At 44.2% G+C, this 72,089-nt stretch overlaps 1 protein-coding gene across 1 annotated transcript; it reads right to left on the reverse strand.

Annotated features, from left to right (window-relative positions):
• Positions 1–1,297: 1,297 nt before the first annotated feature.
• On the reverse strand, positions 1,298–41,650 carry LOC120997487 (zinc finger protein 316-like). Its single transcript, XM_040427573.1, has 6 exons — positions 41,590–41,650; positions 41,383–41,506; positions 5,033–5,124; positions 4,875–4,953; positions 4,746–4,778; positions 1,298–1,302 (listed from the first exon to the last, which is right to left on the reverse strand). Exons 1-6 carry the CDS (start codon positions 41,611–41,613, stop codon positions 1,298–1,300), a joined length of 357 nt encoding a protein of 118 aa, XP_040283507.1. The 5' UTR covers positions 41,614–41,650.
• Positions 41,651–72,089: the final 30,439 nt, after the last annotated feature.

Raw genomic sequence — 72,089 nt, forward strand, 5'->3', positions numbered from 1 at the left:
AGGCTTTTCTCGATTACTTTTCGGACATTTATAGAGCCGATGGTAAGATCATGGAAGAAAGGATGGACTCCTATTTGGATGATATTGTCTTTCCTACTATTACGGTGGCCCAAAAGAAGGCGCTTGAGGTTGATCTCTCTATTCAGGAGCTTGAAGGGGCAATTCAATTATGCTCGGCCAACTCTACCCCCGGTTCAGACGGACTTCCATATGAATTTTATAGCAAATATAGGGAGGTGATTTTCCCTAAACTCCTGGAGGTCTTTGTTGAATCGGTGGCAGAGGGGAATTTGCCTGGCTCAATGATGGAAGGCGTAATAATTCTAATTCCAAAAAAAGATAAAGACCCCACAGATATGGGATCTTATAGACCGATCTCATTGCTGAACACTGATGTAAAACTCCTTGCAAGGATTTTGGCGTCAAGACTTTCTGGGGTCATCTCCTCCATTGTCCATCGAGATCAGAATGGCTTTATTCCAAAGAAGGGTACGCACCATAACCTTCACCGTCTTTTTGCTAACCTACAGGCTCCTGGGGGATCTGCTCGCTCCATCCTGTCTTTAGATGCCTCTAAGGCCTTCGACAGGGTGGAGTGGCGTTTCCTCTGTAAGGTGCTGGCCAGGATGGGCTTTGGGGAGAGATTTACAAATATTATCAAATCCCTCTACAGATACCCTACAGCTAGGTTGAGCCTTAATGGGACCCTCACTACTAGTTTTGATCTAAAGAGAGGTACCCGTCAGGGTTGTCCACTATCTCCCCTCCTATTCGATATTTATATTGAGCCCCTGGCGCTGGCCATTAGGCAAGATGCCCAAATCAAAGGGTTTGGAACATTAAGAGAGGAAGACCGTATTTCCCTATATGCGGACAATGTCCTTTTTTTTTTATAGATGATACAGAAACAAATGTTCCAAGAATTATCCGCTTGGTTAAATTATTCGGTGAGGTATCAGGCCTAGATATAAATTGGTTAAAGACTACCCTGATGCCAACAGATCCTTTGCCACAAAAGGAGTATCTTATAACTCAGTTAGATGTTGTCGACACCTTTCAATATCTGGGCATGACGATATCCCCCAAGGTTGAAAACCTCGTAGAACTCAATCTGATTCCATTGATAAGGAAAACCAGGGCAAAGGTAGGGATCTGGTTGAGACTCCCCCTATCTAGAGCTGACCGAGTCTCGCTGGTTAAGATGGTAATTCTACCTCAATTTCTCTATGTTCTTAGAAATATACCTATTTGGATAGAGGACAAATATTTTAAACTTCTGGAAAGAATAATTAATGACTTAGTCTGGGGAAGAAAATGAGTGAGACTCAAATTAGAATATCTATATAAGCCTCTGGAGTGTGGGGGCTTAAACCTCCCATACTTCAAAGGCTATTTTATGGCAGCTCAGTTACGGACGTGTAATGAATGGCCAAACAGTACATCTCTGAGCGGCCTAGTAAGAGCCTCCACATACAATAATATATTTACGTTGCTGGAATCCAGGCAAATGATCAATAAAGAGTGGGGTTATAAAAAGACTATAAAATCACTTCTGAAAATGTGGGCTGTCACTAGAGGATGGTTGGGGTAAAGGGATCACTTATATTCACGCCTCTTTGGCACAATAAGCACTTACAGACCTTAGATGGTATAGCAACCGATCAATTCTGACAAAAGAATGGCATTGTATATGTGACTCAGGTTGTTAAGAATAAAGAAATTAAGACGTTTGCGGAACTATCACTTAGTGTACAGAATCTCTTGTGGTTTAGGTATTTTCAGCTTCGGTCGGCACTTTCTAGTTTGGATGATAAATCACTATTGGAAATAGATACTTTGTCTCCACTAAATGAATTGTTAGGGAAGATATCACTAGGAAGGAAGATTTCAAATATATACAAACTACTAATTAAGTCACGTTTTTCCGAGACACAATCACCAGGACAAAGGGCCTGGGAGATGGACTGTCCAAATATAAAGCTGGTGGGATGGGGGAGTATCTTTTCTAACTTAGATGTACTTTCTCACAACTTTAATCACGTTCTAACATAGTTTAAAAAACAAAAAATTGGATTGGGGGGAGAAAAGCTAATTATATTAAATATTAATGTTGATTTGTGTACTTTTACTCCTTTGTATACTAATAAAGTTGTTAAATAAAATAAAAAAAGAAGATGCGGACCCATCAGAAACAAAGGGTAAAAGAGAAAAAAATGACGAGATAGAGCGGGTAATTCCCGATTTATCCCGATGGCTACGTAAGTGAGTTCTCTAAAATGACGAAAATCAAAAAGACTGGGGTTCTGGCTAGGGTCGAAAATGAAATCATTGTCATCCTCGATTTAGAATATATTACAGGAATAAAGAAAGGGAAAGATGTTAACAAGTTCATATGGACCGAATCAAGACATTTAGCGCTAATAGACTAGCAGCGGGTGAACATCAGATGGGCCAGAAATATAAGGAGAACTATGGCGGCCCTCGAGTGGATCAGGCTCAGGACTCATTTATATTCCACAGCCTTCCATGGTGTGTCCTGGCTCTTGGTAGAGGTCAGATTGGTAATTTAGAGGAGCCCCGAAGGCTCAGGTGAGGGTGGCCGGGTCCTTTCTCTGGTCCCTTTGATGTGAGAAGGGAGACCAGACAGGGTGCCCATTGTCACCCCTATTATTTAATTTCGGTATTGAACCATTGGCTTTGTTCCTATTGACAGATGAAATATTGGAAAGAGGGAAATACAAATGGTGATGACTTATGTATGTGAACACTACAGAAAAGGGAATTAACAAAATAATAAGGAATTTGAACACTTTTGGTAAGCTCTCGGGAAATCAGATCAAACAGAATCATAAATATTCATCTTAGTAATTTTTTTTTGGTTTGCATCGCCATATCCTGACCGCCATGACCTTTTCATATTTCTGTCTACAGAGCAGAATTCGGGCTCCTTTTGGAAAACGGTATATTTTTATGCACTCAATATGTGGAACATAAAACGTTTTGATCACTTTTTATTAGATTTTTTGGGGAGGGCAAAGTAAAGAAAAAAATGACAAATCATGCATTTTTTTTCCACATCACGGTGTATACTGCACAGGAAAATACTTTAATATTTTAAAATTTCAGACATGGCAATATCGGATATTCTTAGGCTGGTTTCACACTGGTGCTAGGATCCGGCAGACTGTTTTCGACTGACCCATTCTTGGCACATTTGCCAGGTTGCAGCCAAATCTCTGTTGATCCCCATTATTTTTATAGGGAGCAACGAAGATGATTTGAATTATTTCTGTTGTGTTTTTTCACTTTTTTACTGTAATTTTTTAGTTTCATTAGGATATTTGAACGTGTGATCTTCTGACCATTTGTGACCACAAACCTCAATAGAAGTGGCCAATTGATTCTGACACTCTGCCTGAGAAGCCGTGCCTCGTGCACAGCATTTCAGCCAGTTAGCCATGATGCACCGGCTATCTTTCCCAAGGCCCCAGGCTGTCATGGCAACTGATCACAGCATCTAAGTGGTCAAATGACTTTGATCAGTGTCATTGTTGATCCCAGTCAATGTGGTCAAGTGCTGACTGTATTACAGAACCGGCATCCATGGCGTACAGAACGGGCACAACATGTGATCCCACTCCAAACTCCATGCAGCGCAACCTGACTTCAATGCATGTCGAGGAGTGTGTAAAGGTTAAATAAGCCAAGGGTGTGACGTTAAAGCTGCATGTCAGGTAAACCCAACACAGAATACACAGGATCCGGGACTAGAGAACATATGGCGGTTCTGATTATAGGCACCATCCAAGACAGTATAATCTGCTTACCGTATGACGACATTGATATTACAATCACATGAGACCTACCTGAGGTATAACAGCCATTACTACATGTCTCCAACCTTTATAGTGTAGAAGTAATGTCATCTATAACACCCAGCATCTGATGACACCTACCTGAGGTATAACAGCCATTACTACATGTCTCCAACCTTTATAGTGTAGAAGTAATGTCATCTATAACACCCAGCATCTGATGACACCTACCTGAGGTATAACAGCCATTACTACCAGCCTGGTATTTACAGAATCAATGCTCGAAGACAAGCATCACAGACAGCCCCCTTTTTATCATGCATTGGGGAGATTAAGTGGTTAAACTGAGTTCTCTCAGACCCCAGACACTAGTGCTGCCGTTCATCGCAGTCAATGCGGCCCAAAACTTGGTGCTGAGCCAAGTGTCCAGTCTGGACCATTAGAGGATGGAGAGAAGATCCCAGAGAGGATGTCTATGTGCAGTCACATCTCCCTCCACTCCTGCACATAACACAGGGGTCACTGCCCGGAGTGCTCCTTTACTGCAGCTCTAAGGTGGAGCCTCACCTGAAGAAACCTCCCAATTTCCTTCCTCCATTTATTATCCCATACCTGTGGTCACATGGACTGGAATGTCCTCCTCCACCTCACTCTTACACGGGGGATCGCCCATCATCCGCTCTTCTTCATCCTCCACTTTAATATCAGTCAGATCTTTCCCCTGATTTGTCATCTGTAACAATTTAGGACAATACAGCAGACAGGTCGGAAATCTAACAGATCCACATAAGAGACCCCCCCACCATCTATGACCCCTCTATGACTGCAGGACCCCCCTATATAGATGTGTATAGGGCTCAGCTCCATCTACCTGATGGTTGTCCAGGAGCTTCTCCTCTGGACAGTCCTGGGAATACAGAGGACGGGGACATCTCTCGGGGGGATTTCTTTCTACAAGTCCATCTGTAGGAAACACACAGGGACAGGAGGGATTATTACATGTGATGATGAGATGATGGGAGCAGTATCCAGATCACCCATGACAGCCCCCCTGCTTACCCTGCTGATCGCCCCATAAATCTGTCTCCTCTTCTGCTTCATCAATAACCTCAACCTTAATATCCATCAGATTTTCATCCTAAAGAAGAGAAATGTAAAATGATCTTTGGTTCAATCCCTTTCTGGTCAGATTCTGGGGAGACTTCAGCTCCATCTACCTGATGGTTCTCTGGGGGCTTCTCCTCTGGACAGTCCTGGGAATACAGAGGACGGAGACATCTCTCAGGGGGATTTCTTCTCCTGGATCCATCTGTAGGAAACACACAGGGACAGATATACAAGAGACCATGTGTTCATTCTATAGGTGAGACACTTATCTCAGCTCCTTCACTTCTAGGGTTAGTGATCAGGGCCTAAATAAATGTTCTGCTCCTCACCAGCTAAACCTCAAGCTAATCCAGTCACCCACACGGAAATCCAAGGTGTGGAGCTGTTCTTCCATCCAGAGACTTGGCTTTCACATAATACCCAGAGGAATCAATTTTTGGCAGGTGAAGGAGACTCAGACATTATTGGACTTATGGTTGCCTGGTGGAAAAAACCTACAGTAGATCCAAATATCTTATGAAGGAATTTTAAGAGAGGGAAGACCTTTATCTTACAGCAATCAAAGGAATGACAACAACGATTCCCAGTGTCCTCTTCATCAGGCATGGAAACCACTGAGGTGACGGAAGACAATTTCTTCATCCTAAGGAACTAAGTCAGGGTAAGGGGGAAGGGTGTAAATTACTTGAGGATCATTCATACAGCAGCCAGACAATCCGGGTGGAGCTCAACCCTTTTATTTATAATCCAATATTACAACAATATCTCAGGGGATGACCTCAACGCATCTCCCAGATACAGAGATTTGAACTCATGGTCCCAGGAACATGCCTTAACACAGACCCTAATCCTTACAGTACACAAATATCACCCCCAACTTCCACAAAATGTATTTTCATCATTCCCTCTGGCTGATCAGATGTAGGGCTGTAAACAACTATCAGCCACAAACCATCTTTCTAGGTCCATGAGCAAAATAATAAAGTCAATGCCATCCTCCCCCCAGGAAAGGGTAAATTACTCTTACCAGTAATTGGATTTTCCAGTAGCCTCCTCAACGGCACTCCAGGAGGATGTCCCTGCCTCCCCAGGACAGGAAACAACGTAGAAGCTCAAGCTTAAAAGGTCCCCTCCCTTTACCTGCTTCAGTTAATGACATAGGACTCGTTTAGTAATGAAAGAATTGTATTGAAATATTCAACAGTACAATAACATAATTACAACCCAAGAAAATAATAATATGGGTAGGGAAAATCCAGTGCCGTTGTGGAGGCTATTGGAAAATCCAATTACCGGTAAGAGTAATTTACCCTTTTCCCCGGCGCCTCCACAACGGCACTCCAGGAGGATTAACAGAGAAACAAAATTTCTTAGGGTGGGACTACTGCAGACAACACTTTTCTGCCATATGATAAATCACGATTCTGAAGTACATCCAACTTATAATGTCTTAAAAAGGTATTTGGGTTCGCCCACGTAGCTGCCTTACATATTTGTTCTACTGAGGGGGAGTCATGTTCTTTTGAAGATAACAAATTTCGATGGTATTTCTTATGTATCTGGCGACTGTACTTTTGCTCGCTGCTGATCCCTTATGCCGGCCCTGATATTGAAGAAGGAGATGATCACAGTTCCTAGTAAGGAGTTAGTAAGCATCTTTTGACATCCAGATAATGATATTTCCTCTCAAGCTCAGATGATGGATTTTTGCAAAAAGATGGAAGGGATACTTCCTGCTGGCGATGGAACTAGAAGCGACCTTAGGCAGGAACATAGGAGTGTGTTTAAGGATGATGCTATCTTCTAGCACCCTGAGGTAAGGAGCTCTACAGGAGAACGCTTAGATCTCCCCTACTCTTCTGGCTGAAGTTATTGCCAGTAAAAAGGTGTTTTTTTGAGTTAAGAGCTTTAGTGAGATCTCGTTTAAAGGTTCAAAAGGTGCATCCATTAAGACCATCAGCACCAGATTTAAATCCCACGGTGGTACGATGGAATGTACAAACGGGCATCACCTAGATGCGCCCTTATAAATCGTTTTATCAACGGTAGATCTGCCAGTTTTTCCTCTAAAAAACTGCTCAATGCCGATATCTGTACCTTAAGGGTGCTAGGTCTGAGCCCCTTATCGAGACCCGCTTGCAAAAAGGCCAATATAAGCGGAATATTGGGATATCATTTATCTCCTGCAACGGTCTTCCATGCTCTTGTATAGATGTTGGAAGTTGTTTCTTTTTTACTGAACAAAACAGTGGAAATTACCCATTCAGACAGACCCCTTTGCTTTAATAGAACTTGCTCACTCTCCAAGCTGTTAGGTGCAATCTTGATACATTTGGATGGGATACCGGACCCTGCCGCAGCAGGCCTGGATATGCTGGGAGAGACCAGAATTGTCCTGCTGCAAGATTGAACAGGAGAGGAAACAAGGACCTTTTTGGCGAGAAAGGTGCAATTATTATCATTTGTTTTTCTTCTTCCATCGTCTTCATCAATACTTTCGGGATTAGATTGTAAGGTGGAAAGGCGTAAAGGAGACCTTTTGGCCATGGGGCCGACAAGGCATCCACTATCAGTGTTTGGTCCCGGCAGGAGAGGGAACTGAATAATTCGACCTGTCTGATTTTGATCTGCAAAAAGATCCACCTTTGGAGTCCCCCATTTTTTTGATATTTCCTTAAACTTGTCGGGGTCTAGAGACCATTCTCCTGCTCTCAACGTCTCTCTGCTGAGATAGTCCGCTACTGTGTTCTCTTCGCCCTTTAGATGGACTGCTATTAATGATTTTAGATTTTTCTCTGCCCAAGGAAAGATCTTCTCTTACAGATCCTGTAGTTTTCTGCTTTTTGTCCCTCCTTGCCGGTTTAGGTAGGTCACTGTGGTGGCATTGTCGGATAGTATTTGTATATGATGGGAACTTACCGATGGATGTAGAGAAAGAAGCACCTTGAAAACCGCCATTAATTCCTTTACATTTGAAGAGATTGAGGCCATTTTTTGACTCCAAGTGCCCTGTACCACTTGATCCTCTGTGTGGCCACACCACCCTCGACTGCTGACGTCGGTTGTTATGACGACCTGATCTGTTGGTCGCCAAAATATTCCTCTTTGAATATTCTTTCTTATCTTCCACCAGAAGAAAGACAGCTTTACTTTTGAAGGAATCTTTATTCTTCTGTCTAAAGAGTCCTAATTTCCATCCCAGGTTTGTAAAAGAAACCTCTGTAGAACCCTTGTGTGGTGCTGGGCCCATCTGACTGCAGGAATTGTGGATGTTAGGTGACCCAATAGCGTCAAGATGTCCCTGATTGACACTCTTCTGGACTCGCAGAATAGCGAGATCTTCTGACAAAGGGAAATCTGTTACTCATGTGGGAGGAAAGACATAAGGCTGTGAGAGTCTAGCAGAATTCCCAAAAATATTTTCTGTTGGCTGGAGACTAGATCTGACTTTTGTATGTTTATCAACCAGCCTAGTTCCACCCTTTTCTTCTGAACGACCTCTAGATGCACTTGAAGATTGCAAAGGGTTGGGGCTGTTATCAAAAGATCGTCCAAATATGGAACAATTACTATCCCCTGGAGATGTAGAAATCCGGTTACTTAGGCCATCATTTTTGAAAATATTCTGGGGACTGAAGACAACCCGAAGGGTAGGGTCTGGAACTGAAATTGACGTATCTACCCTTTTAGAGATATCGCGAATCTGAATTTTTTTTGATAATCTCTGTGTATGGGAACATGGTAGTAGGCGTCTGAAAGATCCATTGTTACCATGAAACAATCGCGAGACAAAAGGTTCATGGTTGATCTGATTGTTTCCATTCAGAATTTTTTGTAGGCCATGTACTTGTTTAACGTTTTTAAATTGATTATTAATCTGAAGGTTCTGTTTGGTTTCTTGATTAGAAAGATGGGTGAATAAAACCCTTTTCTTTCCTGATCCTTTGGAACTGGGATGATGACTCGTTTTTGTAAGAGAGATAGTATCTCTGATTCTAGGGCCTGCTGTCTTTCTATTTGGCGTAATGGTCTGTAGAAAGTGAAGAAACTTGGTGGAGGAGTGTCGAATTCGAGCTTGTAACCTATGCTTATAGTATTTCTTACCCATGGAGAGGTTGAAATTCTTTCCCAGGCCGAGGAAAACATATTTAGTCTGCCTCCTACCTGAAACCTGTCGTCATTGTGCAGGTTTTGTAGTGGATTCAGGGTTGAATAAGAATCCTCCCCCCTTTCCTCTAGAGGGTTGCCATCTTCCGGAGCTCTCTTTTCTCTTCTGGTCTGATCTAGCTTTCCTTTGATTTCGAAAGGAGCGGCGCTGTTGGTAGAATTTTATATCAGAAGGAAATCCTTTCTTTTTATCTGATGCCTTGTCTAATATATCTTCAAGAACTGACCCGAACAGCCTATCCCCTTCACATGGAATGGAGCATAATTGAATTTTTGAACTGGCGTCTCCAGACCACGACCTGAGCCATATCGCTCTTCGTGTGGCATTCGAGAGGGCCGAGGATTTGGCCGAGAGTCTTACCAGGGCAGCAGAGGCGTCAGATAGAACATTTGAGGTTTGTTTTAAGATGGGGATCGAAGCTAGGATTTCTTCTCTTGGGGTACCTGCTGCTAGGTGTCCTTCCAATTGTGCTAACCAGTCGGATAAGGATCTAGAGGTACAGGTGGCCGCTATACTGGGTCTTAGCATAGCTGTGTTCATTTCCCATGCCTGTCAAAGAAGACCCTCACACTTTTAATTCATAGGGTCCTTTAAAAGACCCATATCCTCGAAGGGCAGGGTAGTCTTTTTAGATATACGAGCGACTGGAGCATCGATTTTGGGAGTCTTATCCCATAAGGCTGAATCTTCATCAGCAAAGGGATATTTTTGTTTAAAGATATTTGGAATTATGTTCTGCTTTTCCAGATCTTTCCACTCTTTAGCAATTAACATCTTAATGTTATTGTGAACAGGGAAGACTTTTCTTTTCTCCTAGTCCCTGAAACATTCTATCTTGAATGGACTGAGGTTTCTTTATCTCCTCAATCTTCATCGAGGCCCTTATGGTTCTTAAAAATCTTTCTGTATCCTCCGGGGTACAGAAGGGCTTCCCTGAATCATCTTCAGAGGATTCTGAACCCCCGTCTGATATTATTTCTCCCTCATCAGAGTCAGGTTCTATTTGAAGGTACGACACCTGAGATCTTTGTGAGGTAGAGAGGAGAACATGGCGGTAATTTTGTGTCTATTGCAGTCCTAACTTCTTCCTTTATCATGTTTCTTATAGACTCAAGGAAGGAAGGTGACTCTTCATTTGGGACATAACGCTTTCTTAGTTTTGGACAGTAGGGATTTTTTGCATATCGCACACTTCTTTCGTCCCAAAGTTCCTTCAGAGGTTTTTATGGTGCTGGTTTCCCTGCCCTACAACGTAATAATGAATATTAGGGCTAAGAAAGGAAGTAATTCTACCGGGCACGGGCACCAGCACCACACCAGTGGAGAATGCAAATAAACTTTGTGCACCCCATTCACCGAAGCAGGGTACAACATGAGGCATAAGCTGGAAGGAGGCTTACCGGGCTTTGGGCGGTAGAAGGATCCACAGGCTTGCGGGATATCTCAGGAGCATCCACTGGAGCTGCACGTGTCGGAAGACTCCAGCCGTTCAGTGCTCCTTCCCGATATTCCCCTGGCAACTGACACTCTCGGCCCCAGAGAATTCCGGCCTGTCTGCGCATGCGTGCGATCCCTCGTTCCCCGCGATGACCAAAGCGGGGGAATGAAAACACGGGGGCTGCCTTCACCAAAGGACTTATGCCAAGGCAAATTCCAGATTCTGGATGTATATCTGGTTATATTTACTAATGATTTGTTTTCTGTGAGCCCAGCAGAGCACCATAAGAATGAGTGACTGCCACCATAATGGGGAAGAAAAAGGGTACATCTGAGATCTCTTTTATCAGTATAGCATTTAGGAAAGAAAAAAAAAGGGAGGAGGGGCACGACGGAAACCTATATATATGTTACATGAGAGAAGAGAAGGGAGGACATGACGGAGACCTTTATATATGTCACATGAGAGAAGAGGAGAAAGGGAGGACACGACGGAGACCATTATATATGCTACATGAGAGAAGAAGGGAAAGGGAGGACACGACGGAGACCATTATATATGTTACATGAGAGAAGAAGGGAAAGGGAGGACACTAAAGAAACCTTTATATATGTTACATGAGAGAAGAAGAGAAAGGGAGGACACGACGGAGACCTTGATATATGTTACATGAGAGAAGAAGGGAAAGGGAGGACACAACAGAAACCTTTATATATGTTACATGAGAGAAGAAGAAAAAGGGAGGACACAACGGAGACCTTGATATATGTTACATGAGAGAAGAAGAGAAAGGGAGGACACGACGGAGACCGTAATATATGTTACATGGGAGAAGAAGAGAAAGGGAGGACACGACGGAGACCTTAATATATGTTACCTGACAGAAGAGAAAGGGAGGACACAACGGAGACCTTTATATATGTCACATGAGAGAAGAAGAGAAAGGGAGGACACGATGGAGACCATTATATATGTTACATGAGAGAAGAAAGGAAAGGGAGGACACGATGGAGACCATTATATATGTTACATGAGAAAAGAAGGGAAAAAGAGGACACGACAGAAACCTTTATATATGTTACATGAGAGAAGAAGGAAAAGGGAGGACACGACGGAGACCTTTATATATGTTACATGGGAGAAGAAGAGAAAGGGAGGACACGACGGAGACCTTTATATATGTTACATGAGAGAAGAAGAGAAAGGGAGGACACGACGGAGACCTTTATATATGTTACCTGACAGAAGAGAAAGGGAAGACACGACAGAAACCTTTATATATGTTACATGAGAGAAGAAGAGAAAGGGAAGACATGAGGGAAACCTTTATATATGTTACATGAGAAAAGAGAAAGGGAGGAAACGACGGAGACCTTTATATATGTCACATGAGAGAAGAAGAGAAAGGGAGGACACGACGGAGACCTTTATTTATGTTACATGAGAGAAGAAGAGAAAGGGAGGACACGATGGAGACCTTTATATATGTTACATGAGAGAAGAGAAGGGAGGAAACGACAGAGACCTTTATTTATGTTACATGAGAGAAGAAGAGAAAGGGAGGACACGACGGAGACCTTTATATATGCTACCTGACAGAAGAAGAGAAAGGAAGGACATGACAAAGACCTTTATATATGTTACATGAGAGAAGAGGAGAAAGGGAGGACACGACGGAGACCTTTATATATGTTACATGAGAGAAGAAGAGAAAGGGAGGACACGACAGAAACCTTTATATATGTTACATGAGAGAAGAAGTGAAAGGGAGGACACGAGGGAAACCTTTATATATGTTACATGAGAGAAGAAGAGAAAGGGAGGACACGACAGAAACCTTTATATATGTTACATGAGAGAAGAAGAGAAAGGGAGGACACGATGGAGACCTTTATATATGTTACATGAGAAAAGAAGAGAAAGGGAGGACACGACGGAGACCTTTATATATGTTACATGAGAGAAGAAGAGAAAGGGAGGACACGACGGAGACCTTTATATATGTTACCTGACAGAAGAGAAAGGGAAGACACGACAGAAACCTTTATATATGTTACATGAGAGAAGAAGAGAAAGGGAAGACATGAGGGAAACCTTTATATATGTTACATGAGAAAAGAGAAAGGGAGGAAACGACGGAGACCTTTATATATGTCACATGAGAGAAGAAGAGAAAGGGAGGACACGACGGAGACCTTTATTTATGTTACATGAGAGAAGAAGAGAAAGGGAGGACACGATGGAGACCTTTATATATGTTACATGAGAGAAGAGAAGGGAGGAAACGACAGAGACCTTTATTTATGTTACATGAGAGAAGAAGAGAAAGGGAGGACACGACGGAGACCTTTATATATGCTACCTGACAGAAGAAGAGAAAGGAAGGACATGACAAAGACCTTTATATATGTTACATGAGAGAAGAGGAGAAAGGGAGGACACGACGGAGACCTTTATATATGTTACATGAGAGAAGAAGAGAAAGGGAGGACACGACAGAAACCTTTATATATGTTACATGAGAGAAGAAGAGAAAGGGAGGACACGACGGAGACCTTTATATATGTTACATGAGAGAAGAAGAGAAAGGGAGGACACGACGGAGACCTTTATATATGTTACCTGACAGAAGAGAAAGGGAAGACACGACAGAAACCTTTATATATGTTACATGAGAGAAGAAGAGAAAGGGAAGACATGAGGGAAACCTTTATATATGTTACATGAGAAAAGAGAAAGGGAGGAAACGACGGAGACCTTTATATATGTCACATGAGAGAAGAAGAGAAAGGGAGGACACGACGGAGACCTTTATTTATGTTACATGAGAGAAGAAGAGAAAGGGAGGACACGATGGAGACCTTTATATATGTTACATGAGAGAAGAGAAGGGAGGAAACGACAGAGACCTTTATTTATGTTACATGAGAGAAGAAGAGAAAGGGAGGACACGACGGAGACCTTTATATATGCTACCTGACAGAAGAAGAGAAAGGAAGGACATGACAAAGACCTTTATATATGTTACATGAGAGAAGAAGAGAAAGGGAGGACACGACGGAGACCTTTATATATGTTACATGAGAGAAGAAGAGAAAGGGAGGACACGACAGAAACCTTTATATATGTTACATGAGAGAAGAAGTGAAAGGGAGGACACGAGGGAAACCTTTATATATGTTACATGAGAGAAGAAGAGAAAGGGAGGACACGACAGAAACCTTTATATATGTTACATGAGAGAAGAAGAGAAAGGGAGGACACGATGGAGACCTTTATATATGTTACATGAGAAAAGAAGAGAAAGGGAGGACACGACGGAGACCTTTATATATGTTACATGAGAGAAGAAGAGAAAGGGAGGACACGACGGAGACCTTTATATATGTTACCTGACAGAAGAGAAAGGGAAGACACGACAGAAACCTTTATATATGTTACATGAGAGAAGAAGAGAAAGGGAAGACATGAGGGAAACCTTTATATATGTTACATGAGAAAAGAGAAAGGGAGGAAACGACGGAGACCTTTATATATGTCACATGAGAGAAGAAGAGAAAGGGAGGACACGACGGAGACCTTTATTTATGTTACATGAGAGAAGAAGAGAAAGGGAGGACACGATGGAGACCTTTATATATGTTACATGAGAGAAGAGAAGGGAGGAAACGACAGAGACCTTTATTTATGTTACATGAGAGAAGAAGAGAAAGGGAGGACACGACGGAGACCTTTATATATGCTACCTGACAGAAGAAGAGAAAGGAAGGACATGACAAAGACCTTTATATATGTTACATGAGAGAAGAGGAGAAAGGGAGGACACGACGGAGACCTTTATATATGTTACATGAGAGAAGAAGAGAAAGGGAGGACAAGACAGAAACCTTTATATATGTTACATGAGAGAAGAAGTGAAAGGGAGGACACGAGGGAAACCTTTATATATGTTACATGAGAGAAGAAGAGAAAGGGAAGACATGAGGGAAACCTTTATATATGTTACATGAGAAAAGAGAAAGGGAGGAAACGACGGAGACCTTTATATATGTCACATGAGAGAAGAAGAGAAAGGGAGGACACGACGGAGACCTTTATTTATGTTACATGAGAGAAGAAGAGAAAGGGAGGACACGATGGAGACCTTTATATATGTTACATGAGAGAAGAGAAGGGAGGAAACGACAGAGACCTTTATTTATGTTACATGAGAGAAGAAGAGAAAGGGAGGACACGACGGAGACCTTTATATATGCTACCTGACAGAAGAAGAGAAAGGAAGGACATGACAAAGACCTTTATATATGTTACATGAGAGAAGAGGAGAAAGGGAGGACACGACGGAGACCTTTATATATGTTACATGAGAGAAGAAGAGAAAGGGAGGACACGACAGAAACCTTTATATATGTTACATGAGAGAAGAAGTGAAAGGGAGGACACGAGGGAAACCTTTATATATGTTACATGAGAGAAGAAGAGAAAGGGAGGACACGACAGAAACCTTTATATATGTTACATGAGAGAAGAAGAGAAAGGGAGGACACGATGGAGACCTTTATATATGTTACATGAGAAAAGAAGAGAAAGGGAGGACACGACGGAGACCTTTATATATGTTACATGAGAGAAGAAGAGAAAGGGAGGACACGACGGAGACCTTTATATATGTTACCTGACAGAAGAGAAAGGGAAGACACGACAGAAACCTTTATATATGTTACATGAGAGAAGAAGAGAAAGGGAAGACATGAGGGAAACCTTTATATATGTTACATGAGAAAAGAGAAAGGGAGGAAACGACGGAGACCTTTATATATGTCACATGAGAGAAGAAGAGAAAGGGAGGACACGACGGAGACCTTTATTTATGTTACATGAGAGAAGAAGAGAAAGGGAGGACACGATGGAGACCTTTATATATGTTACATGAGAGAAGAGAAGGGAGGAAACGACAGAGACCTTTATTTATGTTACATGAGAGAAGAAGAGAAAGGGAGGACACGACGGAGACCTTTATATATGCTACCTGACAGAAGAAGAGAAAGGAAGGACATGACAAAGACCTTTATATATGTTACATGAGAGAAGAGGAGAAAGGGAGGACACGACGGAGACCTTTATATATGTTACATGAGAGAAGAAGAGAAAGGGAGGACACGACAGAAACCTTTATATATGTTACATGAGAGAAGAAGTGAAAGGGAGGACACGAGGGAAACCTTTATATATGTTACATGAGAGAAGAAGAGAAAGGGAAGACATGAGGGAAACCTTTATATATGTTACATGAGAAAAGAGAAAGGGAGGAAACGACGGAGACCTTTATATATGTCACATGAGAGAAGAAGAGAAAGGGAGGACACGACGGAGACCTTTATTTATGTTACATGAGAGAAGAAGAGAAAGGGAGGACACGATGGAGACCTTTATATATGTTACATGAGAGAAGAGAAGGGAGGAAACGACAGAGACCTTTATTTATGTTACATGAGAGAAGAAGAGAAAGGGAGGACACGACGGAGACCTTTATATATGCTACCTGACAGAAGAAGAGAAAGGAAGGACATGACAAAGACCTTTATATATGTTACATGAGAGAAGAGGAGAAAGGGAGGACACGACGGAGACCTTTATATATGTTACATGAGAGAAGAAGAGAAAGGGAGGACACGACAGAAACCTTTATATATGTTACATGAGAGAAGAAGTGAAAGGGAGGACACGAGGGAAACCTTTATATATGTTACATGAGAGAAGAAGAGAAAGGGAGGACACGACAGAAACCTTTATATATGTTACATGAGAGAAGAAGAGAAAGGGAGGACACGATGGAGACCTTTATATATGTTACATGAGAAAAGAAGAGAAAGGGAGGACACGACGGAGACCTTTATATATGTTACATGAGAGAAGAAGAGAAAGGGAGGACACGACAGAGACCTTTATATATGTTACATGAGAGAAGAAGGGAAAGGGAGGACATGACAAAGACCTTTATATATGTTGAAGGTTTGAGTAAGGTTTCGGAGAGAAGTGTTCTCAATAAAAAGCTAAACTAATCTGAAATTAGTCGGGGGTAAGATCAGAACCAATGTCAGGAAATATTATTTTACTGGAAAAATGGTTGAAGCTTGGAACAGTCTTCCAGCAGATGTTGTTGGGAAATCTACAGTGAATGAACTTAATCCTGCCTGGGATAAACACGTCAATCCTAAAAGGTAAAAAGAAAGGACATAAGGGTGACAAGATTGAGCTGGGGGTCTTTTTCTGGCGTGAAACTTCTCTTTCTATATTTCTCTTTAAAGAGAGAGACCTCCTCCATCCTTTCTACAGCAGGAGTCACACTTCAAAAGGACAGTTATGTTCACTTTTATTAACAATGATATTTCACACAGTCAACCCTTATGTCAAACCTGTCTGCCAGAGATAACAACCTTTTCATGGTAAACTAGACCCTCTAGGGTAAACAGCACGTTATAATCAAAGTCAAATAGGTTTTGGAACCGCGCTGCAGGAAAATACGTATTCCGGTCCCAAATGGATGATGTGCGGGTGTCAGCCCTTCTCCTCGACAATCAGAGGGTACGGTCCTCCCAGACCCCCTCCTCTACAAGATTTAAGGAGATAGGCAAGATAGTGAAGCACCCCTGAGAATGTTATAATAAAAGGTTTTATTCTACTTACAACAGGTCAGTAGACAAAAGGCATAAAATTACAAGATGATCGTCACGTTTCTGCCCGACCCGGGTTTCGCTACCTCGCTTCTTCAAGGGCGATGACTGAGCATGCTCTCACACGAGCCCATTAAATAGCCCAGCTGTCTCATTATTCAAGCGGGTGTGGTTCCGATCCCAAAATAACAGTTTTAGAAATTCCATTCATACGTTCATAAATACAATCACTTTTAAAATGTAAACATAAGATACATAAAATACACATACAATACACATTGATGAACATAGTCATTGCCAATTTATAAGTAAAACCCTTTCGAGTTGCCGCACATATCCAAAATCAATATATTCATTAGTAAATTCAGCCCCTTTCTCTGTATCCTCTCCCACAAGATCTTCTCATGTCCTAACATTTTCCACTCATTCTAATATAATGGTTCTATTACTCTATGCATGTTATCCACTCTTGCAACAATATACAAGTATCCTCCCCCTATTCCCGGAGCGTCATTCATCTAGTCTCCGCCCCCTCCTGAAGTGTCATTTCCTCAGACGTCATCCGATCCTGGCGCGTCATTCAGGTAGTCTCCACCCAATTTTAGCGCGTCATTAGAAAGAACTCTATCTGCTATGGTAGCGTCATTCGTGTGTTCTCGACCCCGCCTCCACCTGTGACGTTCCAGTCACGAGGCATCAAGGTCCAATGGAGCAGCCAGATAGCTGACGTCACCCAAAGGTCCTTAGGAGGCCCGGTAAAGAACAGAAGAAAGACACCACCAGTAAGATCGTTTCACAATAAACATGGTTTTAGGTCAAATTCAATATTAAGCCCTCTGGGTTGTAGGGTTCCTAGCTGGTAAATCCACTCCACCTCTTTTTTATTTATTTGTGCCAGCGAGTCTCCTCCACGCCAGTGGGGATTAACAATTTCAACTCCTGCAAATTTTAACCCCTGCGGATTTCTTCCGTGCCGTAATTTAAAGTGTGCTGATACACTGTGGGTCATTAGGCCCTTTTTGATGTTACGTAAATGTTCTTGTATTCTGACCTTTAGCTTTCTATTTGTCCGTCCCACGTACTGGAGCCCGCAAGGACATTCCAATACATAAATTATGCCTTCATTTTCGCATGAGCAGTTATTCTTAATACGAAATTCGACCCCCTTACTTTTAGACATAATGTGTTGGATATTTATTTGACGATCTTTGGAATTCCGGTTCTTACAACCTGCACAGAATCCACACCAGGTGAACTTTCCTTCTTTTTTCACCTTAATACTAACTGGCGGTATGGCACTACGTACAAGTTTTTCTCTAATGTTAGTTGCTTTCTTAAAAATGAAAGAGGGATTCGCAGGTATCATTTTTCCTATTGTTGGATCGTTTCTCAAAACTCCCCAATTCTTTTTGACCATTTTCTTGATATCACCTGACATGGAGCAGAATTTAGTAACAAATGAAAATCTGTAGTCCCTATTTTCTTTTTCCACTATTCTTTTTATATTCTCCTTTTTTCCCCTTGTTTCTATCTCTACATTCTGTATGCATGCATCCAAATCAACCTCATCATATCCTCTCTCGACAAATCTGCTTTTTAACACCCCACATTGTGATCTATATTCGCTCTGTTCTGTACAGTTACGGGACATCCTCTTGAACTGCCCTTTCGGAATGTTCCTGAGCCATGGGCCGTAGTGGCAGCTCTTCATATCGATGTAGGAGTTCACATCAGTTTCTTTGAAATAGGAACTAGTCAAAAAGCGCCCATTTTCTATCCGGATGCATAGGTCAAGAAAATTGACGCTGGTGTCACTAATTTCCCCCACAAATCGTAGATTCCAACTATTATGGTTCAATTGGGAGATGAATGACTCGAGTCCCTCCCTCCCTCCTTCCCACACTAGGAGACAGTCATCAATATACCTCCTCCAGAAGGTCAACTTGCCCCCTGGAGTGTCCGCTCCCAGTGTGGGAAGGATGAAGCTCTCCTCCCAAGCCCCCATAAAAATATTTGCAAAACTGGGGGCGAATTTCGCCCCCATCGCAGTGCCAATGCACTGCACATAATATGAGTCTTTGAACCAAAAATAGTTGTAATCGAGGCAATAGCTGAGGCATTCTAAAATAAAGTTACCCTGGAGATTTCCCATTTTTACATCATTTCTGATTCTCTTCTCCACTGCCTCCATTCCCAATTTTTTGGGGATAACTGTGTATAGGGATGCCACGTCTATTGTGGCCATCCACGTATTCACAGTAGGGGGATTTAGATTTTTGATGAGCTCCAACACCGACCCAGTATCTTTCAAATGAGAGGGGTTCTGCATAACATATCCTTGTAAATAAAAATCAATATATTCAGTGACTCTGCACGTCAACGAGTTAAGCCCCGAAATTATCGGTCTCCCCGGGGGATCTACTGGATTTTTATGAATCTTGGGCAGATGGTATATGACCGGCACCAAGGGAAAAGGGATGGTAAGGTAATTAAACTCTTTTTTGTTCAATATTCCTTTAGTAAAGCCCCCTGTTAATATGCTATCCAGGGCCCGTTTATATTCTTGGGTGGGATTATTTTTCAGTTTCTTATAGGTGGTTGTGTCCGACACTAATCTTGCCATTTCGGCCTCATATTTTTCTTTACTCATTATGACCACCCCTCTCCCTTTATCTGCCGGCTTTACGATTATATCCGGATTCTTTTCTAGATCTTTAAGAGCTTTTCTCTCTTTATAGGTGAGATTATGTGTCACCTTCTCCATATTCATCTCTTCCAGTTCCTTTAATAATCCAGTTTTAAATGCCTCTATACATTCATTATTTGGGTTTTTTGGAAAAAACTTGGACTTTTCCTTCATTTTGGTATGCAGAACATCCTCCCTATTATCATTTGAGTTAACAAGCCCCACCTCAGGGTTCACACTCTGCGGTGCGGGGTTGTTAACCCAATATTTGGCCATATTCAATTTCAGGATAAATTTGTGTATATCCAGAAATGCCTCAAATTTATTGATTTTCTGGCTAGGTGCATACTTTAGGCCCTTATTTAGGACACTCATTTCCTCCTCTGTTAGGATATGGCTGCTCAAGTTAAAAATTCCCTTTAGATTTCCTTGCTCCTTTTTGTTTTGGGGCTTATTTTTCCCTTTTCCTAGTTTTCCTCTACTAGACTTCTTTTTTGTGGGGTCCTCATTATCTGTTCTTTTGTTTCTCCTTCTCTCTGTACTCCTTTTATACTTTGGTGGGGAAAATTTTGTTCACCTTGCGGTTTTGGGTTTGGTCTACTCCCCTCGCAATTATCCCTTTTTAATTCATCTCCGTAGTTGCTACCACCATAGTGGGTACCTTTGTCAAAATGACTAGAATCATGGTTACCGTTGTAGCCATAACCGTAGTTATCCTGTGGTCTCCATTTTGGTTTTCCTTTGTACCCTCCCCCTTGGTATGGCTGTCTGTACGGTTGTCTGTATTGTGATTGTCCCCTATACCCATTATGTTGTCCATAATTACCACTATATTGTCCTCCCCTATATCCGTAGTTTTGGCCCCAACCTTGTTGGCCTCTTTGGTTATATTGATAGGACTGTGTTTGTTGGTACCTATTATCGGACCATTTTCCAAACTGTGGCTCATGCATTTGTTCATGATCCCTATTAGGCTGAAAAAAACGTTCTTGATTTTTAGGTGCGTAACCATAGTTACGCTGCGGTGTATACTCATTGGCTTGATGATTATGATTTTTAGAGACCGATAATTTCGGGGCTTAACTCGTTGACGTGCAGAGTCACTGAATATATTGATTTTTATTTACAAGGATATGTTATGCAGAACCCCTCTCATTTGAAAGATACTGGGTCGGTGTTGGAGCTCATCAAAAATCTAAATCCCCCTACTGTGAATACGTGGATGGCCACAATAGACGTGGCATCCCTATACACAGTTATCCCCAAAAAATTGGGAATGGAGGCAGTGGAGAAGAGAATCAGAAATGATGTAAAAATGGGAAATCTCCAGGGTAACTTTATTTTAGAATGCCTCAGCTATTGCCTCGATTACAACTATTTTTGGTTCAAAGACTCATATTATGTGCAGTGCATTGGCACTGCGATGGGGGCGAAATTCGCCCCCAGTTTTGCAAATATTTTTATGGGGGCTTGGGAGGAGAGCTTCATCCTTCCCACACTGGGAGCGGACACTCCAGGGGGCAAGTTGACCTTCTGGAGGAGGTATATTGATGACTGTCTCCTAGTGTGGGAAGGAGGGAGGGAGGGACTCGAGTCATTCATCTCCCAATTGAACCATAATAGTTGGAATCTACGATTTGTGGGGGAAATTAGTGACACCAGCGTCAATTTTCTTGACCTATGCATCCGGATAGAAAATGGGCGCTTTTTGACTAGTTCCTATTTCAAAGAAACTGATGTGAACTCCTACATCGATATGAAGAGCTGCCACTACGGCCCATGGCTCAGGAACATTCCGAAAGGGCAGTTCAAGAGGATGTCCCGTAACTGTACAGAACAGAGCGAATATAGATCACAATGTGGGGTGTTAAAAAGCAGATTTGTCGAGAGAGGATATGATGAGGTTGATTTGGATGCATGCATACAGAATGTAGAGATAGAAACAAGGGGAAAAAAGGAGAATATAAAAAGAATAGTGGAAAAAGAAAATAGGGACTACAGATTTTCATTTGTTACTAAATTCTGCTCCATGTCAGGTGATATCAAGAAAATGGTCAAAAAGAATTGGGGAGTTTTGAGAAACGATCCAACAATAGGAAAAATGATACCTGCGAATCCCTCTTTCATTTTTAAGAAAGCAACTAACATTAGAGAAAAACTTGTACGTAGTGCCATACCGCCAGTTAGTATAAAGGTGAAAAAAGAAGGAAAGTTCACCTGGTGTGGATTCTGTGCAGGTTGTAAGAACCGGAATTCCAAAGATCGTCAAATAAATATCCAACACATTATGTCTAAAAGTAATGGGGTCGAATTTCGTATTAAGAATAACTGCTCATGCGAAAATGAAGGCATAATTTATGTATTGGAATGTCCTTGCGGGCTCCAGTACGTGGGACGGACAATTAGAAAGCTAAAGGTCAGAATACAAGAACATTTACGTAACATCAAAAAGGGCCTAATGACCCACAGTGTATCAGCACACTTTAAATTACGGCACAGAAGAAATCCGCAGGGGTTAAAATTTGCAGGAGTTGAAATTGTTAATCCCCACTGGCGTGGAGGAGACTCGCTGGCACAAATAAATAAAAAAGAGGTGGAGTGGATTTACCAGCTAGGAACCCTACAACCCAGAGGGCTTAATATTGAATTTGACCTAAAACCATGTTTATTGTGAAACGATCTTACTGGTGGTGTCTTTCTTCTGTTCTTTACCGGGCCTCCTAAGGACCTTTGGGTGACGTCAGCTATCTGGCTGCTCCATTGGACCTTGATGCCTCGTGACTGGAACGTCACAGGTGGAGGCGGGGTCGAGAACACACGAATGACGCTACCATAGCGGATAGCGTTCTTTCTAATGACGCGCTAAAAGTGGGTGGAGACTACCTGAATGACGCACCAGGATCGGATGACGTCTGAGGAAATGACACTTCAGGAGGGGGCGGAGACTAGATGAATGACGCTCCGGGAATAGGGGGAGGATACTTGTATATTGTTGCAAGAGTGGATAACATGCATAGAGTAATAGAACCATTATATTAGAATGAGTGGAAAATGTTAGGACATGAGAAGATCTTGTGGGAGAGGATACAGAGAAAGGGGCTGAATTTACTAATGAATATATTGATTTTGGATATGTGCGGCAACTCGAAAGGGTTTTACTTATAAATTGGCAATGACTATGTTCATCAATGTGTATTGTATGTGTATTTTATGTATCTTATGTTTACATTTTAAAAGTGATTGTATTTATGAACGTATGAATGGAATTTCTAAAACTGTTATTTTGGGATCGGAACCACACCCGCTTGAATAATGAGACAGCTAGGCTATTTAATGGGCTCGTGTGAGAGCATGCTCAGTCATCGCCCTTGAAGAAGCGAGGTAGCGAAACCCGGGTCGGGCAGAAACGTGACGATCATCTTGTAATTTTATGCCTTTTGTCTACTGACCTGTTGTAAGTAGAATAAAACCTTTTATTATAACATTCTCAGGGGTGCTTCACTATCTTGCCTATCTCCTTAAATCTTGTAGAGGAGGGGGTCTGGGAGGACCGTACCCTCTGATTGTCGAGGAGAAGGGCTGACACCCGCACATCATCCATTTGGGACCGGAATACGTATTTTCCTGCAGCGCGGTTCCAAAACCTATTTGACTTTGATTTTACCTGTGTGAAACCTACCGCACTACTTCGGGACCAGCAGCAGCGCTAATAGTGTCCGTGTTGGGACGCAGGACTGACCTTCTGTTTTATCTGTAACTTAGCACGTTATAATGCCTTATTTGCTCGTCAGTATTTTGTTCAAATTTAGAACTCTATACCGGGGTAAGTTATTCTTGAGACATCTGATGTGTTTTGTGTTATTGACCCAGGCCTGGTTTTAGGTAACAATCAGTAAAGAGTACCGGAAAAAGTGATCGGTATTTGTAGCTTTTAAAACGTAACTTTTATTTATTACTTTTAGAAAATAGCCCCTTAGATGAGTGTATATATGCATCAAACCTCAAACAATGATTGTATATGGCTTCTATGATAACACATTTCAAAAATCGGTAGAAATATATTAGTGACTCCAGATGGAGTTGAAGCATACATGCCATTAAAACCGGTAGAAGAATAGGGGGTGCACCGCGGCACTCATTAGATTTTAACCCGTTTGTCCTACCGCTTTGTTAAGCGACTCCAATTGTGCCGCAGTTACCTCACAGATACGTGATGAATTAGGTCCTTGGTAATGGTCATGCTGCACACGGGTAGGGATCCAAACTAGAATTCCCTATACTTACCCTAGAGAGGTCCTACAATAGCCCTAGGGCCTAACCACGGTACACCCACTAAGGCAAGGGTGCCCTGTCCGGAACCTAACCCTGGAATTAGAGATCCTAATTTGCCCTCTCCTAGAACATCCCTACACGCATGTTTCACTTACAGATGAGAGTAAGACTCATCAGGGGAAACAACAGGGAGCTGGGCACTTAAAGATAACAGGGTGCACACATTATGATATGACATGTGCGTCCTGCATCAACAGGTTACAAGCTCTGAGACCTGATACTACTCAAATGAGCTAACAACCCATGAAAGAGGGTGGGGGTAATAGATAATATTCACCCCTAGACTTCCTGATACGATTTCATTAGTTTCTCTGGGCCCAATGTAGCCAGCCAACAATCAGTAATGCAAAACACTGACTAAACAATGAGGCGTGAATGAAGCTCCATATCCTCAGAGCAGGATGCCTCCACCACTGTTGGAAAATCATAGCGAATCAGGGAAAATAATCTGTGGCATTTCTTGCCTGACCTAGTGGGAAAGAAGGAAAGCCGCCCAAAGGCTAGATACTTGGCTAACGGGGTTGTCTGACTCCAGCAGATGGCATTTATCATGTAGATGCAGTGAATACCAGGCACTTACTAATGTTTTGTGATTCTCCATATTGCCTCCTTTGCTGGCTTGACTCACTTTTCCATTACATTTTACACTGCTTGTTTCCAGGGATTACAGCAGATATGGGGTGGCTGTGGTGAGAGCTGCTGTGCATGCGTTCCTATGTACACTTCTGTGGTCTTTGCCACCACACTTTTCCTATCGTGCAAGCATGGACACCACTGATGGATTGCTGCGTGGTCTTAACGAGGGAAGACCCGACTAGAGGGACGGCCATACTGGACTTAATATTAACCAATAGACCTGACAGAACAACAGACGTGCAGGTTGGGGGACACCTGGGAAATAGTGACCATAAAGTAATAACCTTCCAATTATCATTCAAAAGAGCGTTTCTACAGGGAGGAACAAAAATACCAAACTTCAAAAAAGCTAAATTTAGCCAACTAAGAGAGGCCATAGGCCTAACTAACTGGGACAAAGTCCTCAAAAATAAAAATACATCCACAAAATGGGATATCTTTAAAAACATCCTAAAATCTCATTGTGAGAGGTACATACTGTATGGGAATAAAAGGTTAAGGAACAAAAAGAAACCAATGTGGATAAACAGAACTGTAAAGAAAGCAACAAATGACAAAAAGAAAGCATATAAAATACTAAAACAGGAGGGTAGCACGGAAGCACTGAAAAACTATAAGGAAAAAAACAGAACCTGTAAAAAACAAATAAAAGCGGCCAAACTAGAGACCGAGAGATTAATTGCCAAAGAGAGTAAAACTAACCCTAAAATGTTCGTCAATTATATAAATGTTAAAAAGTATAAATCTGAAGGTGTCGGCCCTTTAAAGAGTAATGAGGGGGGAGTCGCAGAGAGCGACGAGGAGAAAGCAAAGCTGTTAAATATTTTTTTCTCCAATGTATTCACTGAGGAAAATAAACTGTCAGATGAAATGCTGAATGCTGAAATAAATTCCCCATTAAAAGTGTCCTGTCTGACCCAGGAAGAAGTACATCAGCGACTTAAAAAGATCAAAATAGACAAATCGCCAGGACCGGATGGCATACACCCCCGTATCCTAAGGGAATTAAGTAATGTCATAGCCAGACCCTTATTTCTGATATTTGCGGACTCTGTACTGACAGGGAATGTCCCACAGGATTGGCGCATGGCAAATGTGGTGCCAATATTCAAAAAGGGTCCAAAAACAGAGCCTGGAAACTATAGGCCGGTAAGTTTAACATCTGTTGTGGGTAAACTGTTTGAAGGTTTTCTTAGAGATGCTATGTTAGAGCATCTTAACGGAAATAAGCAAATAACGCCATATCAGCATGGCTTCGTGAGGGATCGGTCATGTCAAACTAATTTAATCAGTTTCTATGAGGAGGTAAGTTCTAGACTTGACAGCGGCGAATCAATGGATGTCGTGTATCTGGACTTCTCCAAAGCATTTGACACTGTACCTCATAAAAGGTTAGTATATAAAATGAGAATGCTCGGACTCGGAGAAAACGTCTGTAAGTGGGTAAGTAACTGGCTCAATGATAGAAAACAGAGGGTGGTTATTAACGGTACATACTCAGATTGGGTCACTGTCACTAGTGGAGTACCTCAGGGGTCAGTATTAGGCCCTATTCTCTTCAATATATTTATTAATGATCTTGTAGAAGGCTTGCATAGTAAAATATCAATTTTCGCAGATGACACTAAACTGTGTAAAGTAATTAACACTGAAGAGGACAGTATACTACTACAGAGGGATCTGGATAGATTGGAGTCTTGGGCAGATAAGTGGCAGATGAGGTTTAACACTGAGAAATGTAAAGTTATGCACATGGGAAGGAATAATGCAAGTCACCCATACATACTAAATGGTAAAACACTCGGTAACACTGACATGGAAAAGGATCTAGGAATTTTAATAAACAGCAAACTAAGCTGCAAAAAACAGTGTCAGGCAGCTGCTGCCAAGGCCAATAAGATAATGGGTTGCATCAAAAGGGGCATAGATGCCCGTGATGAGAACATATTCCTACTACTTTACAAATCACTGGTCAGACCACACATGGAGTACTGTGTACAGTTCTGGGCTCCTGTAAACAAGGCAGACATAGCAGAGCTGGAGAGGGTCCAGAGGAGGGCAACTAAAGTAATAACTGGAATGGGGCAACTACAGTACCCTGAAAGATTATCAAAATTAGGGTTATTCACGTTAGAAAAAAGACGACTGAGGGGAGATCTAATTACTATGTATAAATATATCAGGGGGCAGTACAGAGATCTATCCCATCATCTATTTATCCCCAGGACTGTGACTGTGACGAGGGGACATCCTCTGCGTTTGGAGGAAAGAAGGTTTCTACACAAACATAGAAAAGGGTTCTTTACGGTAAGAGCAGTGAGACTATGGACTCTTTACTGTAAGAGCAGTGAGACTATGGACTCTTTACTGTAAGAGCAGTGAGACAATGGACTCTTTACTGTAAGAGCGGTGAGACTATGGACTCTTTACTGTAAGAGCAGTGAGACTATGGACTCTTTACTGTAAGAGCAGTGAGACTATGGAGCTCTCTGCCTGAGGAGGTGGTGATGGTGAGTACAATAAAGGAATTCAAGAGGGGCCTGGATGTATTTCTGGAGTGTAATAATATTACAGGCTATAGCTACTAGAGGGGTCGTTGATCCAGGGAGTTATTCTGATTGCCTGATTGGAGTCGGGAAGGAATTTTTTATTCCCCTAAAGTGAGGAAAATTGGCTTCTACCTCACAGGGTTTTTTTGCCTTCCTCTGGATCAACTTGTAGGATGACAGGCCGAACTGGATGGACAAATGTCTTTTTTCGGCCTTATGTACTATGTTACTATGTTACTAAGAGTGAAGCAACATCCTAAGTCGATTCGCATAAAACTTCATTCTAATACTGTATGGAGCAGGAGCTCCGTACAGTATTAGAATGTATTGTCTCCGATGAGCCGAAGTCATTGCTTCGCGAAGTCTCGCGAGACTTCGCATAATAACTTCATAAATTAATCTGTACTGTAAAAAACAATTTCCAGAACTCGGGTTTGGTTCCAAGGTACCACTCGCTCCGTACAGTATTGGAACGAAGTTGTATGCGAATCGACTTCAGATGTTTCATCCGAAGTCGATTTGCTCGTCCCTAGTCTTAACCATGGAAACAAGCAGTGCATAATGTGATGGAAAAATGAATCAAGCCAGCAAAGTAGGAAAGAAGACTCACAAAACATTAGTGCCTTGTATTAACTTCCTCTACATAATAAATTCCATCTGCTGAAGACCTCTAGGTTTGAGGACCATTCCTCTAGTTTAGGGCATGTTGTCTCAAGTAATCTGCATTTACAATTTCTGATCCCTTCAGATGGACAGAAGCAAAGAAAAGGTGGGAACATATATGTAACGTGCTACTGCATCTGGGCCCGGATTTACTAATCCTATAAATGGTGTAAATCTGTCTAGACCTGCACCAGATTATCACAGGGGCTCTGGCTGGATGATACAGCTGTATAACAATTATTGCTTTAAGGCTACATGCACAGGACTGTGCTGTTTTTTTGCGGTCCGCCATTGATATAACTGCCTATTCTTGTCCGTTTTAAGGACAAGAATAGTACATGTTATATTTTTTATGCGGGACCGCGGAACGGAGCAACGGATGCCGACAGCACACGGAGTGCTGTCTGCATATTTTGCGGCCCCATTGAAGTGAATGGGTCCGCGTCCGAGCCGCACAACGGCCGTGTGCATGAGGCCTAAACCAGAATTATGGGTAAGTGAACCCAAGGAGATTTGAGCACTTAGAAAATGTTGACCGAGGTCTCAGACCTTACATAGCCTGTTGGGGATAAGGATTCTTCACAATCACTGTAAGGAAAGGCCACAAAGCCTTATAAATACCCAGACTCGTCTAACCTTGTCCAAAAAAACAGCAGCCATGGCTTTTTCTAAGCAACTGCATGACACTCTAAAAATGGTTCAGGTCCACAAAGCAGGAGAAGGCTAGAAGTAGGTAGCAAAGCATTTTAAGGTTCCCATTTCCACAATTTTAACAGAAATTAAAAAATAGCTAACAAGAACAGTGGAGGTTAAGAGAAGATAAGTGAGACCAAGAAAAACTTCAGAGATAGATGCCCGTTGGATTGCTAGAAAGGCAAATCAGAACACCCCCCTCCACTGCAAAAGACCTTCAGGAAGATTTAGCAGTTGTGGTACATGGTTCTATTGTTCAGTGACCTCCACTAATATGGCCTTCATAGAAGAGTCACTAGAAGAAAACCTCTCCTGCGTCCTCACCACAAGTGCTGTGAACCGATGAGGTTAAAATACAACTCTTTGGCCACAATGAGCAAAGGTATGTGTGTTGCAGTCAATGCTACAGGGAACATTTTACAGGTAGAGGGAAGAATGGATTCAATGAAATTCCAGCAAATTCTGGAAGCAAACATAACACCAACTATAAAAAAAACTGAAGGTGAAAAGAGGATGGCTTCTACAAATGGATAATGATCCTAACACACCTCAAAATCCACAATAAACTACCTCAAAATGCACCAGATGAAGGTTTTATCATAGTCCTCACAGTCACCTGATCTGCTGAAGGTTTTACCATAGTCTTCACAGTCCCCTGATCTGCTGAAGGTTTTACCATGGCCCTCACAGTCCCCTAATCTGCTGAAGGTTTTACCATGGCCCTCACAGTCCCCTGATCTGCTGAAGGTTTTACCATGGCCCTCACAGTCCCCTGATCTACTGAAGGTCTTACCATGGCCCTCACAGTCCCCTGATCTGCTGAAGTGCTGAAGGTCTTACCATGGCCCTCACAGTCCCCTGATCTGCTGAAGGTTTTACCATGGCCCTCACAGTCCCCTGATCTGCTGAAGGCTTTACCATGTCCCTCACAGTCCCCTGATCTACTTAAGATTTTACCATGGCCCTCACAGTCCCCTGATGTGATCATTGAAAATCTGTAGATAGACTTCAAAAGAGCAGAACATGCAAGATGGCCCAGGAATCTCACAGAACTGAAAGACGTCTGCAAGGAGAAATGGAGAAAAATACCACAAAACAGAAGTGCTGCTATAAAAAGTGTTTACAAGCTGTGATACTTGCCAAAGGGGGTCTACTAGGTACTAACCATGCAGGGGGCCCAAAGTTTTGCTTTGGACCCATTTTCTATTTTGATATTTTGAAAATGGAAAAAATGAAAATATATATTTTTTTTCACTTCTATGGGATGGGCTTGTGTAGGAAGGAGACATTTTATAGATTATGTTTTTACAACATTCCCTATTAGATAAAACTGACCTGTTCTCTTCATTCTCCAGGTCAGTACGGTTACAGTGATATCACATTTATATAGTTTTATGGGTTTTGTTTTTACAGTGTTCCATATGAGATAAAACTGACCTGTTCCCTTCATTCTCCGGGTCAGTACGATTACAGTGATACCACATTTATATAGTTTTATGGGTTTTGTTTTTACAATGTTCCATATGAGATAAAACTGACCTGTTCTCTTCATTCTCTGGGTCAGTACGATTACAGTGATACCACATTTATATAGTTTTATGGGTTTTGTTTTTACAATGTTCCCTATGAGATAAAACTGACCTGTTCTCTTCATTCTCCAGGTCAGTACGATTACAGTGATACCACATTTATATAGTTTTATGGGTTTTGTATTTATAGTGTTCCCTATGAGATAAAACTGACCTGTTCTCTTTATTCTCTGGGTCAGTACGATTACAGTGATACTACATTTATATAGTTTTATGGGTTTTGTTTTAAAGTCGTTCCCTATGAGATAAAACTGACCTGTTCTCTTCATTCTCCGGGTCAGTACGATTACAGTGATACCACATTTATATAGTTTTATGGGTTTTGTTTTTACAGCGTTCCCTATGAGATAAAACTGACCTGTTCTCTTCATTCTCCGGGTCAGTACGATTACAGTGATACCACATTTATATAGTTTATGGGTTTTGTTTTTACAGCGTTCCCTATGAGATAAAACTGACCTGTTCTCTTCATTCTCCGGGTCAGTACGATTACAGTGATACCACATTTATATAGTTTATGGATTTTGTTATTACAGCGTTCCCTATGAGATAAAACTGACCTGTTCTCTTCATTCTCCGGTCAGTACGATTACAGTGATACCACATTTATATAGTTTTATGGGTTTTGTTTTTATGGCGTTTCCTATGAGATAAAACTGACCTGTTCTCTTCATTCTCCGGGTCAGTACGATTACAGTGATACCACATTTATATAGTTTTATGGATTTGTTTTTACAGTGTTCCCTATGAGATAAAACTGACCTGTTCTCTTCATTCTCGGGGTCAGTACGATTACAGTGATACCACATTTATATAATTTTATGGGTTTTGTTTTTACAGCGGTCCCTATGAGATAAAACTGACCTGTTCTCTTCATTCTCCGGGTCAGTACGATTACAGTGATACCACATTTATATAGTTTATGGATTTTGTTATTACAGCGTTCAATCTAATATTTAAAGCTGAGTGTATGTATGTATGTCTGCTAAAGGAATCCGCACCGTTGCATTTACAATCACGAAATTTGGCACACAGGTAGATCAGGTGTCCGGGAAGGTTTCAGACCGGGTCTCAGCTCTCTAGGACAGATTTTCCCAAAAAATGCATTAGCCAATAGAAGCTTGGTAACATGACCCTCATCAGCCAATAGAAGCTCGCAGGTCCTCCAGTCTCCACATACATTTACTCCAGGTTTCCATAACAACTCAGCCTTTTTTCTTCACTACTGTAGGAGAGCTTTAACTTCTTAAGGACACAGCCATATTTCACCTTAAGGACCAGGCCATTTTTTGCAAATCTGACCGGTGTCACTTTAAGTGGTGATAACTCTAAAACGCTTTGACTTATCCAGGCCGTTCTGAGATAGTTTTTTTCGTCACATATTGTACTTCATGACACTGGTAAAATGGAGTCAAAAAAATTCATTTTTATTTATAAAAAAATACCAAATTTGCCCAAAATTTTGAAAAATTAGCAAATTTTCAAGTTTCAATTTCTCTACTTCCATAATACATAGTAATACCTACAAAAATAGTTAGAACTTTACATTCCCCATATGTCTACTTCATGTTTGGATCATTTTGGGAATGACATTTTATTTTTGGGGGACGTTACAAGGCTTAGAAGTTTAGAAGCAAATCTTGAAATTTCTCAGAAATTTTCAAAAACCAACTTTTTAAGGACCAGTTCAGGTCGGAAGTCACTTTGTGAGGCTTACATAATAGAAACCAACTAAAAATGACCCCATTCTAGAAACTACACCCCTCAAGGTATTCAAAACTGATTTTACAAACGTCGTTAACACTTTAGGTGTTCCACAAGAATTAATGGAAAATAGAGATACAATTTCAAAATTTCACTTTTTTGGCAGATTTTCCATTTTAATAAATTTTTCCAGTTACAAAGCAAGGGTTAACAGCCAAACAAAACTCAATATTTATGGCTCTGATTCTGTAGTTTACAGAAACACCCCATATGTGGTCGTAAACCGCTGTACGGGCACACCGCAGGGCGCAGAAGGAAAGGAATGCCATACTGTTTTTGGAAGGCAGATTTTGCTGGACTGTTTTTTTGTCCCATTTGAAGCCCCCCTGATGCACCCCTAGAGTAGAAACTCCCAAAAAGTGACCCCATTTTAGAAACTACAGGCTAGAGTGGCAGTTTTGTTGGTACTAGTTTAGGGTACATATGATTTTTGGTTGCTCTATATTACACTTTTTGTGAGGCAAGGTAACAAGAAATAGCTGTTTTGGCACCGTTTCTACTTTTTGTTATTTACAACATTCATCTGACAGGTTAGATCATGTGGTATTTTTATAGAGGAGGTTGTCACGGACGCGGCGATACCAAATATGGATACAATTTTTTCATTTATGTAAGTTTTACACAATGATTTCATTTTTGAAACAAAAAAAAACATGTTTTAGTGTTTCCATAGTCTGAGAGCCATAGTTTTTTCAGTTTTTGGGCGATTATCTTGGGTAGGGTATGATTTTTGCGGGATGAGATGACGGTTTGATTAGCACAATTTTGGGGTGCGTATGACTTTTTGATCGCTTGCTATTACAATTTTTGTGATGTAAGGTGACAAAAAAATGTTTTACACTTTTTTTTTTTTTTACGGTATTCACCTGAGGGGTTAGGTCATGTGATATTTTTATAGAGCAGGTTATTACGGACGCGGCGATACCTAATATGTATACTTTTTTTTGTTATGTAAGTTTTAAACAATGATTTCATTTTTGAAACAAAAAAAAACATGTTTTAGTGTCTCCATATTCTGAGAGCCATAGTTTTTTCAGTTTTTGGGCGATTATCTTAGGTAGGGTCTTATTTTTTGCGGGATGAGGTAACGGTTTGATTGAAACTATTTTGGCGTACATACGACTTTTTTGATCACTTTTATTACCTTTTTTTGGGAAGTAAGGTGGGAAAAAATTCAATTTCATCATAGTTTTTTTTTTCTATGGCGTTCACCGTGCGGGTAAAGTAACATGACAGTTTTATATATCAGGTCGTTACGGATGCGGTGATATCAAATGTGTAGGGAATTTTATTTTTTTAATTTTTAATCAGTGATAAATGTGTTTTTTGAGTTTTACTTATTTTTTTACATTTTTTTGACCCAGACCCACTTGGTTCTTGAGGATCCGGTGGGTCTGATGTCTGTATAATGCAGTACAGTACACTATATAGTGTACTGTACAGTATTTTCACTTTACAAAGTCTGATTAGACTTCTGCCTTTAGCAGAACTCTGATCAGCACCATGGACAGCCTCTGATCAGCACCATGGACATCCGGACGCCACAGGCGTCCGGTTGCCATGGTAACCATCACTCGCTGCCAGAACAGAGCAGTGGGTGATGGGGAGGGAGGGGGGCCCCCTCCCTCTCCCATCGGGGGCTGAAAAGGCACAGCAGCCCACAATAGGAGAGGGAGCTCCCTCTCTCTTAACCTCTTCCATACAGCGGTCCCTACGGACTGCGGCATGGAAGGGGTTAAACGCCTGACATCTGTGCCAGCACAGATGTCAGGAGTTTCAAACCGCTCGGCCATCCTGAGAAAGCCCAAGTTTAGTTTCTGATCCCCGCAGTCTGTCAGAAACTTCCGAAAGCGCTGCAAACAGCAGGTCTGAATTGACCTGCGGTTTGCAGCGATCGCCGAAACGGGGGGGGGGGGGGTCACAGGACCCCCCCACACATTGTCCCAGGGTGCCTGCTGATTGATTTCAGCAGGCACCGGGTTCCGATCACCGCCCACCGAGCGGGGGTGATTGGAAATACATAGGACGTACCAGTAAGTCCTTTGTCCCTAAGTACTGTGACATCAGGGCGTACCGGTACGCCCTATGTCCGGAACAGGTTAAAGGAAATCTGTCACCAGGATAATCGCTACTGAAGTAAAGCCGTAGCCTAATAGCACTTAGTACCTTATTTCTAGATGTGCCTTTGTTCCAGCAATAGATGTTTCTATCCTCTGAAAATCCAGTTAATTTGGTATGCAAATGAGCCATTCAGGCCACCCTAAAAAGATGAACTTAAACCCCGCCCCCAGGTCCCGCTAAGCCATGCCCCTGATCCGGTTAGGTCACGCCCCCTCCCACTCCGCAGCCGACGGGGATTGAAAAAATGAAGCTAAAAATCAACTTCTGTCAGCTGCAAAGCTGGGAGGGAGGGTGACTTTCTCCATGCAGCTCACACTCAGACAGCACAGTGCTGCTGTCTGAGAGTGAGCTGTTCAGTGGACATCACTGTCAAGGGGATGGGGTGCTGTGGAACACACTGTTAAAGGGGCAGGCTGCTGTAAAAGTCAAAGTTAAGGGGCTGGGCTGCTGTGGAGGGTTAGGGTTACTGCTGGGCACTGTGGGGGAGGGGGGTCAGTATTAAGGGGTGGGGGGCTGTGGAGGTCACTGTTATAGTAGATACTGTCAATATCTTTTAACGACACACACAAACATCAACTGAAATAGATGAAATATATCTGAGCAAAGCTGCGTCCTTCTGCTAGTATGAGATAAAACTGACTTGTTCTCTTCATTCTCCAGGTCAGTACGATTACAGTGATACCACATTTATATAGTTTTATGGGTTTTTTTTGAAACGGAGTTCCCTATGGGATAAAACTGACCTGTTCCCTTTATTCTCTGGGTCAGTACGATTACAGTGATACCACATTTATATAGTTTTATGGGTTTTGTTTTTACAGCGTTCCCTATGAGATAAAAATGACCTGTTCTCTTCATTCTCTGGGTCAGTACGGTTACAGTGATACCACATTTATATAGTTTTATGGGGTTTGTTTTTACAGTGTTCCCTATGAGATAAAACTGATCTGTTCCCTTCATTCTCCGGGTCAGTACGATTACAGTGATACCACATTTATATAGTTTTATGGGTTTTGTTTTTACAGCGTTTCCTATGAGATAAGACTGACCTGTTCTCTTCATTCTCCGGGTCAGTACGATTACAGTGATACCACATTTATATAGTTTATGGGTTTTGTTTTTACAGCGTTCCCTATGAGATAAAACTGTCCTGTTCTCTTCATTCTCCGGTCAGTACGATTTCAGTGATACCACATTTATATAGTTTTATGGGTTTTGTTTTTACAGCGTTCCCTATGAGATAAAACTGACCTGTTCTCCTCATTCTCCGGGTCAGTACGATTACAGTGATACCACATTTATATAGTTTTATGGGGTTTTGTATTTACAGCGTTCCCTATGAGATAAAACTGACCTGTTCTCTTCATTCTCTGGGTCAGTACGATTACAGTGATATCACATTTATATAGATTTATGGGTTTTGTATTTACAGCGTTCCCTATGAGATAAAAATGAATTGCTCCCTTTATTATCATAGCGCCATTCATTCCCTGGCGCTGTACATATGAGAAGCGGTGCACATACATAATACAGACAAATGCAATAATCATAAACAAGACGAGTTACAGACTGGTACAAAAGGAGAGAGGGCCCTGCCCGCGAGGCTGACAATCTACATGGTATGGGAGAAGGACACAGTAGGTGCGGGTAAGTTGGTCATGGCGTTATAGAGGCAGCAGGGTCACTGGTTGTCGGCTTGTCTGAAGAGGTGGGTTTTCAGGTTCCTCCTGATGGTCTCCACTGTAGGTGAGAGTCTGATATGTTGGGGTAGTGAGTTCCAGAGTATGGGGGATGCACGGGAGAAATCCTGGAGGCGATTGTGGGAAGAGGCGATAAGAGGAGAGAAGGAGGTCTTGTGAGGATCGGAGAGTGCGTGTGGGGATGTATCGGGAAAGTAGCTCATAGATGTACGGAGGCGACAGGTTATGGACGGCCTTGTATGTATTTGTTAGTACTTTTAAGTGAATTCGCTGGGCAATGGGGAGCCGGTGAAGGGATTGGCAGAGGGGGAGGCAGAGGAGTAACAGGGGGAGAGGTGGATTAGTCGGGCAGCAGAGTTGAGGATAGATTGGAGGGGTGTGATAGTGCTAGATGGAAGGACTAGAGAGGTAGATTTGTGTCTTGAAACAGAAGAAACGTCCAGCACGTAGTATGTTAAAACACTGCAACATCTTTATTCCATCATAGATAAATCAGTGTACAAAAGCAATGGTCATCACCTCCCATCACCTCCCGTCAGCTGACCTCCCATCACCTCCCGTCAGCTGACCTCCCATCACCTCCCCCACTGGTTTTGTACACTGATTTATCTACGATGGAATAAAGATGTTGCAGCGTTTTAACATACTACATGCTGGACGTTTCTTCTGTTTCAAATGTCTATATTAAGCCAACCTTGGCTTGTTCCGTGCACTGTGGATTATTGGTGAGATGGACTTTTACTTCTTCTATTAGGTAGATTTGTGTGTCGTCAGCATAAAAGTAATACTGAAAGCCATAGGACTCTATGAGATGTCCCAGGCCGAAAGTGTAGATACAGAAGAGCAGAGGTCCTAGGACAGAGCCTTGTGGGACACCAACAGAGAGGGAATGAGACGAGGAGGTGGTGCGAGAGTGGGAGACGCTAAATGTCCACTCTGTGAGGTATGGTTATCCAGGAGAAGGCCAGGTCAGTGATGAGAGTTTGTAACAGAAGGGAGTGGTCGACAGTGTCAAAGGCAGAGGACAGGTCAAGGAGAAGGAGGACAGAGTAATGGAGAAGGCAGAGGACAGTTCAAGAAGAAGGAGGACAGAGTAATGTTTTTTGGTTTTGGCTGTTAGTAGGTCATTGGTGACTTTGGTGAGGGCAGTCTCAGTTGAGTGGTGGGGTCGGAAGCCAGATTGTAGGCGGTCAAAGAGGGAGCAGGAGGAGAGGTGAGAGGACAGTTCAGAATGGACATGTTATCCAAGTAGCTTTGAGGCATACGGAAAAAGTGACATGGGGCGATAACTGGACAGAGAAGATGGGTCAAGTGAAGGCTTTTTGAGGATGGGTGTAATGGTAGCATGTTTAATATCCAGAGGGGAAGACACCAGAGGTTAGTGATAGGTTGAAGAGATTAGTTAGGGCTGGGATAAACACTGTGGTGAGGTTAGAGATGAGGTAGGATGGGATTGGGTCAAGTGCACAGGTGGTCAGGTGTGATCTGGAGAGTAGAGTGGAGAGTTTTTCTTCTGTAATGGTGGAGTAGCAGGTTTTGGGAGAAGAGGACTAAGCAGTTGTGTAGAGGGTCTGTGGGGACTGTGTACTGAAGCTTTCTCTGATGTTGACTATCTTTTGTTTGAAGTATTTGGCAAAGTCCTCAGCTAAGATGAGAGGAGAGGGTGGGGGCGCTGGGGGACGGAGAAGGGAGGTAAAAGTGTTAAAAAGTTGTTTAGGGCTGTGGGACAGGGAAGATATGAGAGATGAGAAGTCGCCTGTTTTGTATCAGCGAGTGAGGACTTGAAAATGAGAAGGGGTTGCTTATATGCAGTGAAGTGATCCTTAGGGTGGGATTTCTTCCATCGCCGCTCAGCCGCCCTGGAAGCTTGTTTGAGTTTTTTGGTCAGGTTGGTGTGCCAGGGTTGCCTGCTGATTTTTCGGGTTTTGTTGGTTGTGAGGAGGGCAACAATGTCCAGAGCTGTACTTATTGTGGTGTTATATAGGGTGGTAGCAGCATCTGGGTCTTGGAGGGAACAGATGGTAGAGAGTGGCAGAAGAGTCAGAAAGCAAGTGAAAGTCGAAATGTTTAGGGCTCCTGCGGGGGTGTGGACCGGGGGAGCAGCAGAAGAGACCAGTGAAGAAAAGGTGAGTAGGTTGTAGTCGGATAGGGGGAGAGGCAAATTAGAAAGGTTAGATAGGGAGCAGAGGCGGGTGAAGATCAGATCCAGAGTGTGACCATCTCTGTGGGTGGGAGCTGAAGACCACTGTGATAGGAAGAGAGTGATAGGAGTTTAGAGGCGGCTGAGTGGATGGTGTCAATTGGGATGTTGAAGACACCCATGATGATAGTGGGGATGTCGGCAGCAAGAAAATGTAGTAGCCAGGTGTTAAAGTGGTCAAGAAAGATGGTGCCTGGGCATTGGGAGCAGTAAATGACAGATACTTGAAGGTTGGAGGGAGAGTAGATGCGAACAGAGTTTACTTCAAATGAGGTGAGCAAAATGGAGGGTGGCAGTGGAGTTTGGCTGTAGGAGCAGTTTTCTGATAGGAGAAGACCAACTCCATGTTTGCAGCCGGGGCCCAGGGCGGGGGGTGTGAGTGAAATAAAATCCATTATATGAGAGTGCAGCAGGGGAGGAGATGTCAGAGGGTGTCAGCCATGTTTCTGTGAGACCCAGAAAGGAAAGTTTACGAGAGATGAAGAGGTCATGAATGTAGGAGAGTTTGTTACAGACAGAGCGTGCGTTCCTGGTCTTTCCAAATGCAACATCTTTCAAGTTCAACTATTTAGGTGCACATACTGAATTATACCAGAAGGGGACCAAAGGTAAACACAGAAATAGTTAATGCCAACAAGTTCAATCTTTCATGTTACTCTTTCCACTTTCCCAAAACCTGAAATACACTCACATTCATTCACCTAGCAAGGAACTATTCATCTATTCCTCCATCTTACCTTCTTATCTGACACTTGCACAAACCTGTTTGGCAATGTAAAACACTTCCTTCCCAACACACACAGATACCTCCTGCCCTCTCTTATTCTCACCTACTAGCACTTTCTCTGCTTCTCCTTATTGCTGGTGATATCTCTCCAAACCCAGGCCCCCTCAGCAAATCCCCACTATCACCTCCATGTCCCACTACAAATCTCCTTCTACAAATTCCTGCAACCCCTTAAACCAAATAACTGTTCCTCTGACCCCTGCTCCTTTGGTTCCTCTTGCAGGAGCATTATGGAATGTTTTATTCTCCAGGTCAGTACAATTACAGCGATACCACATTTATATAGTTTTATGGGTTTGTGTCGCGGGGCGCCAAAGGCGCACTCGATCTCCCATCAGCCGCGGACCTGCTGCTTGGCTTCAGGAGCGAGGATCTATGTTTGGCCTCGTTCCCAGGGCGGCTTTGCTAGCTGGGAGGCTCCCTGCTCCTAGGTCTGCCTTGAGCGCCGAGCTGATCACTCGGTGCTCGATTTGTCTGTCTGTCGGTCATGTCACATGACCCTCACTTCCCACTATAAATACAGGCAGCCTGCTGGCCACAGGTTGCCTGTTAATTTTAGGTATCTGGTGATTGTTTTGTTCCTGCATACTTACCTGATCCTGTGTTTCCCTGACGATGCTCTGCCTTCTCCTCCTGTATTTCGCATCTCTCCTGGTATGCTGACCCCGACTTCACCTGACGATTCTTTGCGGACTCCTGTTGTACTTCGTTTCTCTCCTGGTATTTGACCTCGGCTTTTCATGACTATTCTCTGCTCATTCCTTAGTACTGCGTATCTCTCTAGGTATTGACCCGGTCCGTTCACGTTCCGTTATTTGTCTTGTCTGTCTTCCCAGCACGTATCCTAAGTTAGGGACTGCCGTCTAGTTGTCCCCTGTCATTAGGACTTGCGAGGCAAGTAGGCAGGGCCAGGGGTAAGGGTGGAGCGCAGTGGTCACTATCCTCCCCCCCTGTGTGTGTGTGTACGTTACTGTCACAGTTTGTTTTTACGGTGTTCCCTATGAGATAAAACTGACCTGTTCCCTTCATTCTCCGGGTCAGTACGATTACAGTGATACCACATTTATATAGTTTTATGGGTTTTGATTTTACAGAGTTCCCTATGAGATAAAACTGACCTGTTCCCTTAATTCTCCGGGTCAGTACGATTACAGTGATACCACATTTATATAGTTTTGTGGGTTTGTTTTTACAGTGTTCCCTATGAGATAAAACTGACCTGTTCCCTTCATTCTCCGGGTCAGTACGATTACAGAGATACCACATTTATATAGTTTTATGGGTTTTGTTTTTACAGCATTCCCTATGAGATAAAACTGTCCTGTTCTCTTCATTCTCCAGGTCAGTACGATTACAGTGATACCACATTTATATAGTTTTATGGGTTTTGTGCTTACAGTGTTCCCTATGAGATAAAACTGACCTGTTCTCTTCATTCTCCGGGTCAGTACGATTACAGTGATACCACATTTATATAGTTTTATGGGTTTTGTATTTACAGTGTTCCCTATGAGATAAAACTGACCTGTTCTCTTCATTCTCCGGTCAGTACGATTACAGTGATACCACATTTATATAGTTTTATGGGTTTTGTTTTTACAGCGTTCCCAATGAGATAAAACTGTCCTGTTCTCTTCATTCTCCAGGTCAGTACGATTACAGTGATACCACATTTATATAGTTTTATGGGTTTTGTGCTTACAGTGTTCCCTATGAGATAAAACTGACCTGTTCTCTTCATTCTCCGGGTCAGTACGATTACAGTGATACCACATTTATATAGTTTTATGGGTTTTGTATTTACAGTGTTCCCTATGAGATAAAACTGACCTGTTCTCTTCATTCTCCGGTCAGTACGATTACAGTGATACCACATTTATATAGTTTTATGGTTTTTTTTTTTACACTGTTCCCTATGAGATAAAACTGACCTGTTCCCTTCATTCTCCGGGCCAGTACGATTACAGTGATACCACATTTATATAGGTTTATGGGTTTTGTATTTACAGCGTTCCCTATGAGATAAAACTGACCTGTTCCCTTCATTCTCCGGGTCAGTACGATTACAGTGATACCACATTTATATAGTTTTATGGGTTTTGTTTTTACAGCGTTCCCTATGAGATAAAACTGACCTGTTCTCTTCATTCTCCGGGTCAGTACGATTACAGAGATACCACATTTATATAATTTATATATATATATAAAACCCGAGTTCAGTATCAAGGTTTTTCACAGTAATAATTAATTCATGAAGTCTCGCGACACTTCGCAAAGTAATATCTTTGGCTCATCAGAGACAATACATTCTAATACTGTACGCAGCTCCCGCTCTATACAGTATCACAACAAAGTTATATGCGAAGCATCCGAAGTTGATTTGCTTATCCCTAATTAAGGCTCCCATATGACCAGTGATGTCAGCCTATAGAACATGTATGCAGAATTATTCACTCTCACCTGGAGATGTCAGAGGCCGGGGCTCCTCCATCATGGCCTCCTCGTACAGATCCTCCTGTCCTTCTATATACTCCCACTCCTCCATGGAGAAATACACCGCCACATCCTGACACCTTACAGGAACCTGACAACACAATGACACCGTCATCACCCAGACCCCTCCAGTGCTGTTACTGGAGAACCTCCCAGTATTCCCAGCAGGGTCACCTCTCCAGTCAGCAGCTCCATCATCTTGTGGGTGAGTTCTAGGACCTTCTCCTCATGTATCAGGGGGGGAGGCTCTGTGATGGGGGTCCACCCTCCTGACTCCTGGATGATGGGAGTCCTCCCCGATGTCTTCTTCACTAGGGTGTAATCCTGTGGATGGAGAGAGACACTGACTCCAGATCTCCCCTCAGAATCCCTCCCGGGATCATGGCCCCATCTCCAGTAATCTAGTCCCTAGAAGCTGGAATATCCTTCCCCTCCAGGACTCTTCTAGAGAATCCCCCATCCCCCTCCCTCTGGCAGAGAGCTCCATAGTCCCCCTGCTCTTACAGTAAAGACTCCTCCTCTATGTTGTGGAGAAGCCTTCTTTCCTCTAGACGTAGTGGAGGCCTCCTTCTTCTAGTATCATCTAGATGTCAGACTAGTGGTAGAAATCCTCCCTCCAGGCCACACTGGGGACAACCTGCCTACTTCCCTCCTCATGGCTCCGCGGTGGCCGATCTTCAGCTTCTCCGTCCCTTGGAAGGTCTGGAGGCCGTTCTCCAGGAGCCTCTTCCTATCACTTCCTATGATGGATTCTCCAGAATACAATAAAGAGGAGAGAAATCTAGAAAGGTTTACCTCTCCGCTCAGCAGGGAGATGATCTCCAAGGTGAGGTCTAATATTCTTCTGCTGATCTCCTTCCTGTCCATCCTTGGTGGAGGAGCTGGAGGAGATGCTCCAGGACAAGGAGAGACCCCGGGGATAAAGGGGGATTCTGGAGAGAAGAAGAGAGACCCTGACCAGGACCTGCTCTGTGTCTGTGCACTGCAAGAGCTGCAGGACCTGTGATGACGTCACTGCCATGTGATCAGGAGGGGCGGGGCTCAGTAGTGAGAAGAAGTGGTGATGTAGGACCTGTGATGACGTCACTGCCATGTGATCAGGAGGGGCGGGGCTCGGCAGTGGGGAGAAGTGGTGATGTAGGACCTGGGATGACGTCACCACCATGTGATCAGGAGTGGCGGAGCTCAGCAGTCGGGAGAAGTGGTAATGTAGGACCTGGGATGACATCAACATCATGTGATCAGGAGGGCGGAGCTCAGCAGTGGGGAGTAGAGGTAATAATGTAGGACCTGTCATGATGTCACCACCATGTGATCTTGAACGGCGGAGCTCAGCATACTACTGTAAGGTTGTGACAGGCCGCTCACAGCAAACTCTCTTAGGTATTGCTGAACTTCTGCCCTCCTGGACTGATCACATGATGGTGACGTCATCCCAGGTCCTACATTATCACTTCTCACCACTGCTGAGCTTCGCCCCCCTGATCACATGGCAGTGACGTCATCACAGGTCCTACATCACCACTTCTCCCCACTGCTGAGCTCCGCCCCTCCTGATCACATGATGGTGACGTCATCACAGGTCCTCAGAGCACAGATACAGAGCAGGTCCTTGTCCTGGTCTCTCCTCTTCTCTCCAGAATCCCCCTTTATCCCCGGGGTCTCTCCTTGTCCTGGAGCATCTCCTCCAGCTCCTCCACCAAGGATGGACAGGAAGGAGATCAGCAGAAGAATATTAGACCTCACCTTGGAGATCATCTCCCTGCTGAGCGGAGAGGTAAACCTTTCTAGATTTCTCTCCTCTTTATTGTATTCTGGAGAATCCATCATAGGAAGTGATAGGAAGAGGCTCCTGGAGAACGGCCTCCAGACCTTCCAAGGGACGGAGAAGCTGAAGATCGGCCACCGCGGAGCCATGAGGAGGGAAGTAGGCAGGTTGTCCCCAGTGTGGCCTGGAGGGAGGATTTCTACCACTAGTCTGACATCTAGATGATACTAGAAGAAGGAGGCCTCCACTACGTCTAGAGGACAGAAGGCTTCTCCACAACATAGAGGAGGAGTCTTTACTGTAAGAGCAGGGGGACTATGGAGCTCTCTGCCAGAGGGAGGGGGATGGGGGATTCTCTAGAAGAGTCCAGAAGGGGCTGGAGGGGAAGGATATTCCAGCTTCTAGGGACTAGATTACTGGAGATGGGGCCATGATCCCGGGAGGGATTCTGAGGGGAGATCTGGAGTCAGCGTCTCTCTCCATCCACAGGATTACACCCTAGTGAAGAAGACATCGGGGAGGACTCCCATCATCCAGGAGTCAGGAGGGTGGACCCCCATCACAGAGCCTCCCCCCCTGATACATGAGGAGAAGGTCCTAGAACTCACCCACAAGATGATGGAGCTGCTGACTGGAGAGGTGACCCTGCTGGGAATACTGGGAGGTTCTCCAGTAACAGCACTGGAGGGGTCTGGGTGATGACGGTGTCATTGTGTTGTCAGGTTCCTGTAAGGTGTCAGGATGTGGCGGTGTATTTCTCCCTGGAGGAGTGGGAGTATATAGAAGGACAGGAGGATCTGTACGAGGAGGCCATGATGGAGGAGCCCCGGCCTCTGACCGGTGAGTAAATGATCTCTCCTCGTCTGTCTTTGTTATTTATGGATGAAATAACTTTTCCATTTTTGTTTATATTTCTGGAAATGTTTTTGCTGTTTTTCACTTGTCCAGAAATGAGAAGAATTGGGTAATATTTCCTGTTCCCGGTGTTGGCCGGCAGAGGGAGTGGTGGATTCTAGCTGCCTGTAAGGCCTCATTCACACGAGGGACATGGACTGTGTCAGGGTCTGCTCATTGGGGACACAGAAGTCCATGGGTCCCGGAGGTGACACTAAGCGTGAGCTCCTCACTTCTAGCTTAGGCCTCTTTCACACGGGCATCACGTGTGAGGGCCGGATAGGATGCGGGTGCGTCGTGGGAAAATGCGCAATTTTTCAGCGCGACTGCAAAGCGTTTTAATGCGTTTTGCACGCACATGAGAAAAATCAGCATGTTTGGTACCCAGACCCGGACTTCTTCACAGAAGATCAGGTTTGGGATCGGTGTTGTGTAGATTTTATAACATGGTTACACGGGAAAATAATAGCATTCTGAATACAGAATCTTAGTACAATAGCGCTGGAGGGGTTAAAAAATAAAAATTAAACTCACCTCATCCGCTTCTTCGCACAGCCCGGCTTCTCTTCTTTCTTCTTCTTTGAGGACCTGGGAGGAAAAGGACCTTTGGTGACATCACTGTGCTTATCACATGGTCTATCAGCATGGTGACGGACCATGTGAAGGACCATGTGACGGACCATGTGATGAGCGCAGTGACGTCACCAAAGGTCCTTTTCATCCCAGGTCCTCAAAGAAGAAGAAAGAAGAGAAGCCGGGCCGAGCGAAGAAGTGGATGAGGTGAGTTTAATTTTTATTTTTTAACCCCTCCAGCGCTATTTTACTAAGATTCTGTATTCAGAATGCTATTATTTTCCCGTGTAACCATGTTATAAGGGAAAATAATAATGATCGGGTCCCCATCCCGATCGTCTCTTAGCAACCGTGCGTGAAAATCGCACCACATCCGCACTTGCTTGCGATTTTCATGCAGCCCCATTCACTTCTATGGGTCCTGCGTTGCGTGAAAAACGCAGAATATAGAGCATGCTGCGATTTTCACGCAACGCACAAGTGATGCGTGAAAATCACAGCTCATGTGCACAGCCCCATAGAAATGAATGGGTCCGGATTCAGTGCGTTCACCTCACGCATTGCACCCGCACGGAATTCTCACCCGTGTGAAAGGGGCCTTAGTGTCTGTAGGAGGTATGGGCACCCCCCCCCCGCTGCTTCTCACCTCCTGACACAGGCTTTGGTCAGTTCCTCGGCCCTTCTTCCCTCATGAGCACGAGTCCCTGGATTGTCGCCTCATTGGCCGCACCCTCCAGTCTGGGTTATGGGAGGCGGGAACTGACCCTCGGGCGCAAAATCTTCGTACCCTTACGTTCTACCCCTCCCTCAGTCCTCATAAAAAAAAAAGACGCCGTACGTCCTGTCACATTAACCGCTTCTACAGACGGAGTAATTGTATTACCACTGCACACCGTACGTCCTGTAAACACAAAACCCATAAAACTATATAAATGTGGTATCGCTGTAATCGTACTGACCGGAGAATGAAGAGAACAGGTCAGTTTTATCTCATAGGGAACAATGTAAAAACAAAACCCATAAAACTATATAAATGTGGTATCGCTGTAATCGTACTGACCGGAGAATGAAGGGAACAGGTCAGTTTTATCTCATAGGGAACACTATAAATACAAAACCCATAAAACTATATAAATGTGGTATCGCTGTAATCGTACTGACCCGGAGAATGAAGAGAACAGGTCAGTTTTATCTCATAGGGAACGATGTAAAAACAAAACCCATAAAACTATATAAATGTGGTATCACTGAAATCGTACTGACCCGGAGAATGAAGGGAACAGGTCAGTTTTATCTCATAGGGAACGCAGTAAACACAACCCATAAAACTATAGAAATGTGGTATCACTGTAATCGTACTGACCGGAGAATGGAGAGAACAGGTCAGTTTTATCTCATAGGGAACGCAGTAAACACAACCCATAAAACTATATAAATGTGGTATCGCTGTAATCGTACTGACCGGAGAATGGAGAGAACAGGTCAGTTTTATCTCATAGGGGACACTGTAAAAACAAAACCCATAAAACTATATAAATGTGGTATCGCTGTAATCGTACTGACCCGGAGAATGAAGAGAACAGGTCAGTTTTATCTCATAGGGAACGCTGTAAATACAAAACCTATAAAACTATATAAATGTGGTATCACTGTAATCGTACTGACCCGGAGAATGAAGAGAACAAGTCAGTTTTATCTCATAGGGAACGCTGTAAATACAAAACCCATAAAGCTATATAAATGTGGTATCACTGTAATCGTACTGACCCGGAGAATGAAGGGAACAGGACAGTTTTATCTCATAGAGAACGCTGTAAATACAAAACCTATAAAACTATATAAATGTGGTATCACTGTAATTGTACTGACCCGGAGAATGAGGAGAACAGGACAGTTTTATCTCATAGGGAACGCTGTAAATACAAAACCCATAAAACTATATAAATGTGGTATCACTGTAATCGTACTGACCGGAGAATGAAGAGAACAGGTCAGTTTTATCTCATAGAGAACGCTGTAAATACAAAACCTATAAAACTATATAAATGTGGTATCGCTGTAATCGTACTGACCAGAGAATGAAGAGAACAGGTCAGTTTTATCTCATAGGGAACGCTGTAAATACAAAACCTATAAAACTATATAAATGTGGTATCACTGTAATCGTACTGACCGGAGAATGAAGAGAACAAGTCAGTTTTATCTCATAGGGAACGCTGTAAACACAAAACCCATAAAACTATATAAATGTGGTATCACTGTAATTGTACTGACCCGGAGAATGAGGAGAACAGGACAGTTTTATCTCATAGGGAACGCTGTAAATACAAAACCCATAAAACTATATAAATGTGGTATCACTGTAATCGTACTGACCGGAGAATGAAGAGAACAGGTCAGTTTTATCTCATAGGGAACACTGTAAACAGAAAACCCATAAAACTATATAAATGTGGTATCACTGTAATCGTACTGACCGGAGAATGAAGAGAACAGGTCAGTTTTATCTCATAGGGAACGCTGTAAATACAAAACCTATAAAACTATATAAATGTGGTATCACTGTAATCGTACTGACCCAGAGAATGAAGAGAACAGGTCAGTTTTATCTCATAGGGAACACTGTAAATACAAAACCCATAAAACTATATAAATGTGGTATCACTGTAATCGTACTGACCCAGAGAATGGAGAGAACAGGTCAGTTTTATCTCATAGGGAACGCTGTAAAAACAAAACCCATAAAACTATATAAATGTGGTATCACTGTAATCGTACTGACCGGAGAATGAAGAGAACAGGTCAGTTTTATCTCATAGTGAACGCCGTAAATACAAAACCCATAAAACTATATAAATGTGGTATCACTGTAATCGTACTGACCCGGAGAATGAAGAGAACAGGTCAGTTTTATCTCATAGGGAACACTGTAAAAACAAAACCCATAAAACTATATAAATGTGGTATCACTGTAATCGTACTGACCCGGAGAATGAAGGGAACAGGTCAGTTTTATCTCATAGGGAACGCTGTAAATACAAAACCCATAAAACTATATAAATGTGGTATCACTGTAATCGTACTGACCGGAGAATGAAGAGAACAGGTCAGTTTTATCTCATAGGGAACGCTGTAAATACAAAACCCATAAAACTATATAAATATGGTATCGCTGTAATCGTACTGACCCGGAGAATGAAGGGAACAGGTCAGTTTTATCTCATAGGGAACGCTGTAAAAACAAAACCCATAAAACTATATAAATGTGGTATCACTGTAATCGTACTGACCCGGAGAATGAAGAGAACAGGTCAGTTTTATCTCATAGGGAACGCTGTAAATACAAAACCCATAAAACTATATAAATGTGGTATCACTGTAATCGTACTGACCCGGAGAATGAAGAGAACAGGTCAGTTTTATCTCATAGGGAACACTGTAATAACAAAACCCATAAAACTATATAAATGTGGTATCACTGTAATCGTACTGACCTGGAGAATGAAGAGAACAGGTCAGTTTTATCTCATAGGGAACGCTGTAAATACAAAACCCATAAAACTATATAAATGTGGTATCACTGTAATCGTACTGACCCGGAGAATGAAGGGAACAGGTCAGTTTTATCTCATAGGGAACGCCGTAAACACAAAACCCATAAAACTATATAAATGTGGAATCACTGTAATCGTACTGACCCGGAGAATGAAGAGAACAGGACAGTTTTATCTCATAGGGAACGCTGTAAAACCAAAACCCATAAACTATATAAATGTGGTATCACTGTAATCATACTGACCCGGAGAATGAAGAGAACAGGTCAGTTTTATCTCATAGGGAACGCTGTAAACACAAAACCCATAAACTATATAAATGTGGTATCACTGTAATCGTACTGACCCGGAGAATGAAGAGAACAGGTCAGTTTTATCTCATAGGGAACACTGTAAATACAAAACCCATAAAACTATATAAATGTGGTATCACTGTAATCGTACTGACCGGAGAATGAAGAGAACAGGTCAGTTTTATCTCATAGTGAACGCCGTAAATACAAAACCCATAAAACTATATAAATGTGGTATCACTGTAATCGTACTGACCCGGAGAATGAGGAGAACAGGACAGTTTTATCTCATAGGGAACGCTGTAAATACAAAACCCATAAAACTATATAAATGTGGTATCACTGTAATCGTACTGACCGGAGAATGGAGAGAACAGGTCAGTTTTATCTCATAGGGAACTCTGTAAACAAAACCCATAAAACTATATAAATGTGGTATCACTGTAATCGTCCTGACCTGGAGAATGAGGAGAACAAGTCAGTTTCATCTTATAGGGAACACTGTAAATACAAAACCCATAAAACTATATAAATGTGGTATCACTGTAATCGTACTGACCCGGAGAATGAAGAGAACAGGTCAGTTTTATCTCATAGGGAACGCTGTAAAAACAAAACCCATAAAACTATATAAATGTGGTATCACTGTAATCGTACTGACCCGGAGAATGAAGGGAACAGGTCAGTTTTATCTCATAGGGAACGCTGTAAAAACAAAACCCATAAAACTATATAAATGTGGTATCACTGTAATCGTACTGACCGGAGAATGAAGGGAACAGGTCAGTTTTATCTCATAGGGAACGCTGTAAAAACAAAACCCATAAAACTATATAAATGTGGTATCACTGTAATCGTACTGACCCGGAGAATGAAGGGAACAGGTCAGTTTTATCTCATAGGGAACGCTGTAAATACAAACCCATAAAACTATATAAATGTGGTATCACTGTAATCGTACTGACCCGGAGAATGAAGAGAACAGGTCAGTTTTATCTCATAGGGAACGCTGTAAATACAAACCCATAAAACTATATAAATGTGGTATCACTGTAATCGTACTGACCTGGAGAATGAAGAGAACAGGTCAGTTTTATCTCATAGGGAACACTGTAATAACAAAACCCATAAAACGATATAAATGTGGTATCACTGTAATCGTACTGACCCGGAGAATGAAGAGAACAGGTCAGTTTTATCTCACAGGGAACGCTGTAAAAACAAAACCCATAAAACTATATAAATGTGGTATCACTGTAATCGTACTGACTGGAGAATGAAGAGAACAGGTCAGTTTTATCTCATAGGGAACGCTGTAAACACAAAACCCATAAAACTATATAAATGTGGTATCACTGTAATCGTACTGACCGGAGAATGAAGAGAACAGGTCAGTTATATCTCATAGGGAACGATGTAAAAACAAAACCCATAAAACTATATAAATGTGGTATCACTGTAATCGTACTGACCCGGAGAATGAAGAGAACAGGTCAGTTTTATCTGCTGTTGAAGTTCAGGGGGAGCTGGAGTATGGAGTATGCAGTCACCTAAATACTAGATTCCAGGAAAGCTTATGGACCAGAGGACAGGTAATGGGTTTCAGCAAATCCATGCATGATGCTAAAATATTTCATAAGGTTCATCCTGAGAAGCCCACCTGGGTTTTTAAGGGTCTAGTTGCACCTTGTATAAGGGGGTGTATCATCATGGACTCATCTAGCGGCGCTTCCGTGGCAGTCCCCACCCCTCCATTGCGGGTCTGCCACCAACGTTCTGTTGCCCTGACAGCAAACCCTTCTGACATGGGAACTGCGCAGCCTATTTGGCCCAATGCCTCTGTTCCCTAAGAGGGTTAGGATTAGGGAGCATCACACATTAACCTTACAATTAGAGACGTCTTCAGCTTCTCCAAAGAGTTGAGCTATCTCTACTGTTTGATGAAGGCACCTCTCTGGGGTTAGATGTAAGGCAGTAAGTGAATCTTCAGTTCTTGAAATTGACATGTTGAAGTCCGGAAAAGAGGCACTTTAACTAAACAGTGATGTCTAGACAATGGGGTCAGAGAATGTTAGAAATATCAGTTCTTATGGGGTGTTCCCCGTACAGTTGTTAGTACTTAACAAAAGTGATCCGGTGACAGGTACTGTACTTAAGGCTAACCTTACCCCTGTCCACCAATGATAGCGCTTACAGTGGGCATCATACCGGAGCCATGAAGCAGCTGAAAAGGGGGGCCTGAAATCACCTTCTCTTATTACATTACGTGCATGGCCGATGTGCACCAGTTTCTGGTGAAGAGCTAGCACCAGCATTCACTGTGAGAAGAAGACAAGCTGGCAGAGTCTCTTGGGAATGTTCTCTCGGAAACCTTGGGTCTTTGTGTCATGTTTGTTACCTGCACACATACTAGATACCTGAACACTGTTGCAGAGCAGGAGCTCCTCTTTATGCCAGTGGTAATGGCAGTGACCTCCTTTAGAAGGATAATGCGTCAGTTCCACTGCAGGAATTGTTCAGGAATAGTTTCAGTGACATGACATTCCAGGTGTTTACTTTTCCTCCAGGTTCCCCACAACTTGGTTCAATCGAGCATAGGAGAGAGATGTGCTCCCAAAACCAGTCTGATCAATGGGGGCCCACCTATCACTTAAAGGAACTGCTGGTAGTATCTTGGTGGCGGATACCATATGTCAGAGGTTTTGTGGAGTCCATGCCTCACATGGTCGGAAATTAATTTTTTTATGGCAAGAGAGAAAGCTACAGAATATTAGGCAGGTTAGGAGAGAGAAACTGCCCTTCCAGGGAAAGGAAACTTGGAGGTATAGGAATATAGAGCTTTCTCAAGTGGTTTCCCATTGCTGGTGCAGAAGACTCTTGGGGTAGTTGTTTCCTTAAATTGACTGACTGATGAAAGATGAGGGTCTTAACTGTGGGTTATCTGTTTTGAGATTTAGATTTCCTTCATAAGACATTTGTGTGGCGAAACCAACCTCGCCACTGGGTTTTGGAGAGGCCTGTTTATCAGCCTCTTGCCTCAGGATTATGGCCCATACTAACTTTTAAACCCCTGAACCTATTCAAGTGAATTTTGGATAGGTTTGTCCCCAAGTTATACTGTTTAAATTGATGTAAGTTATATGTATGGCCAATGTAAACTCACAAAGTTGTAACAATTTATAATAAGTGTAACTTGTCAGCTTGGGAGTTTGGTGTTCTGCAGTAGCTGTGCCTGTCTCTCAGAAAGGGGCACATCGCCTAAACGGATTTTAACCCCTTGTCTGCGGAAACGGTCCGTTACATTGGTGGCAAGCAGCGGGATCGTTCCTACAGCCAGAAGGACAGCTACAGGAGACACCATTTCTTTGGATTTTACAACTTAAGGGCAACGCATGTCTCAGTACAGCGACCCTAAAAGCACCAGGATGGAACTAGCAGTGGAGTACAGATACTCTGTCGAGGAATTTGACCGTATGATGTGGTTGCAGCTGAACTTCTTCGGACCCAATCCAGCTGAGAAATACGTGAAGTTCGTGAGGAGTCTAGTGTTCAAGACCCTACTATACCGGGCAGAAGGTGACGGTCAGCTGCCACATTGGGTGGACCTCCATCGGAAGTTACAGTTGCGGGACAGAGGGAGCTCAGTCTCCTCTCCCCAGCGGCAGAGTGTCCAGCAGGGAATTGGGAGCCCAGTCTCCATTCCCCAGCGGCAGTGTGAAGTGCAGGGAATTGGGAGCCCAGTCTCCATTCCCCAGCGGCAGTGTGAAGTGCAGGGAGAGGAGAGCAGCGTCCTCCCTCCCCAGCGGCAGGCTGAGTTACAGGGGGCAGAGGTAGTTGTTCCTGCCCCCCAGCAGCAGAGTGATATGCCGGGAAGGCAGTGTGAAATGCAGGGAGAGGAGAGCAGCGTCCTCCCTCCCCAGCTGCAGGCTGAGTTACAGGGGGCAGAGGTAGTTGTTCCTGCCCCCCAGCAGCAGAGTGATATGCCGGGAAGGCAGTGTGAAGTGCAGGGAGAGGAGAGCAGCGTCCTCCCTCCCCAACGGCAGGCTGAGTTACAGGGGGCAGAGGTAGTTGTTCCTGCCCCCCAGCAGCAGAGTGATATGCCGGGAAGGCAGTGTGAAGTGCAGGGAGAGGAGAGCAGCGTCCTCCCTCCACAGCGGCAGGCTGAGTTACAGGGGGCAGAGGTAGTTGTTCCTGCCCCCCAGCAGCAGAGTGATATGCCGGGAAGGCAGTGTGAAATGCAGGGAGAGGAGAGCAGCGTCCTCCCTCCCCAGCGGCAGGCTGAGTTACAGGGGGCAGAGGTAGTTGTTCCTGCCCCCCAGCAGCAGAGTGATTTTTTGGGAATTGGGAGCCCAGTCTCCATTCCCCAGCGGCAGAGTGTCCAGCAGGGAATAGAGAGCCCAGTCTCCTTTCCCCAGCAGCAGGACACTGTATTGGGAGCGGAGACGGTCGGTCGCCCTCCCCAGCGGCTGGAAGTATGTATGGGAGAGGAGCTCGTTACCCCCTCTCCCCAGCGGCAGCTTAACGCACCAGGGGGAGACAGTAAGCCCCACAACAGTGCAGATGGGACCGTGGTCTCTGCACTTACAGCACAGGGGGTAGAGACAGTCGGTCTCCCCCTCCAACAACCAGACTCTAAGCCAGGGAGCAACACAGAGACCGGGAGTATCAGCTTCCAACATAACCTTGGTGGACTCACTGGACAGAGACAGGCTACCAAATGCAACAGGTCCAGTATTGGGTTGTGGGTGGGCTGCCAGACTAACTCAGGTACCGACCGGCGTGAGGTCAGGTATCTGGTTAGTCTTCCCTGGGGGGGGGAGATGTGTGGCGAAACCAACCTCGCCACTGGGTTTTGGAGAGGCCTGTTTATCAGCCTCTTGCCTCAGGATTATGGCCCATACTAACTTTTAAACCCCTGAACCTATTCAAGTGAATTTTGGATAGGTTTGTCCCCAAGTTATACTGTTTAAATTAATGTAAGTTATATGTATGGACAATGTAAACTCACAAAGTTGTAACAATTTATAATAAGTGTAACTTGTCAGCTTGAGAGTTTGGTGTTCTGCAGTAGCTGTGCCTGTCTCTCAGAAAGGGGCACATCGCCTAAACGGATTTTAACCCCTTGTCTGCGGAAACGGTCCGTTACAATTTGGATCTAGGTTTTCTCCACCAGACAACCCATGTAAATCCATTAAAGGGCTCACTCCCGACACCCCGCGGATCAGCTGTTTGAAGAGTTCTTTTCATTTTTTATATATATATATATATATATATATAAAAATAGCGAACTACCCCTCTGAGTCTCTACCATCTACTGAAAATGGATTCCCTTGAGGAAGGAGTGAAAGATCTACAGGAGGCCATGTATTCAGTCACTGTGTGCTTGGGTCTCCACAGGTGGATCTAGGAGGAGAAGTCCCCCCGAGAGATGTCTCCGTCCTCTGTATTCCCAGGACTGTCCAGAGGAGAAGCTCCCAGAGAACCATCAGGTAGATGGAGCTGAAGTCTCCCCAGAATCTGACCAGAAAGGGATTGAACCAAAGACCATTTTACATTTCTCTTCTTTAGGATGAAAATCTGATGGATATTAAGGTCGAGGTTAAAGATGAAGCAGAAGAGGAGACGGATTTATGGGGCGATCAGCAGGGTAAGGAGGGGGCTGTCATGGGTCACCTGGACACTACTCCCATCATCTCATCATCACATGTAATAATCTCTCCTGTCCCTGTGTGTTTCCTACAGATGGACTCATAGAAGGAAATCCCCCCGAGAGATGTCCCCGTCCTCTGTATTCCCAGGACTGTCCAGAGGAGAAGCTCCCAGAGAACCATCAGGTAGATGGAGCTGATCCCTATACACATCTATATAGGGGGTCCTGCAGTCATAGAGGGGTCATAGATGGTGGGGGTCTCTTATGTGGATCTGTTAGATTTCCCACCTGTCTGCTGTATTGTCCTGAATTGTTACAGATGACAAATCAGGGGGAAGATGTGACTGATATTAAAGTGGAGGATGAAGAAGAGCGGATGATGGGCGATCCCCCGTGTAAGAGTGAGGTGGACATTTCAGTCCACGTGACCACAGGTATGGAATCATGAATGGAGGAAGGGAATTGGGAGGTTTCTTCAGGTGAGGCTCCACCTCAGAGCTGCAGTAAAGGAGCACTCCGGGCAGTGACCCCTGTGTTATGTGCAGGAGCGGAGGGAGATGTGACTGCACATAGACATCCTCTCCAGGATCTTCTCTCCATCCTATCATGGTCCATCCTGGACACTTAGCACCAGGTTTTGGGGGCATCGGCTGTGATGAACGGCTGAAAAAGTATTGCGATACCATTCGATACCACACAAAAAAAATAAAACACCAAAAAAGCAGTGTACATTGCTCATTTTATGGGACGTCCGGCCCATAATCGATCAGTCCAATCCTATTTTTTGGGGGGACAAGGTGACTAAAAAATGGCAAATCACGCGGTTATTATTTTATTTTTTTTCTGTTCCGGCGGTCACCGCATAGATATTTCTTTATATTTTAATAGTTCACACTTTTCTGGGTGTGGCGATAGGTAATATGTTTATTTATTATTTATATATTTGATATGTAAAATTGGGAAAGGGGGTGATTTATACTTAATATTTTGTTGTTGTTTTTCTTAACTTTTTTTTCCTTTTTATTAACAACTAACCCTAATAATCCTTAGGAGCTAGAACCTGGGATCTTTTCATCCCTTGTCCTATAGGGTGAATAGGACCTCACACTCTCCCTGCTGCCCTGCGCATAGTACACACAGCAGCAGGGAGGTTACCATGGCAGCCAGGGCTTCAGTAGCGTCCTGGCTGCCATGGTAACCGATCGGAGCCCCGTGATTACACTGCTGGGGCTCTGATTGGAACTGCCACTGCCACCAATGAAGAGGGGACCCTGTGGCCACTGCACCACCAATAAATGAAGAGGAGGGGACCCTGTAGCCACTGCCACCAATGAGAAAGGGAGGGGACCCTGTGGCCACTGCGACCAATGATTATAATACTGGGGGGGTTGGGGGGTGCGCACTGCACCACCAATGTTTTTAGTACTGGGGGAGGGGGGGGTTGCACACTGCGCCACCAATGAAGATGAGTAACCTTTTAATACAAATACAGGGGGCGGGTGCCGACGGCAGAATCACATAGCCGGCACACGACCTCTATGACAGGGCGCTGCGATCCGCACCTGAGCGGTTAGCTGCCGCGGATCGCAGTGTCCTGTCCTAGAGGTCAGCCCCTCCCCTCCTCCGCCCCTCTCTCTCTTCTTATTGGCAGCAGTGGCCACAGCCCCTCCCCTCCTCCGCCCCCTCTCTTCTTATTGGCAGCAGTGGCAACAGCCCCTCCCCTCCTCCGCCCCTCTCTCTCTTCTTATTGGCAGCAGTCGCCATAGCACCTCCCCTTCTCTGCCCCTCTCTCTTCTTATTGGCAGCAGTGGCAACAGCCCCTCCCCTCCTCCGCCCCTCTCTCTTTTCTTATTGGCAGCAGTGGCCACAGTCCCTCCCCTCCTCCGCCCCCTCTCTTCTTATTGGCAGCATTGGCAACAGCCCCTCCCCTCCTCTGCCCCTCTCTCTCTTCTTATTGGCAGCAGTCGCCATAGCACCTCCCCTCCTCTGCCCCTCTCTCTTCTTATTGGCAGCAGTGGCAACAGCCCCTCCCCTCCTCCGCCCCTCTCTCTCTTCTTATTGGCAGCCGTGTCCACAGCCCCTCCCCTCCTTCGCCCCTCTCTCTCTTCTTATTGGCAGCAGTGACCACAGCCGCTCCCCTCCTCTGCCCCTCTCTCTCTTCTTATTGGCAGCCGTGGCCACAGCCCCTCCCCTCCTCTGCCCCTCTCTCTCTCTCCTTATTGGCAGCCGTGGCCACAGCCCCTCCCCTCCTCTGCCCCTCTCTCTCTCTCTTCTTATTGGCAGCCGTGGCCACAGCCCCTCGCCTCCTCTGCCCCTTTCTCTCTCTTCTTATTGGCAGCCGTGGCCACAGCCCCTCCTCTCCTCCACCCCTCTCTCCTCATTGGCAGTCGCAGCAGCACAGGGGGGAGGGAGAGACTCCTTCTCCCTGTGCTGCTGAGGAGAACATGGCGTGCGCTGAGAGCAGCGCACTCCATGTTCTCTGATATTAGGCTGCACAGTAGCGCAGCCTAGTATCGGTAGATGTCAAATCCCGGTATTGAATCGATATCGGTACAAAAGTATTGATTGGGTATTGATAATTCGATTCCAGGTGCAGCCATACATGTATGTACTGTGCCGCTGGAAGTAAGCTTCCGCGTTCGTCTGTACATATACTGCGCAGTGATCAGAGGACACATGACAGGCCCCGCTCAGTCAGGAGAGGGGCCCCACGGATACTGACAGTCCGAGCCCTGCTGTAACTGCTGGCAGTGGAGGGAATGCTGATGGTGCAGGTTTAACCTCCTAGATGCTGCAGCCAATGCTGACCACCCATCTAAGCAGTTTGAGGAGGGTGGGGATCCCTCTCTAACATCTGCTCACCTTGATTGTGAGGTGCTGGTGGTTATCATGGCAGCCGGGAGCCTTACTAAGGGCTCAGGACCTGACGGATATGGAAGCTGGTGAGGCCCAGCACCAGGGGGACCTTCTAGGTGACCTACCAGCAGTAGAATACAGTGTGTACAGCGCCGTACCAGCCGTCAGAGCCTCAGAAGTCCCCTAGTGGGACTAAAGGAAAAAGGAAAAAAAAATTGTGTTTTTTGCCTGAAGGTGATTGTGTGTATTCATTCTTGATAATTAAAAATCTCAGACATGTCCCCAAATTGTGTCACGTAAACATAGTGGCATACCTGTTTATCTGGCGATGTTCTCGGTCCAGTTCTCCTGCCGCTGATTATGGTTTATCACTGAGGACACTGATTGGCTGCAGCAGTCACGTGCTGGCCGTATACTGTAAATAAAAGACAGACGCCCCTTTAAGGTATAAAATACAGATGTGGGTAACATGGCGGCTGTAACACGTGGGACGAAGCTCTGGATGCAGACACGTGTGGTGTCTCTCGCCTGCCCTTCCATCGCTGCTTTGATTGAAAGAAGTGGCAAAGCAGCTAGGGAAGGGCAGAGCTGAGGTGCAACAAGAGCAATGGCGACACCCTCATTGCACCATGTTCCTAATTTGCATACTAGGAAATAGTATCATAACTGTAGAACGAGGCTCCAATCAACAAAAGAACCCAGCTTAATCAGGTGAAGCCGGGCTCCGTGTCTGTGATGGGGCGGGTGCTGGCGGCACAGTCCCTTCAATATATTCCATTTGCGTTGCTTCTGTCTGTAAACCTCGGCTTCGGCGCCTCTTTCGGATGCAGGTTCGATGGACATGGTTGTCAACAGCCCATCAAGGCAATTGTAACTGTCAGGTTGTCTGCTTCTAGGAGGTAGATATAGCTTAGGGGTGCACTTACTTTTCATGGTGTGTAATCTCAGAGCTCGGACAGATTGTCCCCCAAACCAGAAAGTCATTTTAAAATGATTGTTGATTGGGTTATTGGTGGAGAAGAGACTAATGTAAACAACACTGGTGGTCCGTGGAAGTGAATGGGTCAAAGGGGACAATTTTGGGTCAAGTATCTCATGTCCAGTGGTTTACCCGCCCCTCGGGCTCTAGCGCTGTCTGATGTCCCAGTCACACAACCAGTATTAGTGGTGCCGGACTGCAGCTGAGCGCTATTCCATGCAGGGTTCCCAGTATATAGGTGGTGCTGGACTGCAGCTGAGCGTTATTCCATGCAGGGTTCCCAGTATATTGGTGGTGCTGGACTGCAGCTGAGCGCTATTCCATGCAGGGTTCCCAGTATATTGGTGGTGCTGGACTGCAGCTGAGCGCTATTCCATGCAGGGTTCCCAGTATATAGGTGGTGCTGGACTGCAGCTGAGCGTTATTCCATGCAGGGTTCCCAGTATATAGGTTGTGCTGGACTGCAGCTGAGCGCTATTCCATGCAGGGTTCCCAGTATATAGGTGGTGCTGGACTGCAGCTGAGCGTTATTCCATGCAGGGTTCCCAGTATATTGGTGGTGCTGGACTGCAGCTGAGCGCTATTCCATGCAGGGTTCCCAGTATATTGGTGGTGCTGGACTGCAGCTGAGCGCTATTCCATGCAGGGTTCCCAGTATATTGGTGGTGCTGGACTGCAGCTGAGCACTATTCCATGCTGGGTTCCCAGTATATAGGTGGTGCTGGACTGCAGCTGAGCGCTATACCATGCAGGGTTCCCAGTATATTGGTGGTGCTGGACTGCAGCTGAGCGCTATTCCATGCAGAGTTCCCAGTATATTGGTGGTGCTGGACTGCAGCTCAGCGCTATTCCATGCAGGGTTCCCAGTATATAGGTGGTGCTGGACTGCAGCTGAGTGCTATTCCATGCAGGGTTCCCAGTATATAGGTGGCGCTGGACTGCAGCTGAGCGCTATTCCATGCAGGGTTCCCAGTATATAGGTGGTGCTGGACTGCAGCTCAGCGCTATTCCATGCAGGGTTCCCAGTATATAGGTGGTGCTGGACTGCAGCTGAGCGCTATTCCATGCAGGGTTCCCAGTATATAGGTGGTGCTGGACTGCAGCTGAGCGCTATTCCATGCAGGGTTCCCAGTATATAGGTGGTGCTGGACTGCAGCTGAGCTCTATTCCATGCAGGGTTCCCAGTATATAGGTGGTGCTGGACTGCAGCTGAGCGTTATTCCATGCAGGGTTCCCAGTATATTGGTGGTGCTGGACTGCAGCTGAGCGCTATTCCATGCAGGGTTCCCAGTATATTGGTGGTGCTGGACTGCAGCTGAACGCTATTCCATGCAGGGTTCCCAGTATATAGGTGGTGCTGGACTGCATCTGAGCGCTATTCCATGCAGGGTTCCCAGTATATAGGTGGTGCTGGACTGCAGCTGAGCGCTATTCCATGCAGGGTTCCCAGTATATAGGTGGTGCTGGACTGCAGCTGAGCTCTATTCCATGCAGGGTTCCCAGTATATAGGTGGTGCTAGACTGCAGCTGAGCGCTATTCCATGCAGGGTTCCCAGTATATAGGTGGTGCTGGACTGCAGCTGAGCGCTATTCCATGCAGGGTTCCCAGTATATAGGTGGTGCTGGACTGCAGCTGAGCGCTATTCCATGCAGGGTTCCCAGTATATAGGTGGTGCTGGACTGCAGCTGAGCGCTATTCCATGCAGGGTTCCCAGTATATAGGTGGTGCTGGACTGCAGCTGAGCGCTATTCCATGCAGGGTTCCCAGTATATAGGTGGTGCTGGACTGCAGCTGAGCGCTATTCCATGCAGGGTTCCCAGTATATAGGTGGTGCTGGACTGCAGCTGAGCGCTATTCCATGCAGGGTTCCCAGTATATAGGTGGTGCTGGACTGCAGCTGAGCGCTATTCCATGCAGGGTTCCCAGTATATAGGTGGTGCTGGACTGCAGCTGAGCACTATTCCATGCAGGGTTCCCAGTATATAGGTGGTGCTGGACTGCAGCTGAGCGCTATTCCATGCAGGGTTCCCAGTATATAGGTGGTGCCGGACTGCAGCTGAGCGCTATTCCATGCAGGGTTCCCAGTATATAGGTGGTGCCGGACTGCAGCTGAGCGTTATTCCATGCAGGGTTCCCAGTATATTGGTGGTGCCGGACTGCAGCTGAGCGCTATTCCATGCAGGGTTCCCAGTATATAGGTGGTGCTGGACTGCAGCTGAGCTCTATTCCATGCAGGGTTCCCAGTATATAGGTGGTGCTGGACTGCAGCTGAGCGTTATTCCATGCAGGGTTCCCAGTATATTGGTGGTGCTGGACTGCAGCTGAGCGCTATTCCATGCAGGGTTCCCAGTATATTGGTGGTGCTGGACTGCAGCTGAACGCTATTCCATGCAGGGTTCCCAGTATATAGGTGGTGCTCGACTGCATCTGAGCGCTATTCCATGCAGGGTTCCCAGTATATAGGTGGTGCTGGACTGCAGCTGAGCACTATTCCATGCAGGGTTCCCAGTATATAGGTGGTGCTGGACTGCAGCTGAGCGCTATTCCATGCAGGGTTCCCAGTATATTGGTGGTGCCGGACTGCAGCTGAGCGCTATTCCATGCAGGGTTCCCAGTATATAGGTGGTGCCGGACTGCAGCTGAGCGTTATTCCATGCAGGGTTCCCAGTATATTGGTGGTGCCGGACTGCAGCTGAGCGCTATTCCATGCAGGGTTCCCAGTATATTGGTGGTGCTGGACTGCAGCTGAGCGCTATTCCATGCAGGGTTCCCAGTATATAGGTGGTGCTGGACTGCAGCTGAGCGCTATTCCATGCAGGGTTCCCAGTATATTGGTGGTGCCGGACTGCAGCTGAGCACTATTCCATGCAGGGTTCCCAGTATATTGGTGGTGCCGGACTGCAGCTGAGCGCTATTCCATGCAGGGTTCCCAGTATATAGATGGTGCTGGACTGCAGCTGAGCGCTATTCCATGCAGGGTTCCCAGTATATAGGTGGTGCTGGACTGCAGCTGAGCGCTATTCCATGCAGGGTTCCCAGTATATAGGTGGTGCTGGACTGCAGCTGAGCGCTATTCCATGCAGGGTTCCCAGTATATAGGTGGTGCTGGACTGCAGCTGAGCGTTATTCCATGCAGGGTTCCCAGTATATTGGTGGTGCCGGACTGCAGCTGAGCGCTATTCCATGCAGGGTTCCCAGTATATTGGTGGTGCCGGACTGCAGCTGAGCGCTATTCCATGCAGGGTTCCCAGTATATTGGTGGTGCCGGACTGCAGCTGAGCGCTATTCCATGCAGGGTTCCCAGTATATTGGTGGTGCTGGACTGCAGCTGAGCGCTATTCCATGCAGGGTTCCCAGTATATTGGTGGTGCTGGACTGCAGCTGAGCGTTATTCCATGCAGGGTTCCCAGTATATTGGTGGTGCTGGACTGCAGCTGAGCGCTATTCCATGCAGGGTTCCCAGTATATAGGTGGTGCTGGACTGCAGCTGAGCGCTATTCCATGCAGGGTTCCCAGTATATTGGTGGTGCTGGACTGCAGCTGAGCGCTATTCCATGCAGGGTTCCCAGTATATAGGTGGTGCTGGACTGCAGCTGAGCGCTATTCCATGCAGGGTTCCCAGTATATTGGTGGTGCTGGACTGCAGCTGAGCGCTATTCCATGCAGGGTTCCCAGTATATAGGTGGAGCGCTATTCCATGCAGGGTTCCCAGTATATAGGTGGTGCTGGACTGCAGCTGAGCACTATTCCATGCAGGGTTCCCAGTATATTGGTGATGCTGGACTGCAGCTGAGCGCTATTCCATGCAGGGTTCCCAGTATATTGGTGGTGCTGGACTGCAGCTGAGCGCTATTCCATGCAGGGTTCCCAGTATTTAGGTGGTGCTGGACTGCAGCTGAGCGCTATTCCATGCAGGGTTCCCAGTATATTGGTGATGCTGGACTGCAGCTGAGCGCTATTCCATGCAGGGTTCCCAGTATATTGGTGGTGCTGGACTGCAGCTGAGCGCTATTCCATGCAGGGTTCCCAGTATATAGGTGGTGCTGGACTGCAGCTGAGCGCTATTCCATGCAGGGTTCCCAGTATATAGGTGGTGCTGGACTGCAGCTGAGCGCTATTCCATGCAGGGTTCCCAGTATATTGGTGGTGCTGGACTGCAACTGAAATTGTAATGACATTATACACAACTTTATAAGGCTGGAGTCACACATGCAGTTTATGTGGCTGTTTTTTGAGCTAGAAAGAGGCGTTAGTTCTAAAGGAGTGGGAAATATAAACAGGACTTTTAGCTTGTGATTCCATCCCAGTGGAAATGTTATACATTTTTCAACTTCAATTTTTTTAATACATTTTTTATCCTTACAGAAAGCCCCGGTAAGAACATGTTATCACTGGATTATAAAGAAGAAGATCAAGATATCCTGTCACACTCTCCAGGAGAAATCTATAATACCTGTAATGTTTATCCAGGGCCTCACAGTGCAGATCTGTCATATAACTCTCCTAATCATGAGGAACCGTCTCCTGATCGATCACAGATTGTTACAAGTGTGGGGCAGAAAGGGGGCAAAAGGTTTCAATGTGGGGAATGTGGAAAACAGTTTACTTACAGCTCAGGTCTTTTTACTCACAGAAGAATTCACACTGGAGAGAAGCCATATTCATGTTCCAAATGTGGAAAATGTTTTACAGGTAAATCAAGCCTTATTACACATGAGAGAATTCACACAGGGGAGAAGCCGTATTCATGTTCAGTATGTGGGAAGTGCTTTGCAGAAAAATCAAGTTTTCTCATACATGAAAGAATTCACACAGGAGAGAAGCCATATTCATGTAAAGAATGTGGGAAATGTTTTCCAAAAAAGTCCCATCTTGTAACACATGAAAGAAGTCACACAGGAGAGAAGCCGTATTCATGTTCAGTATGTGGGAAATGTTTTACTAATAAATCATATCTTGTTACACATCGGAGAAGTCACACAGGAGAGAAGCCATATTCATGTTCAGTGTGTGAAAAATGTTTTACAGAAAAATCTAATCTTATTACGCATGAAAGAATTCACACAGGGGAAAGGCCATATCCATGTTTAGAATGTGGGAAATGTTTTACAAATAAATCCCATCTTGTTTCACATGAGAGAATTCACACAGGAGAGAAACCATTTACATGTTTAGAATGTGGGAAATGTTTTACAAATAAATCATATCTTGTTACACATCAGAGAAGTCACACAGGAGAGAAGCCGTATTCATGTTCACTATGTGGGAAACGTTTTACAGAAAAATCAAGTCTTGTTACACATCAGAGAATTCACACAGGGGAGAAGCCGTATTCATGTTCACTATGCGGGAAATGCTTTACAGATAAAGCAAATCTTGTTAGACATGAGAGAAGTCACACAGGGGAGAAGCCATATTCATGTTCAGAATGTGGGAAATGTTTTATTACTAAAACCAAACTTAGGATTCATCAGAAAAGTCACACAGGAGAAAAATCATTTTAATGCTCCATAATTCTGCAGATATTTCCTGGGCAAAAACAGGGTTTCTTTTTGAGTGGACATATTGTGGATCTACTGAATTATACTGGGTGATTCAAAAGAATAGTTAAAGTAAACAAATTATGCTGTTGAAAAATGAAAGCTGAGCTCTGATTGGATGCTATGGACAACAAAGTCAGTTTTCTTTTAGACAGTTTTTAGGAATCTGTCGCATAGTTTACTTTAAACCTGTAGGGAAAGGTTTAAGATGGTGACATTACAGCAAGAAAAAAGACAAGAACGTTGTCTGCTGTGATGGGACAGTGACATTTTCTGGTAATTGTGCTCTGCATCGAAAATGCATTTAACATTGAGTGAATCAATTAGAAACCACTGGTTGTTTATGTCATGGAGAAGTCCAGGCCACCCAAGGAAGTGAACAGGATTCGAGCCATGTATGAGCAAAGTTCTAGAAAGTTGACCAAGCTGACTAGTATGGAACTACAAGTGCCACAAACATCATGGTGTATCTTCCAAAAACATCTGCTTTGTAAGACATACTGACTACAGATTCTTCCGGAGACGGGCGACAAACTGAAATGCTGTGACTTTTGCATTGATTCGGAGGGCTGATTGGAGGTGGACGAATTTGATGACAGGATGGTGATGAGAATTGAGGCTACCTTTCACTTCAGTGGTAAGGTCAGTTGTCACAACATTACAAAAAGACAGAGGAAGAGTATGGTGGATATAAGGAAGATGAGAAGACCCTTGTTTACTGTTAGAGCAGTTAAGCACCCAGTTAACCCAGTTCTCTCTTCTCTGCACTGATGAGGGGCAATCAACCCGAAACAGCTGTCTGCAGATAAAACACTGGCTTATTTAATATCTGAGTCATGTCGCAAAGCCTATTTATAGGGTCGGACATTGACTTATAGGATAGCTGCCTTACATCTGGTGGTGTCAGAGGCGGAGCTTGTCAAGGGCTCATTTCCTTCCCTTTCTTTACTGTTAGAGCAGTGATGCTGAATTGTTCCTGTGAATTCAAACATTCTTCATGGATTCATGTAAAATGTTCTTCTTCTTTCCATAGCAGATTGTTCCAGAAGTCCCGTTGTTTGCCTAGTTCTTCTTGAGCAAAACCCACGCTCCCTGAATTTAGGTTTAGTAGTGGTGGCAGCTGCTGCATATTGTCTCATGTAGATGGTTTTCTGGACAGTGGAATGACCGATATCCAGTTGTGTGGCCATCTTCACTTTGTAGACTAACACTACATGATGGGCTTTGGATATAGACATGGTGATGTCACACCTTTCATCTACAAAGAGCCAATCTAAGGTTGAGATTTAGGTTAGACACAGTCCTCCTAGATCCTTTCCAAGAGAATATTAGAAACATAGAATGTGTCGGCAGATAAGAACCATTTGGCCCATCTAGTCTGCCTAATATATCTGAATCCTATGAATAGTCCCTGGCCCTATCTTATATGAAGGATAGCCTTATGCCTATCCCATGCATGCTTAAACTCCTTCACTGTATTTGCAGCTACCACTTCTGCAGGAAGGCTATTCCATGCATCCACTACTCTCTCAGTAAAGTAATACTTCCTTATATTACTTTTAAACCTTTGCCCCTCTAATTTAAAACTGTGTCCTCTTGTGGTAGTTTTTCTTCTTTTAAATATGCTCTCCTCCTTTACCGAGTTGATTCCCTTTATGTATTTAAAAGTTTCTATCATATCCCCTCTGTCTCTTCTTTCTTCCAAGCTATACATATTAAGGTCCTTTAACCTTTCCTGGTAAGTTTTATCCTGCAATCCATGTACTAGTTTAGTAGCTCTTCTCTGAACTCTCTCTAGAGTATCTATATCCTTCTGGAGATATGGCCTCCAGTACTGTGCACAATACTCCAAGTGAGGTCTCACCAGTGTTCTGTACAGAGGCATAAGCACTTCACTCTTTCTACTGCTTAAACCTCTCCCTATACATCCAAGCATTCTGCTGGCATTTCGTGCTGCTCTATTACATTGTCTTCCCACCTTTAAGTCTTCTGAAATAATTACTCCTAAATCCCTTTCCTCAGATACTGAGGTCAGGACTGTGTCAAATATTCTATATTCTGCCCTTGGGTTTTTACGCCCCAGGTGCATTATCTTGCACTTATCCACATTAAATTTCAGTTGCCAGAGTTCTGACCATTCTTCTAGTTTTCCTAAATCCTTTTCCATTTGGCGTTTCCCTCCAGGAACATCAACCCTGTTACATATCTTTGTGTCATCAGCAAAAAGACAAACCTTACCATCGAGGCCTTTTGCAATATCACTTATGAAGATATTAAACAAAATTGGTCCCAGTACAGATCCCTGTGGAACCCCACTGGTAACATGACCTTGTTTTGAATGTTCTCCATTGACTACAACCCTCTGTTGTCTGTCATTAAGCCACTGCCTAATCCACTCAACAATATGGGAGTCCATGCTCAATGACTGCAGTTTATTGATAAGTCTTCTATGTGGGACAGTGTCAAAAGCCTTACTAAAATCTAGATATGCGATGTCTACTGCACCTCCACCGTCTATTATTTTAGTCACCCAGTCAAAAAAATCTATAAGATTTGTTTGACATGATCTCCCTGAAGTAAACCCATGTTGTTTTTCATCTTGCAATCCATGGGATTTTAGATGTTCCACAATCCTATCCTTTAATAGGGTTTCCATTAATTTGCCTACTATTGATGTCAGACTCATTGGTCTATAGTTGCTCGATTCCTCCCTACTACCTTTCTTGTGAATGGGCACGACATTTGCCAATTTCCAATCTTCCGGGACGACTCCTGTTACTAATGATTGGTTAAATAATTCTGTTAGCGGTTTTTCCAGCTCACCACTAAGCTCTTTTAATAATTTTGGGTGTATCTCATCAGGCCCCTGTGACTTATTTGTCTTCACCTTAGACAGCAAACTTAGAACATCTTCCTCTGTAAAGATACATGCATCAAATGATTTATTAGTCATCCTTTCTAGTGGAGGTCCTTCTCCTTCTTTTTCTTTTGTAAAAACTAAGGCAGTCGGCTAGCCCTTTATTCTCTTCTACATACCTTCCGTCCTTTGTTTTTAATTTAGTTATTCCCTGTTTTAATTTCCTTTTTTCATTTATATATCTGAAGAATGTCTTATCCCCTTTTTTCATAGACTGAGCTAGTTTTTCTTTTGCCTGCGCTTTAGAAGTTCTTATAACTTGCTTGGCCTCTCTCTGCCTAATCTTGTAGATTTCCTTATCTTCATTGCTCTGGTTTTTTTTATAATTACAAAATGCTAGCTTTTTATTTTTAATGATTTGGGCCACTTCTGCTGAGTACCACAGTGGTCTCCTCCTTTTTTTGCTTTTACTGACAAGTCTAATGCGATTTTCTGTTGCCTTCAATAATGCACCTTTTAAGTAGTCCCATTTCTCCTGGACTCCATGTAATCCGTTCCAGTCTGATAAGGACTCATTTATGACTAATTTCATTTTTGAAAAGTCTGTTTTTCTAAAATCTAAAACTTTTGTTTTTGTGTGGTGGGACTCTTTCACAGTTCTTATATTAAACCACTAGATCCCAAGGTTTCGCCTACAATGACATCATATACCGAATCCCCATTTGTAAATACCAAATCCAAAATGGCCTCCCTCCGGGTTGGCTCCTCAACCACTTGTTGTAGAGATAACCCCAGTAGGGAATTTAGAATATTTTGGTTTTCCAGTTTATATCTGGAAGATTGAAATCTCCCATAATGATAACTTCTCCTTTCATTGTCATTTTAGCTATTAGACACATATTTTCGCGGTTAGATACAGTCCTCCTAGATCCTTTCCAAGAGAATATTTTCGCACATTGCGGGTTTGTCACTGAAATGTCTGTGACCTTCTCATTCATCTGAATGTGTCTTGCAGAAAAAACAACCCCATTTAGATGTGTGGAATATAATTTCTGCTACAAATCAGCTGTGTGAATATGCCCTAACAATGGCCTGATCCACTGGTGTTTAATTGGCGGACTGCAAAGTGTGTGGCAGGGTTCAGATGTGACCCCAGTAGACCCTCTGACCTCCCACCTGACACAGCGTCTTATGTGTGGACAGGAAGTCAGTTTCTGAATTCATTCCTTTGAGACTCACATTTAGGCTTTTATATCATAGGAATGAATGGAGAAAATGACCCCCTGCCCACACATATGACGCTGTGTCAGGTGGAGAGTCATTGTCCCCCTGCCAACACATATGACGCTTTGTCAGGTGGAGAGTCATTGACCCCCTGCCCACAGATAAGATGCTGTGTCAGGTGGAGAGTCATTGACCCCCTGCCCACAAATAAGATGCTGTGTCAGGTGGAGAGTCATTGACCCCCTGCCCACAAATAAGATGCTGTGCCAGGTGGAGAGTCATTGACCCCCTGCCCACAGATAAGATGCTGTGCCAGGTGGAGAGTCATCATGACACTTCAGAAGACCAGAAAGGAGCGGATACCTCACAGCTACAGCCACAGCCCCGCAGCGACTACGTGACCACCCAGTCTAAGGTACTGCAGTGAGAAGTAGACTGATGACATCTCCTTATGTAACAATCAAATCTGTAATTTTTTTCTTTAATAAATTATTGTAAAGTCAATGTGTGAAGTGTTTTTCTTCAGTTTCATATGATTTCTCATTTTTCTATGGTTAGAATGTACAGTAGATCCAGTGGATTAAATAATGAAAAATACTGACATGTGGGGGGTCCTTACACTTCACCTGACTGTAGTCTGAGACGCTGTAGGCTCCAGAAACATGTAGTAAGTAAATCCAAGAGGACATTGATGTTTTACGTTACACGTGTTTTACGCTTCTTGTGCGCCAAACAGGTTTTTAAATTTGGGTTACTGTCACGGCTGAGGATGGGGGAAATCCTCAGCCGTGCTCAGCCAGGAGAACAGGATAGATCGCAGGTCACCTCCTAACAGCGTCCCTACCCTGACCCTAACTACTAACTGCATGGGCCGACCTTAAAGGTAGGAGGACCCATGCGCAGGAACCTCGGATCCCTAACTCACCCTCCGTCCGGTCCCTGCGCTAGGAGTCAGGGTAAGACGACCTACTCCTCCTAGGCACGGAGGAGCAGGAGTCTCACTGGCCAAGCTGTTGGGAAAAGGGGAACAAATGCAAGCCTATGTATATGGCAGGTGCTGCACTAGTTCCAGCCACCTGCCACAGCCCTGCTGACTGGATCCGTGTGCAGGAAAGCTGAAGTCCACAAATAGCAGACAGACGTCAGCACACACTCATCCACACACCGGAACCCCGATACATGGCAGCACAGAGTCATACAGGAAAACATAAACCGAACATCACACAGACTTAGCTAAACTTAAACTTATGACCACAGTGGTGGCTCTCACAGGCGGATAGAAAAGACAGGAGGCTGCTCCAGCTAGCAAGACTGAAACAACCTCCTGAGCCCTGCTAAAGAGAGGGTCTATATAGGCCCAAGTGGCCACACCCAAGGGTTGGACACACCCAGTGACATCACACACACACTGGGAAGGAAGTTAACCCTTCCAGTACCACAGAAGGGAAAGACACATAAAGGGGAAGTGCACACAATACAAAATACACCGTGCTCACAACACACACACCTAACATAAAGAAAGTCAGGTGAGACCGCATGCCAGGGCAGCAAGGTGCCTAGCGACGCTCAGGCTGCTCTGCTGCTAAATACAACACTAGTTGCCCGCGGCAACCACAAGTGAGGCCACAAACAAGCGGCCCTCACCCGTGGTTGAACACCCATACAAAACCGCAGGCAACTGCATGCGGTAAAGAAGTCACGGTCATGGGCATGGCCGTGACAGTTACTTTGTTATCATGTTATTACTGACCTGACGAAGGAGGCTCTCTGCTTCCGAAACGCGCTGTCTTTAGCTTGTGCCAATCAGGGAACAGAACTCTGAAGCGATCCGGACGATCTTCCGCTTCGGCTCCGACACATAGAAGTGCCTCTTTTTTCCACAAAACCCCCATGAATGTCCCGGTCGCCATGTTCAGTGCGTATCAGGTGAGGACTTGGCAGTGGGACAGTAAGGAGATCTATCTGCGGCTGAGGTCCGCATGTTACAAGCTTGCAAATTGTGACTTCTTCACATCAAAACCAGGTGCTTTATGTAGCACATTTAATACGTGTGGTATGTAACGGTAATACATGAGAGGCGCTGCCTCTTACGGAGCTCTGAAGTAACCCGCCGAACAGTCCGGAGGAAGGAGGTCCCATCCTTTAAGGGCAAGCAGTCCAGTGTCAATTACAAGAAATGACAGGATGGGTTATTTCCCACATCACAATTTACTGCCCGCTGCACCACCCAGCTAAAGACATGGAGGGGCCGCCAGGAGTTACTGGCGCTGACGTCGGCTCATCCTCCACATCATGTTAGAACTGTTTAAGACTTTCGAGACCAATCTAATAAAACAAAGTGCATATGGACAGAATATATGGACACATACAGTCAGCTCCATAAATATTGGGACATCGGCACAATTCTAATTTTTTTGGCTCTATACACCACTACAATGGATTTGAAATGAAACTAACAAGATGTGCTTTAACTGCAGACTGTCAGCTTTAATTTGAGGGTATTTACATCCAAATCAGGTGAACGGTGTAGGAATTACAGCAGTTACATATGTGCCTCCCACTTGGTAAGGGACCAGAAGTAATGGGACAATTGGCTTCTCAGCTGTTCCATGGCCAGGTGTGTGTTATTCCCTCATTATCCCAATTACAATGAGCAGATAAAAGGTCCAGAGGTCATTTCCAGTGTGCTATTTGCATTTGGAATCTGTTGCTGTCAACTCTCAAGATGAGATCCAAAGAGCTGTCACCATCAGTGAAGCCATCATTAGGCTGAAAAAACACAACAAACCCATCAGAGAGATAGCAAAAACATTAGGCCTGGCCAAAACAACTGTTTAGAACATTCTTAAAAAGAAGGAACGCACCGGTGAGCTCAGCCACACCAAAAGACCTGAAAGACCACAGAAAACAACTGTGGTGGATGACCGAAGAATTATTTCCCTGGTGAAGAAAACACCCTTCACAACAGTTGGCCAGATCAAGAACACTCTCCAGGAGGTAGGTGTATGTGTGTCAAAGTCAACCATCAGGAGAAGACTTCACCAGAGTGAGGGTTCACCACAAGATGGAAACCATTGGTGAGCTTCAAAAACAGGAAGGCCAGATTAGAGTTTGCCAAACGACATCTAAAAAAGCCTTCACAGTTCTGCAACAACATCCTATGGACAGATGAGACCAAGATCAACTTGTACCAGAGTGATGGGAAGAGAAGAGTATGGAGAAGGAAAGGAACTGCTCATGATCCTAAGCATACCACCTCATCAGTGAAGCATGGTGGTGGTAGTGTCATGGCGTGGGCATGTATGGCTGCCAATGGAACTGGTTTTCTTGTATTTATTGATGATGTGACTGCTGACAAAAGCAGCAGGATGAATTCTGAAGTGTTTCGGGCAATATTATCTGCTCATATTCAGCCAAATGCTTCAGAACTTTTTTTGACGACGCTTCACAGCGCAGATGGACAATGACCCAAAGCATACTGCAAAAGCAACCAAAGAGTTTTTTAAGGGAAAGAAGTAAAATGTTATGCAATGGCCAAGTCAATCACCGGACCTGAATCCGATTGAGCATTTCATTTGCTGAAGACAAAACTGAAGGGAAAATGCCCCAAGAACAAGCAGGAACTGAAGACAGTTGCAGTAGAGGCCTGGCAGAGCATCACCAGGGATGAAACCCAGCGTCTGGTGATGTCTATGCGTTCCAGACTTCAGGCTGTAATTGACTGCAAAAGATTGGCAACCAAGTATTAAAAAGTGAAAGTTTGATTGTAAATCCCCTCAAATTAAAGCTGACAGTCTGCATTTAGAGCACATCTTGTTCGTTTCATTTCAAATCCATTGTGGTGGTGTATAGAGCCAAAAATGTTAGAATTGCGTTGATGTCCCAATATTTATGGACCCGACTGTATATCTAAAAGAGAATATTGCCCCAAGAGGTCTTGGATTACTGCTGCTTCCACTTTCCCTGATTATGTAGAATACACAAAAACTGGGCTACTTACCTAGACCACTTACGGTTGGGATGATAAACATCATTCTATACCGGAGAACGCCCTTGGCAGCTTGGTGAGAAGACAACAACTGTTTTCGAATTATTAGAAAATGGAAGAAACACAAGATGACTGTCAATCTTCCTCGGTCTGGGGCTTGATCTCGCCTCGTGGGGTAAGGATAATTCTGAGAAAGGTCAGGAATCAGCCCAGAACTACACAGGAGGACCTGGTCAATGACCTGAAGACTGGGACCATAGTCTTAAAGATTACCGTTAGTAACACACTACGCCGTCATGGATAAAACTCCTGCAGGGCACACAATGTCCCCCTGCTCACGCCAGCACATGTCCAGGCCAGTTTGAAGTTCACCAATGACCATCTGGATGATCCAGAGGAGGCTTGGGAGAAGGGCATGTGGTCAGATGAGACCAAAATAGAACTTTTTGTTATCAACTCCAGTCACCGTGTCTGGAGGAAGAAGAAGGATAAGTACA

Source organism: Bufo bufo, chromosome 4 (genome assembly GCF_905171765.1).
Source record: "Bufo bufo chromosome 4, aBufBuf1.1, whole genome shotgun sequence".
Taxonomy (NCBI): domain Eukaryota; kingdom Metazoa; phylum Chordata; class Amphibia; order Anura; family Bufonidae; genus Bufo; species Bufo bufo.

What these genes read in the sequence shown, in the direction of transcription:
- LOC120997487 (XM_040427573.1), bottom strand. Translation starts at nt 41,613, where the DNA reads ATGATGGAGCTGCTGACTGGAGAG. An exon ending in TGGAGCTGCTGACTGGAGAG is followed by an intron (nt 41,507 to 41,589) that starts GTGACCCTGCTG and finishes TTGTGTTGTCAG; the next exon opens with GTTCCTGTAAGGTGTCAGGA. An exon ending in TTTATGGGGCGATCAGCAGG is followed by an intron (nt 4,779 to 4,874) that starts GTAAGCAGGGGG and finishes TGTTTCCTACAG; the next exon opens with ATGGACTTGTAGAAAGAAAT.